At 40.1% G+C, this 72,089-nt stretch overlaps 2 pseudogenes; both read right to left on the minus strand.

Annotated features, from left to right (window-relative positions):
• Positions 1-5,097: 5,097 nt before the first annotated feature.
• LOC116646008 lies at positions 5,098-6,045 on the minus strand (annotated as a pseudogene).
• A 23,218-nt stretch (positions 6,046-29,263) lies between these two features.
• LOC116645959 lies at positions 29,264-29,739 on the minus strand (annotated as a pseudogene).
• Positions 29,740-72,089: the final 42,350 nt, after the last annotated feature.

Consider the following 72,089-nt stretch of genomic DNA (forward strand, 5'->3'; position numbering starts at 1 on the left):
TCTCTGCCTTGTTAGTGCTGAGGGCACAGGGCATCTCTGTGTCTCAGAGCCAAAGCACCACCTGAAGCTCATGGGCCCATCTTGCCTACCTACACTAAATTTATCACTATTCCCTAGAACTCATTTACATATACAATTCCTCAAGTCCTCTACTCTGTTCTGTCTCTTCAAAAGCTCTGAAAGCTAGCATCTCAGCTCTGTCCCTTATTAGCTGTATGAACTTCAATCTCTTTTTTTCCTCATCTGTAAAATATAGATAACAGATGTAAGTTCATAGCTGTTGTTAGGATTAAATGAGATAATGCACAAAAGTGCTCCACAGCAGGATGCCTGGGTGGCTCAGTCAGCTGGGCATCTGCTTTCAGCTCAGGTCATGATCCCGGGGTCCTGGGATCGAGCCCCACATTGGGCTCCTGGCTCAGCAGGGAGCCTGCTTCTCCCTCTGCCTGCCGCTCCCCCTGCTTGTGCTCTCTCTCTCTGACAAATAAATAAATAAAATCTTTAAAAAAAAAAAAGGTGCTCCACAGCATAGTTGACAAACTATGCAAGGAATGAACACCTGAAGCCTCAAGAGAGAATAGAAGGAAAATCTTGTCTTCTCTCACTATTCACCCTTGTTTTCCTTCACTTACAGACTATTTTGCCTGCTTCTATTCTTCTTTATACTTCTTTACAGAGAGGGAAGCCCTTAGACCATTCTCCAATTTTTAGTCTCTAGTCATTTCCTGTATTCTATCATACACTCACATGCACACACACCCTATCTGGCATCTTATTTTATACTATTTGATAATTTCCCGTAAGTCTGGTTTTGTATTAAGAAAATCTGTTCATTGGAGCACCTAGGTGGCTCAGTCAGTTAAGCGTCCGACTCTTGATTTCAGCTCAGGGTCGTGAGACCAAGCCCCACATCAGGCTCCACACTCAGCGGGGAGTCTGCTTGAGATTCTCTCTCCCCCTCTGCCCCTCCCCCCACTCACACGCTTGCTCTCTCTCTCTAAAACAAATAAATAAATATTAAAAACAAAAAACTATTCCTGGGCGCCTGGGTGGCTCAGTTGGTTAAGCGACTGCCTTTGGCTCAGGTCATGATCCTGGAGTCCCGGGATCGAGTCCCGCATCGGGCTCCCTGCTCAGCAGGGAGTCTGCTTCTCCCTCGGACCCTCACCCCTCTCATTCTCTCTCTGTCATTCTCTCTCTCTCAAAAATAAATAAAATTTTAAAAAATATATTAAAAAAAAAACTATTCCTATTCATTCTTATTTAGCCAGTCACCTTTTGTTGAATAGTTTGATTGTTTTACCTTCATAAATGTTATTATGATGAACAACCTTGTAGCTAAAGTTTGTGCACATTCATAATTATCTACTGAGACTAAATTGTCAGATTCTAAATTTCTTAAAGGGCACATATATTTTTTTAAGTCTTTTGATAGTGCACTGAATTGCCTTTCAGAGAAATTGTACCAATGATCAACAAATAAGAGATTGTAACATCTGTCTCGTTCATCACCCACCAAAAGGGAGCAATGAAGTATTTGCTGTTTTTATAGGCAAATGTAATTAAATTGTGATATTATTCTATGCTTCATAATTAAGACTGAACATATCTTTATATGCTGATTGGGCATTTGCATTTATTCTGTCAGGAATTGCCCATCGTTTTTAAACCCATTTTTCGATTGGGATATTTTCTCTATCCCTTTTTTTCCTAATAGATGTTAAAGATACTGAATACTGAACTCTTTGTTGGATATCATGCTGGCTTCTCTAGAAGTATCAGAGAATCAATATGCTGAGGACTGACTGGCTGCCTTCATTCTAGGGATTGTAAATAAGTTGTTCACAGGACAGGGTAGGGTATGTGTGAAGCACTTGCTGGTCAATAATTTTAGATCTGGAAAGAAAATGCTTTTAACAACACAAAGATAACATATAATTTCAAGCAAATTTTTTATATGAGTGAATTTTGACTTCATTCCCTTATACGAAAAATACTACACACCTTGTAGGTTACCAAACACAGCTCTTGGCACTGGTTGTCTTCAAGAACATCAGTCAAGCTCTCTCCATTTTTTGAAGCTTAATTCTAGTAGAGGCTCATAGTCCTCAGTGCTCACATACTTCCTGCTCTGTATCCTGCCCCAGTTTACTGATATCCCTCTCTTGGGTCACATCTTCATAGGATTTTTCTTTTCTTTTAAGATTTTATTTATTTATTTGAGATAGAGATAGAGAGCATGAGCAGGGGGAGGAGCAGAAACAGAGGGAGAGGTTGAAACAGGCTCCCTGCTCAGCAGGGAGCCCGAAGCGGGGCTCGATCTCAGGACCCCGAGATCATGACCTGAGCCGAAGGCAGAGGCTTAACCGACTGAGCCACCTAGGTGCCCCAGCATTTTTCTTTATGATCTTGAACTCAACACTGAATCCAAACTATAACATGCCTAAGAGTGTTGCCATTTCAAAAACAATTGATTCAGCAAATATTTATTGGGTCCCTGCTGTTTTCCAGTCTCTATATTATCATCTCTTTGTACCATGTATTTATTCCCACAGGGCCATCTACAAAATAATACTTTAACCCAAAGGACATTGGTTGAAAAATTAAGGCAGGCTGGTGAAGTATACTCAGATTGTGCAAATAGGGGAGCAGAGGAGGGTAAACTTTTTACGACTGTATTTTAAACCTCTTTACTTGGCATTACTTTATTTCACAGTGGATTTCATAGCCCCTGATGCCGTATGTCTCTTTGAGCTGGAGGACATGATGGCTATGATCAGTGACAGAGGAAGCAAATGAAATGATCATTTCTAAATTCAAAGAGGATTATGCCATTCCAAAATAAACAGGAGATCCAAAATATTCACATGGCATTTGTTTAAACTATAATGTTTGCCTAGTGTACAAAAAAAGGCAATTGTTGCCAGTAGGGTTATTAATCCCTTGCCTGAGACATTAACTTGAGGAATCATACTGTTACCAATCAAGTATCCATCTTGAAAATGCCTCCCCTGCACTGAAATGGTGACATATAACACTGCAGGCTAAACTCATTCCACTGGCATTTGGGGTTCTGAAATCTACCAGATAGTAAAGATTTGATCCCAGCTTCTGTCCTCATAGAAGAGTTGATGAACCAGGAGCTTTTCTAATAATAGGGAACACCACATAAATGGAGTATTCACAACATAAGTTCTATTGTTAATAGAAGAAAATCACTCTGAATAAATAAAACTCTCCTATCATTGCTGCTCGAGCACTACCTCTTTTATGTGTTGAGGTTATAGTAAATTCGTATTGCTTTCAACTTATGTGGACTGCTTTCCTGAGAGTAAAAAAGTTATTCAGCATCCAGATTTTTTCTAACAACAATGTGAGTTTTGGCAGATTGTGAAATCATGTGGTATTTGTCTTTCTCTGACTGATTTATTTCACTTAGCATTATACTCTCTAGCTCATCCATGTCTTTGCAAATGGCAAGATTTTATTCTCTTTTAATGGCTGAATAATATTCCATTACACACACACACACACACACACACGTACATACATATCACATATGCTTTATCCATTCATCCACTCATGGACACTAAGGTTGTTTCTGTATCTTGGCTATTGTAAGTAATGTTGTAATGAACATGTGGGTGCATTGATCTTTTCAAATTGTGTTTTCGTTTCCTCAGATAAATACCCAGAAGTGGAATTGCTAGAATATATGGTAGTTCTATTTTTAATTTTTTGAAGAACCTCCATACTCTTTTCCATAGTGGCCGTACCAATTTACATTCCTACCAACAGTGCTCAATGGTTCTCTTTTCTCCATATTCCTGGCAACACTTGTTATTTCTTTTCTTTTTGTTGATAACCATTCTAACAGGTTTGAGGTGATCCCTCATTGCGGGTTTTTTATTTTAAGATTTTATTTATTTATTTGACAGAGAGAGTGAGCACAAGCAGGCAGAGGGGCAGGGAGAGGGAGAAGCAGGCTCCCCGCTGAGCAGGGAGCCCAATATGGGACTTGATTCCAGGACCCCGGGATCATGACCTGAGCCGAAGGCAGACGCTTAACCCACTGAGCCACCCAGGTGCCCCCCCTTGTTGTGGTTTTGATTCATATTTCACTATTTGATTAGTGATGCTGAGCATCTTTTCATATATCTGCTGACCATCTGTATGTCTTCTTTGGGGAAAAATGTCTGTCCAGGTCCTCTGTCCACTTTTTAATTGGATTGTTTTTTCCATCCCTTTGCTTTTAACCTATATGTGTCTTAACATTTAAAGTGGTTTTCTTAGGACGCCTGGGTGGCTCAGTCGGTTAAAGCATCTGCCTTCAGCTCAGGTCATGATCCCAGGGTCCTGGTATTGAGTCCCGCATCGGGCTCCTTCCTCAGTGGGGAGTCTGCTTCTCCGTCTCCCTCTGCTGCTCCCCCTGCTTGTGCTCTCTCTCTCTCTAACAAATAAATACAATAAAGTCTTAAAAAAAAAAAAGTGGTTTTCTTATAGACAACATATAGCTAGGTCTTATTTTTTGATCCACTCTGACAGTCTCTGTCTTAATTGGTGTATAGTTGGATTAATATCTATCATGTCACTGTTTCTATTTATTGGCTTCTTTTTGTCTTCCACTTTTTTCTGCTTTTTGTGATTTTAATTGAGTGTTTTATGTGATTCCATCTTCTCTTCTTTCTTAACAGGTAGATTATACTTTTTTACGGTCTTTAGCTGTTGCCCTAGAGTTTGTAATATATATTTACAATTAATACAGGTATATTTTCAAGTAACACTATCCTGCTTCACATGTAGTACAAGTACCTTACAAAGACAAAATATTCTTGGAGCGCCTGGGTGGCTAGTTAGTTAAATGTCGACTCTTGGTTTTGGCTTAGGTCATGATCTCATGGGTTGTGAGATCGAGCCCCGCATCAAGCCCCACGTTGGACTCCATGCTCAGTGGAGAGTCTGCTTGGGATTCTCTCCCTCTGCCTCTCCCCCCATGCATGCATGCTCACACCCTCTCTCTAAAATAAATCTTTAAAAAGAAAAAAAATTCTTTCTAAATAATGGATCACTTATTTCATTAGGTTCCTTGTAAGACATTTAGAACACCAATTTGTAAGGGTAAACTCCATTTGTGAGAGAAAACACAGAGCAAGGTAGCCCTGGAGCTGAGGAACAGCTTTGATTTTTGGTAGGATTTGCGAGTCCACATATTTCTGATCAACTTCGCACTGCTCCGTAATCTCTTATTTCTCTTTCTCTGTGTCAAAGATCTCACTTTCCTGGTGTCTGGGTTTATGCATCTTCTTCTTGAAGTGAGAAACATCAGTGAGAAGTTTGGGGATTTTCACACCCCTGATATAATTTTGATGGAGGTGGCAATGACAAATTTGTGTTGTGTTCCACACAGAGGAACTCGATTGAGGGCCAGAGGTCTGGTCACAAGTAGCAAACCACTGCTCAGCTGCTTCAGGAAGACTGCCCTCTTGCCTCTGTGGTGCCCAGTGAGGATGATCAGAATGGTGCCAGGAGTGATGCCATTTCCAGTTTCCTCACATGCTAACTGAACGTTTTGTTTTTTTGTTTTTTGTTTTTTTGTTTTTTTACTGTCATTCAACAGCTTTCAAGGCACATCTTGAGTAGGATAAAACCCAGGCATTTTGTGAAGTTTAACCACTCAGGTTCCACTGTTCTTGTCACCACCAACTGGCTTTGTGACAGTAGCAAGAACTGGATTAATCCTGGATTGAGCAGCTGAATACTTCCTCTTGTACATAGCCTTTCTGGAATACATAGCTGATTGGGAATATCTAATCTCTCTGACTAGGACTGGGTTTTGGCTGCAGTGGGGCTGCTCTTTCTTGGCGTTTTAGCCTTGAGGTTGCCCTTCTTAACCTTGGCACCAGTGTCAGCCTTCTTGGCTTCAGGTTTATTCTCCTTGGTATCTGACTTCTCAACTTTCTCACCTGCCACCTTGCAAGATGGGAAGGAAAATGAAATATTCTTAATTCCTCCCTCCAGTTCCTTGTATAATTGGAGCCATTTCATTTCACCTATATATAAGCTTACATAATAGTGTGTGTGTATATATGCATACATAGTCAAATACACTGTTGCTATTATTATTTTTAACTGTTTTTCAAAAGATCATAAAATTTTTTTTAAATGTTTTTATTTTAGGGACACGTGGGTGGCTCAGTTGGTTAAGTGTCTGCCTTCGGCCCAGGTCATGATCCCAGGGTCCTGGAATCGAGCCCCACATAAGGCTTCCTGCTTAGTGGGGATCCTGCTTAGTGGGGATCCTGCTTCTCCTTCTCCCTCTCCCTCTCCCTCTGCCTGCCGCTCCCCCTGCTTGTGCTCGCTCGCTCTCTGTCAAGTAAATAAATAAAATCTTTAAAAAAAAGAAAGTTTTTATTTTACCTTGAGGAGCTGCCAAATTGTATTCTACAGTGGTTGCATCATTTTACAGTCCCACCGGCAATGCCCAAGGCTTCTAATTTCTCTACAATCTCACCAACATTTGAAGTTTTCCTTTTTTTTTTATTTTTGTATAATAGCCATCCAAATGGATGTGAAGTGGTATCTCATTGTGGTTTTGATTTGCATTTCCCTGATGACTACCGATGTTTATTGAGCATGTTTTCACCTGCACATTGGCCCTTTGTATATCTTCTTTGGAAAAATGTCTGTTTAAATCCTTCATCAGTGGGGTGCCTGGGTGGCTTCAGCATCTGCATTCAGCTCAAGTCATGATCCCAGGGTCCTAGGATCAAGCCCTGCATTGGGCTCCTTGCTCAATGGGGACCCTGCTTCTCCTTCTCCCTCTGCCTGCCGCTCTCCCTGCTTGTGTGCTCTCCCTTTCACTCTCTCTCTCTGTCAAATAAATAAATAAAATCTTCAAAAAATAAAAAATAAATCCTTCATCAGGCTTTTATTTAGGCGGTTTTTTTTTGTTTGTTTTTGACTTGTAGGAATTCTTTTTATATTCTAGATATTAATTCCTTATCAGATATATGGTTTGCAAATACTTTCTCCCATTTTATGACTTTTCACTCTTTTGAGACTGTCCTTTGCTATACAATAATAGTTGTTCATTTTGATTGGGTCCAATTTATTTTTTTTTTTAAACCTGTGCTTTGTCATACCCAGGCAAATCTCTACCAAATCCTGCATCATAAAATTTTCTTCTAAGAGTTTTATAGTTTTAGCTGTTATGACCCATTTTGAGTCCATTTTTATATATGATGTAAGATAAGAGTCCCACTTTTTTTTTTTTTTGGATGTCAATATCCAGTTTTCCCAGCAACATTTTGTTAAAAGATTGTCTTTTCCCCATTTAATGGTCTTAGCAGCCTTGTCAAAAATCATTTGACCATATATGAGAAGGTTTATTTCTGGGTTTTCTATTCCATTGATATATATGTCTGTTTTTATGCCAGTACTGTTACTGAACGATGTATTACAGCTGTGAACTCAGGAAATGAACCAGTAAGCCCTGGTGCACTGCTGCGGCCAACTACTCCATCCCGGGAAATCCTGAGAAGGCTGGACACTGTTGCCTAACAAACTCAAATAAACTCATCACAAGAGAAGCCGATAACTCAAGAGATAAGAGTTTGGAAAAAAGAAAGGGAGAAATTTATTTTGGGTGCCGACAGCTAGGGAAGGTGGCAGGCTCAAGCCTTAACAACCTACCTCTCTACCCACAAGATGGACACCTAGAGTTTTATAGACAGGGATTTGGGGGGAACGTGCAAGAGAGCAGGTGGAGAGTGCATGATCATGGATGAGGGTCAGTATGTGTTCAGTGGTGATCATGGGCAGGGAAGGTGACATGTGGGGTGTGACCTAGGCATTCCATTGCTATCAGGGCTTTTCTGGTCCGGTGGTTGGAATGTTCCAGTCATTGTCAACACCTCAAGAAACTGTGGTAAGAAATAACTGTTGGGGTCTATAGTCAACCAAAAGGGCTTGCTAACGGTATCATACTAATTTGATTACTATAGCTTTTTGTTAAGTTTTGTAAGTAGGAAGTCTAAGTTCTTCAAATTTTTTCTTTTCAGCATTGTTTTGGCTATTCATGTTCCTTTGAAATTGCATATACATTTTAGAATGGGTTTTTCTGTTTTTGTAAAAACATCATGGGGATGTCAGTAAGGACACCATTGAATCTGTAGATCTCTTTGGGTACTATTGTCATCTCAACAGTATACATCTTCGAATCCATGGGCATAGAATATCTTCCCATTCATTTAAGTCGTCTTCAATTTCTTTCAGAATTTTTGGTACTTTTCAGTATATAAATCTTTAGCCTATCTGATTAAGTTTATTCCTAAGTATTTCATTCTTTTTGGTGGTATTTTTTTTTTGTAGTTTTTAATTTTATTATGTTATGTTAGTCACCATACAATACATCATTAGTTTTGGATGTAGTGATCCACGATCCATTGTTTTCATATAACACCCAGTGCTCCATGCAGTACGTGCCCTCCTTAATACCCATTACCGGGCTAACCAATACCCCCTCCCCCCTCCCCTCTAAAACCCTGTTTGTTTCTCAGAGTCCATAGTCTCTCATGGTTCATCTCTCCCTCCAATTCCCCCCGCCCATTCTTCCCTTCCTTCTCCTAATGTCCTCCATGTTATTCCTTATGTTCCACAAATAAGTGAAACCATATGATAATTGACTTTCTCTGCTTGACTTATTTCACTTAGCATAATCTCCTCCAGTCCCATCCATGTTGATGTAAAAGTTGGGTATTCATCTTTTCTGATGGCTGAGTAATATTCCATTGTATATATGGACCACATCTTCTTTATCCATTCATCTGTTGAAGGGCATCTCAGCTCTTTCCACTGTTTGGCTATTGCGGACATTGCCGCTATGAACATTGGGGTGCATATGGCCCTTCTTTTCACTACATCTGTGTCTTTGGGGTAAATACCCAGGAGTGCAATTGCTGCGTCATAGGGTAGCTCTATTTTTAAATTTTTGAGGAACCTCCACACTGTTTTCCAAAGTGGCTGTACCAATTTGCATTCCCACCAACAGTGTAAGAGGGTTCCCCTTTCTCCACAACCTCTCCAACATTTGTTTTTTCTTGCCCTGTCCATTTTTGCCATTCTAACTGGTGTAAGGTGGTATCTCAGTGTGGTTTTGATTTGGATTTCCCTGATGGCTAATGATGATGAACATTTTTTCATGTGTCTGTTAGCCATTTGTATGTCTTCTTCAGAGAAGTGTCTGTTCATCTCTTCTGCCCACTTTTTGACTTGATTATTTGTTTTTTGGGTGTGGAGTTTGAGAAGTTCTTTATAGATCTTGGATACCAGCCCTTTATCTGTAGTGTCATTTGCAAATATCTTCTCCCATTCTGTGGGTTGCCTCTTTGTTTTGTTGACTGTTTCCTTTGCTGTGCAGAAGCTTTTTATCTTGATGAAGTCCCAAAAGTTCATTTTTGCTTTTGTTTCACTAGCTTTTGGAGATGTATCTTGAAAGAAGTTGCTGTGGCTGATGTTGAAGAGGTTACTGCCTATGTTCTCGTCTATGATTTTGATGGATTCCTGTCTCACATTGAGGTCTTTCATCCATTTTGAGTTTATCTTTTGTATGGTGTTAGAGAATGATCGAGTTTCATTCTTCTGTATATAGCTGTCCAATTTTCCCAGCACCATTTATTGAAGAGACTGTCTTTTTTTCATTGCATGTTTTTTCCTGCTTTGTCAAAGATTATTTGACCATAGAGTTGAGGGTCCATATCTGGGCTCTCTATTCTGTTCCATTGGTCTATATGTCTGTTTTTGTGCCAGTACCATGCTGTCTTGGTGATCACTGCTTTGTAATATAGCTTGAAATTAGGCAGAGTGATGCCCCCAGCTTTGTTTTTCTTTTTCAACATCTCCTTGGCGATTCGGGGTCTTTTCTGATTCCACACAAATTTCAGGATTGTTTGTTCCAGCACTTTGAAAAATGTCATTGGAATTTTGATCAGGATGGCATTGAAGGTATAGATTGCTCTGGGTAGCATAGACATTTTAACGATGTTTATTCTTCCGATCCATGAGCATGGAATATTTTTCCATCTTCTTGTGTCTTCTTCAATTTCTTTCATGAGTGTTTTGTAGTTCCTAGAGTATAGATCCTTTACCTCTTTGGTTAGGTTTATTCTGAGGTATCTTATGGTTTTTGGTGCTATAGTAAATGGAATCGTTTCCCTAATTTCTCTTTCTACAGTTGTGTTGTTAGTGTATAAGAAAGCAACTGATTTCTGTGCATTGATTTTGTATCCTGCCACATTACTGAATTGCTGGATGAGTTCTAGTAATTTGGGGGTGGAGTCTTTTGGGTTTTCCACATAAAGTATCATGTCGTCTGCGAAAAGAGAGAGTTTGACTTCTTCTTTGCCAATTTGAATACCTTTTATTCCTTTTTGTTGTCTGATTGCTGTTGCTAGGACTTCTAGTACTATGTTGAACAATAGTGGCAAGAGTGGGCATCCTTGATGTGTTCCTGATCTTAAGGGAAAGGCTCTCAGCTTTTCCCCATTGAGGATGATATTCGCTGTGGGTTTTTCATAGATGGATTTTGTGAACTTGAGGAATGTTCCCTCTATCCCTATACTCTGGAGAGTTTTAATCAGGAAAGGATGTTGTATTTTGTCAAATGCTTTTTCTGCATCAATTGAGAGGAACATATGGTTCTTCTTCCTCCTCTTATTAATGTGTTCTATCACATTGATTGATTGGCGAATGTTGAACCACCCTTGCATCCCGGGAATAAATCCCACTTAGTCGTGGTGGATGATCCTTTTAATGTATGGTTGGATCCTATTAGCTAGGATTTTGTTGAGGATTTTGGAATCCATATTCATCAGGGATATTGGTCTGAAATTCTCCTTTTGATGGGGTCTTTGCCTGGTTTGGGGATTAAGGTAATGCTGGCCTCATAGAATGAGTCTGGAAGTTGTCCTTCTGTTTCTATTTTTTGAAACAGCTTCAGTCGAATAGGTATTATTTCTTCTTTGAATGTTTGGTAGAATTCCCCAGGGAATCCATCAGGCCCTGCACTCTTGTTTTCTGGGAGGTTTTTGATCACTGCTTCAATCTCGTTACTGGTTATTGGCCTATTCAGTTTGTCAATTTCTTCCTGTTTCAGTCTTGGCAGCTTATAGGTTTCCGGGAAAGCCTCCATTTCATCCAGATTGCTCAGTTTATTGGCATATAGTTGTTGATAATAATTTCTAATAATTCTTTCTATTTCCTTGGTGTTCGTCATGATCTCTCCCCTTTCATTCATAATTTTATTAATTTGGGTCCTTACTCTCTTCTTTTGGATAAGTCTGGCCAGTGGTTTATCGATCTTATTAATTCTTTCAAAGAACCAACTTCTAGTTTCGTTGATCTGATCTACTGTGTTTCTGGTTTCTAATTCATTGATTTCTGCTCTAATTTTAATTATTTCTCTTCTAATGCGTGGCTTAGGCATCGTTTGTTGCTTTTTCTCTAGTTCTTTAAGGTGTAGAGTTAGTTGGTGAATTCGGGATTTTTCTATTTTTTTGAGTGAGGTTTGGATGGCTATGTATTTCCCCCTTAGGACCGCCTTTGCAGTATCCCATAGGTTTTGGACTGATGTGTTTTCGTTCTCATTGATTTCCATGAATTGTTTAAGTTCTCTGGTTTCCTGGTTGACCCAAACATTCTTGAGCAGAGTGGTCTTTAGCTTCCAAGTGTTTGAATTTCTGCCAAATTTTTTCTTGTGATTGAGTTCCAGTTTTAGAGCATTGTGGTCTGAGAATATGCAGGGAATAATCTCAATCTTTTGGTATCGGTTGAGACCTGATTTGTGACCCAGTATATGGTCTATTCTGGAGAAAGTTCCATGTGCGCTCGAGAAGAATGAGTATTCTGTTGTTTTAGGGTGGAATGTTCTGTAAATATCTATGAGGTCCATCTGGTCCAATGTATCATTCAAAGCTCTTGTTTCCTTGTTGATTTTCTGCTTAGATGATCTGTCCATTGCTGAGAGTGGAGTATTGAGGTCTCCTACAATTAACGTATTGTTATCAATATGACTCTTTATTTTGGTTAACAGTTGGCTTATGTAGATGGCTGCTCCCATGTTGGGGGCATAGATATTTACAATTGTTAGATCTTCTTGTTGGATAGACCCTTTAAGAATGATATAGTGTCCTTCTGTGTCTCTACTTACAGACTTTAGTTTAAAATCTAATTTGTCTGATGTAAGAATTGCTACCCCAGCTTTCTTTTGAGGTCTGCTGGCATGGAAGATAGATCTCCATCCCTTCACTTTCAGTCTGGATGTATCTTTAGGTTCAAAATGAGTCTCTTGTAGACAGCATATGGATGGGTCCTGTCTTTTTATCCAATCTGCAACCCTGTGCCGTTTTATGGGAGCATTTAGCCATTCACGTGGAGAGTGATTATTGAAAGATATGAATTAATTGTCATCATGTTGCCTGTGAAGATGTTGTTTTTATAGATTGTCCCTGTAAATTTCTGTTGTAGATCACTCTTGGGGTCTTTCTCCTTTTATAGAACCCCCCTTAATATTTCTTGCAGGGCCGGCTTAGTGGTCACATATTCTTTCAACTTCTGCCGGTCGTGGAAGCTCTGCATCTCTCCATCCATTCTAAATGAAAGCCTTGCCGGATAAAGTATTCTTGGCTGCATGTTCTTCTCATTTAGTACCCTGAATATGTCTTGCCAGGCCTTTCTGGCTTGCCAGGTCTTTGTGGATAGGTCTGACGTTATTCTGATGTTCCTCCCTCGGTACGTAAGGAATCTCTTCCCCCTAACTGCCCTTAAGATGGTTTCCTTGGTTCTAAGATTTGCAAGTTTTACTATTACATGCCGGGGTGTTGGCCTGTTTTCCTTGATCTTAGGAGGGGTTCTCTCTGCCTCTAGGATGCGAATGTTTGTTTCATTCCCCAGATTAGGGAAGTTCTCAGCTACGATTTGCTCAAATACATCTTCTAGCCCTCTCTCTCTCTCCACTCCCTCCGAGATTCCAATTATTCTGACATTGGAACGCTTCATGGTGTCACTTATTTCTCTGATTTATTTTCATGGATTCTGAGTTGTTTTTCCCTGGCCTCCTCTTTTCCCTTTTTATCTATTATGCTGTCTTCCAGATCGCTTATTCTCTCTTCTGTCTCAGTTACCCTAGCTGTTAGATTGTCTAGATTGGATTGGATCTCATTGATAGCATTTTTAAGTTCTGCCAATTCCCCTTTTATTTCTGCCCTTAGAGACTCTATGTTGCCATTAATTGATTTCTCCATTCTAGCCATTGTCTTCACAATTGCTAGCCTGAATTCCATCTCTGACATCTTGGTAATATCTGCATCCATTTGTAAATCTGCAGCATAAGTCATAATCTCTGAGTCTTTTCTGTTTTGGGGGCTCCTCCTCCTAGTCATTCTGTGGATGGGTGTTTGAGGGAATGTATAGAGTCCAAATTATTGACCAGAACCCAAGTAAGATGCACCTGTTTTCTTGGGACCTTAGGGTTGCTGGCCTCTTGTTTTCCCAGCCTGTCTTCTGCAGGAGGGGCCTGCCGCACTGTTACTCAGGCAACCCTGTTTGGGCGGAGTTGCCCTGCGCCCCTATGGCGGGGGATGGGCTCAGTGGGAATCAGGTTTTGGGGCTTTTGTTCTCTGGCGCCTTTCCCTGGCGGCTTTCCGCGTCTCTTCCGCGAGTCAGAGCAGAAGAGACCGTTTCCAACCCTCTGCCTCAGAGCAGAGAGATCCCAGTCTGTTCTTCAGTGAGCTCTCCAGGCCACACTGTCTCCGTTTCTGTCCGTGCTGCTATAAACTGCAGCGTCCTGGGTTGTGCGCCCCTCTGCAGCGCTCCCAGTCCTGCCTCCAGGTCGGGGCACGTCTCTGCCCTCTGTGCTTCTAAAACCGCCAGCCGCTCCCAATTCGCGTGCGCGCGACTCCGCCGCTTGGGGTTTCCACCCCAGGGGGTTGCAGTTCACCGGCGTGACCCCGGCGCACCGGGTTTCCCTCTCGGAGGCTGCAGTTCGCATGCAGGCGACCGTCGCTCCGGTTTCTGTTTCCTTTTCTCACAAGCAAGTGGGTTCCTTAAGACAGTTTTGTGGGAAAGGCAAAACAATTTTACCTCTATCCTTCTAGGTTCTTGGCTGAGACCCTGCACGCACGTGCGCGCGCATATGCGCACACACACACACACACACACACACACACACACACACAAACACAGTAATAAAACGACAGATTAACAAGAGAAAAAACAGAAGTTTAATACCTCCTGTATGCATGGGAGAGACCCAGGAAAACTGAATAACTCCCTGAAATGGGCCAAGCCACCACCTTAAATACCATCTCCAGCTAAAGACAAAAGATGTTGGCTGTAGGGAGTCCGTTATGGGAGGCTATCAGGAAAAGTACAGTCATCAAGGGTAAGGTTGTTATAGGGATTTAGATCCCTGCCTTCTCCATTGATAGAAGTTCCTGGAGTTTGAGTGGTCCTTCCCTTCCTGGTACAGAGAGGGAGATGCCCTTACAATTGCAGGTTTCTCTTGTAAATGTCTCTTGCAAGAGGGTAACTTCTACTAGGTTTTCAGAGCTTTTGCTATGTCTGCTGTTTCTTAAAAATAATCAGACTAGGGACACCTGGGTGGCTGAGTCGGTTAAGTGTCTGCCTTCAGCTCAGGTCATGATCCTGGGGGCCGGGGATAGAGCCCTGAATCGGGCTCCTTGTCCGCAGGGAGTCCGCTTGTCCCTCTCCTTCTGTCCTGCTCATTCTCTCCGTCTCTCTCTTTCTCTTTCAAATAAATAAATAAAATCTTAAAAAAATAATAATCAGCCTAAAATAATCTTTATGCCCAAAAGGGATATTTTAGGGTGGCAGATTCTGCTCCCCTTCCAATTCTTCCCCCTTTTTTTTTCCCTACACAGGTACATGAAAACAAACTATTCTCAAAGAAGTATCATGTCTCAACCATATTCATTTAAACATCTACAGAAGTAAGTACTGACTGATTCCACGTGGACTCAGGTAAGCTCAGCTTTCTCCCGGGAGCTAAGGGTCCCTCTGTATCACCTTGTTCATCCTTGTTGACAGAATTGTGTGAATCTCCGTCCCCTGGTGTCAGCTGTTGATGAAAGATCACACTCTCTTCAGGTAGTAACATCACTGCCCTTCATATACTCTTCCCTTCCACATTCACATACAGACTTTGGCTTAGCGGTCAGCCAGAACTAGGGATTGTGTCCATAGTTACCATCCACTCCCTGGATAGTTCAAAATGCCCAGTTCTGTCCTCCACAGACAGCTCAGCAAACCCATGTGGAGCTTACACAGGAATCTTTTGTTTCTGGTTTTAAGCATGAGAACAGATTTGACTTATCAGAGGGAAGATGACGAGAAGCATAAAATGATACAGTCAGTCTGAACTTGATGATTCCTGCATGTTCCCTAAATGCAAAGTGGGGGTAAGGATCTAACACAACCCCATCTCCTGCTACCTAGTGTGCTCCTGTGAATTTTGTAAATTGTTACTAAAACATTATGAGGTTGATATGTTCATGCTGGTTTTACAATTGAGAAACCTGGGGCTTAGAATGCCAAGTAACAGAGGGGCATGAAGCATTTTTTAGGTTGATTTGTTCATTACCGGGACTGTGATGTGCTTTTACAGATAGACAAGTGTGCCAAAACTTCTCAAACTGCTTTAAACACATGAGTTTCTTGTGTGCCAGTTACACCTCATTAAAACCAGAAAAGACAAACAGAATGCTACATAGTACGTCCAAAGTAGAACAAACAGAAAACGGTACTTCTGTCTTCTCACCTCTGAAGCATATTCTTACTCAGCCATGCCGCAGAGTCCTCTGGGAGGTCACTGGCATGGAAGGAGAGGGAATGAAGGAAGATAACAGGAATTTTGGTTGTTCTTAGAAGGTTAGCAGCTCCTCTTGATGTGCCAACCAACTTAAAGAGAAAATGAAGCCCAAACTACGGTATTTTGATTCCAAGTTGCCCAGTTGATCTGCTCCATCACTGTTCCTGGGGGTAGAGATGCTGGCAACACTGGCAAGTTCGCTCCCCACCCTGTGAGATCTCCTCTCAAAGGGAAAATTCTGTACCACAGCCACAGGTCACACCTTTAGTATGAAGGCAGCTATTAGTCAAAGGAGATTAGGATGACTGTCGGACTTGGAAAAATAGAGAAATAGTGCAAACTCAAAACCGCTAAGCTGTAACCTCCATTGGGGCTCCAGTTGTGAATGTCTTACAGTTCTAACCCCATGTGGCATATAGAAGATGCTCCATGATAGTTTTGGAATGAATGATTGAATGATCTGTCAACTCTAAAAATTAAATCCAAGTCGCTCTTTTATCACTATATTTAGATTCCAAAGTTACAACACGATAGATATAGCAAAATATTTCATCTGGAAAAAAGTATAAATGAATACTTAAAATGTGGAAATGATCTAAAGATTTCAATTACCTTTGCTTTCCCAATGAGATAAAATTGTATCATTTACATCACAATCAACTATTATCTGTAACTGCATTTTGCAATAAACCTCTGCCTTTTATTAGGGGCAGATTCATCTGCATTAGCAGAAAAAAATAACATCACATTAGCTTTCAGGGTTTCTGCTTCTTTCCCCACAAAACTGAGCTGATCATAACTCACCTAAAGAAATATTACTCCCACTTTTGTAAATATTCATGATTAGTTATATTTCCATACTGACTGAAGAATAGTGGAAGTTTTAGACAGGCTACCTACATTATATGTTATAGGACATGAATCAAGTAAATCATGAGGTATGCCAATATAATTTTAAAAATGGTAAGAAAATTTTATTTTCTACTATCCCACTTAAAACTCTTAATTTTTTTTTAAGATTTTATTTATTTATTTGACAGAGACAGACACAGTGAGAGAGGGAACACAAGCAGGGGGAATGGGAGACGGAGAAGCAGGCTTCCCGCGGAGCAGGGAGCCCGATGCGGGGCTCGATCCCAGGACCCTGGGATCATGACCTGAGCCGAAGGCAGACGCTCAATGACTGAGCCACCGAGACACCCCAAAACTGTTTAAATTAAAGAAAGAATCATTTTATTCCTTAATGATGGAGACTTACAGACATTTAAATGCTATTTATTTTCAGCAAAAGGCACAGATTTTTTCTTGTCACTTCTCCAGGCCACACCATGTTTGTTTGATAGATAGTATCAATTCACTGGGTTTGGAGATTTGAAGCTGTTAACTTTCAAAACCTCTCTCTTGGCGGACAAGTTCAATCAGTATAATGAGCACAATGAGGCATAGAATTGTTATGTTGCCTTATGCAGTGATATAATTTATTCCTCGAAACACCAAAAAATGAACAAATACATTTCTGAGGCACAAGAACATGTATTCTACTTTGTAGGCTAAGATTAATTTAACATGACTAATAAGGTTTCAGAGTCATATTGGGAAAGTGCCCCTGTCTAGATGGCTCAGGTGTAAAGCTTATGATATTATGAGGGACTAGAGGATAGTCCGCAAAAGGTAGCACAACTGGGACCGAAATCAAGAATTTCATGGTAAGGAACCCATTGCTATAAAATTATTGAGCCCCTTTTCTTTTCTGTCTTTGTTGGGGAGATTCTGCCATTCCCTGAGTTCTTTTGTTTTAGAAATGTACTGATGGTAGAGTTTGAACTTCTGATTGTTAAAAAAAAAAAAAAAAAAAAAAGACCAGCTAATTGGATTGTAATAATCCATCAAATTGCTTCTACAATCCTTTGAAGAAAGGCTTAAACTCTGTTTTCTTTATTTGTTGTCTCTGTTGAATAGTAACAATATTAGGCTTCTTGATTTGTGGGGTTTTTTCCCCTTTACCATTTTCCTACAGTGAGATTCTTTCCAACTTAATCCTCTAATCTGTAATTAGCAGTGGATAACATCTTGATTCTCTCTCTCTCGGTTTCTTTTGCATACACGAAACGATGTGATTAGTAATATGCATTTAGTAATCAATTTTTTAAAAATGTGAAATGTGGAAGAATTTGGTTTATTGTCCGGCCTGGCTTCCCTATAGTAATCCTCCTACCTCTTACCAAAGGGGGAAATTAAGGCAAAGATAATTCACTTTTGATCCTGAAGGGGCCAGAGTGTGTGCAGTGCAATGCAGTTTTAGGCCTTAGGCGGACCCTATTTGCATAGATGAAGCCATGGGAATGAGAAGGAAGGAGGGAAGGGAAAGGCAACCAGGAGAACCCGCTTCAAAAGCATTGAGAATGCAGTCGGGCGCTCTGAGGGTGTTGAGCATCCTGGGTGTTGGAGTCACCAAGAGGTCGGTGGAGGATGTGCACGAGCGAGTAGATTTACGCAGCATGTGATGCTGATTAGAAAATAAGCCAGAAAAGAGGTAATTACAGCTGAGGATGACAGGTTGACAACCACAACTGAGAATGTGCAAACGCGCACACAGCGGGCCAGGGTCGCTCTCCACAGGCCGTGGCACAGAGCCTCGGGGGACTCGGCCCAGCTCGAGCCTTTCGGTCGGGTCTCGAAGTCTAATCTTGGAAACAGACAAGTTGCCACAGTCCCATCTTTCCCTCTGGAATTACTTCCACGGCATTAAAACCCAGTCATCCTTGATAAGGGCAGCGGTGAAGCCGGCGTCCCAGGCTCTCGCCAGACAGCTGCTTGCACGTCTCACGCGCTGATTTCGGTTGGCAGGTCCAACAGGCAACCTAGTTAGGGCCCTGCCTGCGGAATTCGTGCGGGGGCCTTCCGGGCTTCGCCCCTGCACCTTTGCGCATCCGGGCAAATCATGCCTGTCCGGGCCGAAGAGCGCCCCATGGCACAGCTTCAGGGTCTGGGTCAGCCGCGTGGTGAAGGAATACTGGGCAAGTCTGCAGTTACGGTGGGTGCGCCCCATTTACGGCTTCAGAATATGGAAAGGGAGGGATTTGCATCCTGCCCCGGGGAGAATTTTCACAAGACATCAGGACACCTGCTCTAGTGTCCTTATGTCACCGGACTGGCCCACACTGGGGGGCTCTCCTGCCAACTCCAGTCCGCTGTTCTGCTCTCACCCGTTTGGTCGGGTTTGGTTAGCACACCTTTTAGGAATTCGTAGTATCATTAATGTTTCAAAGTCTAACGTGGGTCTCTAAGATTTTAAATCTTTTTATTTGGCTTTCTCTCCCTAGTGAAAAAAAAAAGTCTATTAAAATAAGAATCACACCAAATATGAAAATATTAGATATGTGTATGAGATATATGTGTATATATTTTACATATATGACGTATTTAGAATATATACATGTATATATCTACAGTACGTGTATATGAAAGCCCCACTATGTGAAAAGACCTTTGGTAGGTATCCCAGATAAAATTAAGATGCATGATAAAGGTTTCTTCTTTCTTACAGCAGTGTAAAATTTATCTGGAAATGTACTTAAATACTTAAATTGAGAATTATGTGATAGGGTAGTATGAATGATAACAGTAATTATTATTACAATAGTACACATTTTTCTTTATAAATTGCCTTTGCTTATTCATATATCTATGGAAATATTGTTAACAGACTACCCCTTTCTTAAAGGAGTGCAGCGACCATGAATATTTTGTGAGTTATTTCGAGTTTTATTTAACAAGAATGAAAAAGCAAATCAAAATAAAGGCATCTTTTGTCCCTTGCAAATTGGTGTAAAACCTTTTCAATGAACCCATCATTTTAGTGAACACAGGCTATCTCCTCCTCTATAGTTGTCTGAAATACTAGGACAAGTTCTAATATTGTGCATAACATGTAGCTGGTTTAGGAAGCTGTTTTGTTGTTGTTGTTGTTCTAAATCACAAGTTCTTGTAAGAGCCGTTAAACTTTAAAAACCAAGGTCTCCAGGATATTTTCCAGAAGAAAACCTACTTTTTGCTAAAGGAGAAAAAAATTACCAGTAAGCAGGGAAAGGGGTATAATGGCTGTGCATAACCTGGAAGGGCATAAACTGGAGGGCAGAACTGACCCTGTCCTGAGTTGGCTTGCTATGAAAAAGACCAAGGACCAGAAGGTAGGATCCAAGGGGGGTTGTGGTTATGTCTCCCGGAGTAACTTGATTTGCCTTAAAGAGTGAACAAGTAGTCATAAGTAACCATTGGAAGGGGTTTATATTACAAACAGGAACAAGTCCTATTCCTGTATTACTTCAAGTGATCCATTTATTTTTTGATATTGAAGATTAGCAAGGAATATTGATCATTTGACTCCCAAAAAGCATAATTTAGATTTTACCCATAACATTTTTCCAGCTAGTAAAATATATAAAATCTTTAATTTTTTTTTTTAAGATTTTATTTATTTATTTGACATAGAGAAAGAGAGAGAACACAAGCAAGGAGAGCGGCAGGCACAGGGAGAGGGAGAAGCAGACTCTCCACTGAGCAGGGAGCCCGATGCGGGACTCGATTCCAGAACCCTGGGATCATGACCTGAGCTGAAGGCAGACGCTTAACCGTCTGAGCCACCCAGGCGTCCCTGAAATCTTTAATTTTTTTATAGTGCTGTGTAGGTATTTATAATAGTACATGAAAATCTAGAAAGTCATCTATCCAATATTCTATTTAGAGTAGACTTGGTTAAAGAAAACTTAGTGATGTAAATTTGATAGACCACAAACTTCGGCATTAGGTGACAAAATGTAACTTTTATTGTCTTTCCACAAATTGATTTCTATCGCAGCGTACTCTACCCCACTCCCTTGTGCTCTCTGATGTAATAATGGTGACATTATTATTAATAGGATCTTACCATCATCTCCAGATAAGCCTAGTTGCTTTGGTGATTTCTCAGTCATTTAAGCTTTAAGTCAAATTCAGGATTTGGACTCCAACTCTTTGGGATTGATGTTTGACCCTCCTGGCTTACACAAATGCTACTGTGTCACTGGTGGGGAGGCAGCATTTGTTTCTCCATCTTGTTCTCTGTTGGTCCCCTGCTGGCATCTAAAGTGCTAGAACTTAGGAGTCTGGTCTTTAAGTTCGTTTCCTCTCACCTTGCCATCAAGGAGAAATTCACAAACTCAACTGAATCCCAAAGCAAGTCCAAACTGCACCCTTTGTTGCTTCATTCCATTGGACTAGCTTTGACATCTCCAAATCTGCCAGCAAGTTCTCTCTCAACTAATGTGCATGTTCTCTTGGGGTACCACTTGAGCTTTTGAATGCTCTCTGTTATCTGTTTGGAACCATGGACAATTAAGAGGGAAAGAGGAGAGTCGTTGCCCCTTATACTGGAACATGCCACGCCACCATTTCTAAATCTCGTGATTCTTCAGGGGAATATCTACAAAGATGTTAAGCATCTTTTTATGTACCTCTTGGCCATTTGAATATCTTCTTTGGAAAAATAACTATTCAGATTCCCTGTGCATTTTTAGTCAGATTGGGTGTTTTTTTGTTGTTGTTCTTTGTTTTGTTTTTGCTTTTCCTTTTAAGTTGTAGGAGTTTCTTGTATTTTAACCCTTTATCTAATACATGGTTTGTAAGTATTCCATTCCATGGGTTCCATTTTCATTTTGTCTATTGTTTCATTTGCTGTGCAGAAGCTTTTTGGTTTGACATGGTCCCACTTGTTTGTTTTTGCTTTTGTTGCTGGTACTTTTTGTGTCAGATCCAAAAAGTCATTGCCAAGACCAGTGTCAAGGATCTTTTTCCCTATGTTCACTTCTTGAAGTTTTATGGTTTCAAGTCTTGTATTTAAGTCTTTATTCCGTTTCAAGTTAATTTTTGTGACTGGTATAAGATATGGGTCCAATTTCATTCTACTACGTGTGAATATCCAGTTTTCCCAGCACCATTAATTGAAAAGACTGTCCTTTTCCCATTGAGTATTCTTGGCTTCTTTGTCAAATATTAGCTGACCATATTTGCAAATGTTTATTTCCAGGCTCTCAATTCTGTTACATTAGTCTGTGTCTATTTTTTTTTAAGATTTCATTTATTTATTTGGCAGAAAGAGACACAGCAAGAGAGGGAACACAAGCAGGGTGAGTGGGAGAGGGAGAAGCAGGCTTCCCATGGAGCAGGGAGCCCGATGCCAGGCTCGATCCCAGGACCTGGGATCATGACCCGAGCTGAAGGCAAATGCTTAATGACTGAGCTACCCAGGCACCCTTGTTTCTATTTTTTTTTTAAGATTTTATTTATTTCACTTGAGAGAAAGAGGGAGACAGAGAGAGAGCGAGCCTGAGTAGGGGGGAGGGGCAGAGAGAGAGGGACAAGCAGACTCCCCCCTGAGTGTAGAGCCCAATTCAGGGCTGGATCCCAGGACCCCAAGACCATGACCTGAGCTGAAATCAGACACTTTACCCACTGAGCCAGCCAGACGCCCCAGTCCATGTCTATTTTTTATGCCAGTACCACACTGTTTTGATTACTATAGCTTTGTAATATATTTTGAAATCAGGAAGTTCAGTGTATCCAGCTTTGTTCTTTCTCAAGACTGCTCTGGCTATTCAGGGTCTTTTGTAGTTTCATAGGAATATTAGGATTGTTCCTCTATTTCTGTGAAAAATGCCTTTGGAATTTTGTTAGGGATTACCCTGAATCTGTAGATGACTGTAGGTAATATGAACATTTTAACAATATTAATTTTCTGAATCATGAACATGGGCTATCTTTCCATTTATTTGTATCTTTTTAAATCTCTTTCCTCAGTGTCTTATTTTCAGTGTATGGATTTTTTTTACATCCTTGGTTAACTTTGTTCCTATGTATTTTACTGTTTTTGATGCTATTATAGTTAAGATTGTTTTCTTTATTTTTTTTTCAGATATTTTAGTGTATAGAAATACAACTGATTTTGTGTGGTGATTTTACTGACTGCTTTGCAAGAGAAATACCTTCCTTCAACTCTGTTAGGGATTCTGAGGCTTGCTCAGATCTTTACTATGGCTACGTCTACTCCACACTTCTTATTTAGAAATACTCTTAAGATTCTATACCTTTTATCACTCCTGCAGAGCCAGGCTGGGTGCTGATAGCCTCCTGGTTGCTCACTTCTCAAGCATGTTATTTTATTATATCATGGATCACCTCATGCTATATCCGGATGGGAAGTCTTCTTCTTCCCCCACTGGACATGAGCTCCTTTAAGTTAGGCTTTTGTATTCTTCATCTTCATACTCTAATTTTGGACAATTCCTGGCACACTATTGCAGCTGATCTGTAATTATTGATGAAATAAATAAAATGAAGATTCAGAGTTATAAACAGCCTCAAACCCACAGATGCATTATCATATGGGGATTTTTCAGAAACCTGTCTGTGGCATACATTCATTACTAATGGAGTACATACTGATGTTAATTTTCTGGAATTCAGTTTTGAAGTATATATCAAGAACTTTGAAATATTATTATTCTTTTAGCCATAAATTCTGCCCCTAAAAAGCAGTCTTCAAAAGGAAATCATTAAGGGCACTTGGCTGGCTCAGTCAGTAGAGCATGTGACTCTCGATCTCGGGGTTGTGAGTTCGAGCCCCACGTTGAGTGTAGAGATTACTTAAAAATAAAATCTTTAAAAAAAATCATGAGATGCCCAAATAAGGTTTTTTTTTTTCAGTTTTAAGTGATGATTACTCAACCCTAAATAATTCAAGCAAAAAGTGGAAATGTGGCTGCTCCTAAAGTTAGAAAGAATACCAAGGAAGTTCACAAAATTGAAGGAAGAGTTGCAATACCCCCCAGGGCCCAAGGTCAGGCAGTAATAACCAGAATATGCCAGGACTGTCCTGGACTCCATCTATCATTTTACTTGACTTCATTCTTCAGATGGGTTTCCTCGCAAGAAGAAAACATGGCCCCCAACAGCAGCAGAGTCCCATCCTCTCTGCTTTAGCAACTCCAGAGGTAAAAGAGCATTTCTTCTCCTATTCTCCTAACATCTCTCTATCAACCCAGAAAATGTCTTAGATTAACCTACTTAGGTAATGATAACACCTCTTGACTAATCACTGTTTCTAAGAGAGTGTGATGGAGACTGTTGGTGAGCCAAGACAAGGATAGTAGATGACTAAAAAGATAAATATATTAATAAAGCATATATCTGCTGTGAATCAGAGAATTATGTTGCAGTACATGCACTACATTACAATATTTAAAAATGTTAAAAACAGATTCGTAACTATAGCGAGATAGTTAAATAAATTATGTATTGCTAGAATACAATAAAACATTATATAAACAATAAAATTGATTTTACAGAATGCTTAAGCATATGAAAAGATGGTCATGATAACATAGCAAAAACAAAAAGATATAAAATATTTGTAGTAAACACACAAAAATAAAATTCTCTGTAAAGTATAGAACTCTAGGTTATTTTACTTGTTTATCGTTTTCTAGATTTTCTGAATTTTCTATACTAATCATCAATTTTACAAAAAAAGCATTTTAAAATACATGATAAGTATCAGGAAATAGAGTGTCCTGGCTGATCTTAAGGCTGTAAAATAAGAGTTTGTAGGCCTGGTAAAGAAGCCATATGGAAATATAGTAGTGTTTGTTTTACTACCATTTTTTCTTGTAATTCCAGGTGTTTGAAGCTTAGGGTTTCGGGAGCTTTATGTTTGTGTTTTTTATTAGAATCTGTTGGAAGGGGGCGCCTGGGTGGCTCAATCGGTTAAGCATCCAGCTCTTAATTTTGGCTCCGGTCATGATCTCAGGGTTGTGGGATTGAGCCCCGCCTCAGGCTCCTCACTCAGTGGGGAGTCTGCATGAAAGATTCTCTCCCCCTGTTCATGCTCACATGTACACTCTCTCTCTCAAAATAAATTAATAAATCTTTAAAAAAAGAATCTGTTATAAGAGCATGTTGGGTGTTTCCAGAAGTTCTGGAATTGAACTTAGAGCTAAGTCATCCAGGAATTAATATTCTTCTGGTAACGCGTTCAAAATCAAAACAAAATTGTTTTGACAGTGCATGTTGAAGCAAATTTTAAAATTCAAATACATTGCATAATGAGTGACATTGCAACCCTGGCTCTCATTAATGAATGGGAACATTATGAAGCACTGAACACTTAATTTATTCTAGTTTTAGTGAGATATAATTGACAAATAAAACATATATATTTAAGGTATAAAACATGGTTTGATATCCCCATACATTGTGAAATAATCACCACAATCAAACTAATTAACATATCCATCATCTCACGTACTTACCATTTTTTATGTGTGGTGTAAACACTTAAGATCTCTCTTACTGAATTTCAAATATACAGTATATATTATTAGCTCTAAGCACCATGCTATACATCAGATCCCCAGAACTTATTCATCTTGTAATTGAAAGTTTGTATTCTTTGACCAACATCACTCCATTTTCCTCACCAGCCCCCAGCCCCTAGCAACCCACTGTTCTACTCTGATTCTATGAGTTTGACTTTCAGATTCCACATATAAGTGAGATTATGTAGTATTTGCTTTGCCAAGTGTGCCAAGAATACACAATGGGGAAAAGATAATCTCTTTGATAAATGGTGTTGGAAAAATGGGATATCCACATGCAAAAGAATGAAGTTAGATCCTTACACTGTATACAAAAATCAACTCAGAATGTATTAAAGACTTAAATTTAAGACCTGAAACCATAAAACTCCTAGAAAAAAACATAAGGGAAAATCTCTTTGATGTTGATCTTAGCAATGAAATTTTGAATATGACACCAAAATCCAGGTAACAAAAGCAAAACTGAACAGCGGAACTACATCAAACTAAAAAGTTTCTGCACAGTAAAGGAAACAATCAACAAATTGAAAAGGCAACCTACAGAACGGGAGAAAATATTTGCAAACCATGTAAATGACTAGCATTCAACATTTTAAATATCAGGCTCTTTTCTATGGAAATCTTTTCTATTTTCCATTGGGAGAAATAATATAAAACCCCACAGGATGATACCATAAGATGAACGGTATGAAAGGAGGTCAAAGAAATCGAGTTAGTCTTTAGGCAAACTCCAGAGAGAGCTAAAGGTGTTTTTAATAGATCCCCTAACTATAAAATACTGATTGTAACTCTTGGCAACCACAAGAAGTTCAAATCGCCTGACATTGATATCTCCATGAATTATAGTGACTTTAGGGAAGGAAGATTTTGTTAAGTTCCTCAAGCATGTAGTTGAAAGGTTTTTTGAAGCTGTGAAAGTAAGTCTTAGTCATAAACACGCCTTATTTCACTAGAAGCTTGGCAAAAATCCCAGCTATAAATGAGCAAACAAAAGTCATAAAGATGGGAGAGCATTTAGTAGGAGGGAGTGCCTATGTGTTTATGCTAAAACTAAAGGAGTATGTGTGTGTGTGTGTGTGTGTATTTAAATAATGTTACTTACTAGCTTGTGAAATTATCTATTTCCTACTGAGGTCACTGATAATGCTAAGAAGAAAATCCTCCACAGACAAATGAGAACTACTTCTTAGACATCTGCTTTTCAACTCTACTATGAAAAATTGAAGACGTACTGGGATTCAGGCTTGACTTATTTACTACCTCAACTCAGTGGACAATTTGCACTCCTTCAAGGCAGTTTGGGTTATAAAGATCTGGTATAAGATAAAATGAAATACAGCTCAGCAACTTTCTAGGGAAAATGCATTAGTTTTAGCATTCAACTCTTTTGACTTGAACTCCCTTGCAGAACTCCTATCCCCCTTTAAAGTACAGCTGCCACAGGTCAGTGTATGATTTTTAAAAAAATTCCTCTTTCCTGGTCCTGATTTCCTGATCTTTGGGCTATAAATTGCACTGTGTTTAGGGCCTCTCCATCTTACCTCTAAATTTGGAGCATGTGTCTAGGCGAAAACAGATACAAAACAAGCAAAAATAAAAAAGTAAAACCCAAACTAAAGCACCACCCTTCATCTGTCTTTACAGTCTTGGCTTGTCTAAGTGCTTCGTTTTCTAGTGCGTGACCTATTCCATCTCCCAGCACTTGAAATCTGTTGCCACTTTCTAATCCTATTTACCCCATCCATCTCATCAATGACCAGTTTCTTTTCCCAGTCTCATTGCATGATGCCTTGAAAACTAGTTTTTCATGTATTTTGACCAATTTGGGGGTTTGGGTGTTTTTTGTTTTGTTGGAGGGTTTCGTTTACTTGTTTGTTTTTTGGTTTGTTGTTGTTGTTTTAGTTTTTATTAAATGATCTTGGCTGGAAGCATAAGTATGATGCCATTTAAAAAAATTCCATCCTTTACCCCCTCATCTCACCAGAAGTCAGGCTGGTAAGTTTTATTTAACATTCTCAGAGGATTATCCCTCCTTTCTCAAGCCCTCCATTAAGTCTAAGTTCAACCAACCTACAGCAGAGCAACATTCTCTTCACTGACTCTCCCACCATGTTTATTTCCCTTTGCCAACCTGCCTTCATTGATATGGCCCCAGTCAACAATTCTAGCCCCTGGGAGTTCCAACAGTCACAGTGGAAGCCATGAGCACGAGGACATGCTTTGGGACAAAGAAGTCTCTCTCAGATTTGGGGTTGGGTCTGTTTATGCAAAGCCAGATGGAAAGTGGAAGAAATCATGTGAATACTTCAAGTCAAGAAAATACCATAGCCTCCATTTGTTGGATATTTCAGATAAACAGTATTTGAATTCCATAGGTGTGGAATTGCCTCATTGTTCCGTTTGTAGCTCACTTGTGGGAAGAGATAAAGCCTCAAGTTCTCCTGATGCCTATGATCCTTACAAGGTGCTTACTGAACATAATGTCTTTACTTATTTTGATTTTTTTTCTTCAGGTTTAAATAACATAAGCTGAATAATGGGGAATAAAGTGGTGAAGAGCCAAATATGTAAAAGTACTTGACATCAAATAATCCCAGGGAATTAACTAGCACATTAAACTAGCATCTGGAATTTGCTATGACAAACATATGCCAGTTTCCAATTGACTGTGTCTTTCTTAAACATATGATATAGAAGCTGTTTTTAACATTTGTATTTCTGATCACACGTTGGACATTGTGCTTCAGATGATCAATGAATGCTAAATGAAAGAAATAAGTGGATCGTTTGGTCCTTTTTTGTGGCTTTCAAAAGACTAGAGGGGTTTTTTAGCAGTATGTTACCCATAATCCACATATTCATTAATTTATTCTCACAAGAAAATATTAGAACGACCCAGAGAACATTTGGTATATTTAGCCTCTGTTTTTTTCACGTGCTCCCTCTTCCAAAAACTTTTTAATGATAAAATCACCGAGATGGAGACCATGTATTCTAAGGCTTTAGGCTAATGTTTCTTAAGCATCCTTCAAATCTATCTCAAATAAGCCCCACTGGATCTAGGGGGAATGTGTAGACATAGATATTGGCAGCTCTGATCCTCACAGAAGAGGAGCGAGTCCACTGCCTCCACCTGCCACAAAGGAAGGCTCCTGCCAGTCTGCTCTCACTTCGGGAGACCTGCCCTCACTTCTCGGGGGAAGAACAGATGATATGGTTAGCTCATCTTACACATGAGGTACTTGATAAGGCCATAAAAACCTAGAACTACAGGGTTTCATTTTCATAATTACCAAACAAGTCCCTTTAATAAAGGAAGAGAACTCTGCCTCTCTGCAACTTGACAAGTAAAGCTTTATTTTCTCATCTTTTACTGTCTCCAGTGTGCTTACCAATGGAGAGACGGAGCTCAAGTGTGACTGTCACAAAGGCCAGCCTCGGGCCCCGCTGTAATTACACTGGCTAGCGGGCCAGTGTGTGCAGGGCAAGGCTAAGGGCTCGCTTTGGAAACCATTCAAGTTTCATGTTGTAGCATTTAGAAAGGGAAGCTAGAGATACAGAGACATTTTAAAGGCCGTTAAAGAGAGCGAATGTATGGGGAGAGGAATACAGTGTGCTAAGAATTGTAAGAACCTTTGGTCCTTTTAAATTTTGCACAGTTTTTATGAGAGAGCAGTAAGAGAGGGCAGGAAAGAAACACTGCTTGTTTGGCAGCAGGCTTTAGCATGAACGCTGAGTCTGCAATACCACTGCTTATTCTCTGAAGGGGACTCTGGTAAGTCTTCCACTTGGGCACATCTTTCTTTTTTTTTTTTTTGGTCTAGTGAAAAAGAACAAATGGTAGTCCCCTGAAGAATAAAAAGAAGATGTTATTTTTATTTTTTTATTTTATTTTATTTTATTTTTCCATTTTATTTTTCTATTTTTTTTTTGTGGTGAAAAAATTTAGATTTAGCCCGCTGGTCTCAGTTTAGATGATCCCAATTTTGTTGGCAACATCCAAAGCATCATAGTCAGCAGCCAGTTGAACATATATCTTCTTCTCTCCATCAGGCCTGATAAGGATGTTGACCTTGGCCACATCAGGGTCATAGAGCTTCACAGTCTGTGTGATCTGGTGCTTGTTCGTCTTGACATCCACAATGAACACAAGTGTGTTGTCTTCTATTTTCTCCTTGGCTGACTTGGTAGTCGGGGGTGGGGGGGCTTGATGATGGCATAGTGGTCAAGCTTTTTTCTCCTTGGGGTGCACTTTCAAGGATATTTGGGCTGCCTTTGGAGATGCAGGGTCTCAGGCTGTGGGAATACAGGTGACGTGCGGATCTTCTGGTTTTTGTGACTGTGGACACCTTTCAGCATCCCTTTCTTGGCCTTCAAAGTCTTTGCTTTGGTTTTGGCTTTGGGAGGGGCCAGGGCTTCCTTCTTCACCTTCAGTGCCATCTTCATGAAAGGGGTATTGTTTTCAATTTCAAATTATGCTACTACTGGGGTGCCTGGCTGGCTCAGTTAGAAGAGCATGCAACTCTTGATCTCAGGGTCATGAGTTCAAGCCCCACATTGGGGGTAGAGATTACTTAATAAGTAAAAATGTATTTTAAAAATTTATGGTAGGGGACGCCTAGGTGGCTCATTCGGTTAAGCATCTGCCTTTGGCTCAGGTCATGATCCCAGGGTCCTGGGATAGAGCCCTGCATCAGGCTCCTTGCTCAGCGGGGAGCCTGCTCTCTGCCTGACACTCCACCTGCTTGTGCACTCTCTCTTTCTCTCTGACAAATAAAATCCTAAAATAAAATTAAAGAGGTTTCTGTTATTAAAATAAATAAATAAATAAACAAACAAATAAATAAATAAATTTATGGTAATACTTAAGTATTTTCTTTTAGGCTTTAGTCATCCTTAACCTTTTACAGACTATAAAAACCAAGAAATACTACTGTTAACTTATCCAGAAAAATCAGTAAGCTGGTGTAGTGGTGTATAAGTGAGTTATATACAGTCTTTGAGGTGAGGGTATGAGAAAAGGAAAAATAATGGAGGCATAAGAAAAATGAGTTTTATTAAGTGGCCTGAGAGATAGCTCAGAGTTGTTGCATTTTTTTTGTAAGCAGGTGGTCTGTCTGTGTTGTCAGAATACAAAGGAGGTTCATACACATCTCAACCCCCGCCCAGACAAGGAGGACAATATAAAAACAAAGGGAAATAACTGAGTAAAACTTGGGAAGCCAAAAAATTAATAAATATTTTGAAGAATAGTACAGAGATCTCCTTATGCCTTGGTACCATGGAGCCTGCTGACTTAATGTAAATCACAGAAGGTCGCTAGGCAGTGCATGTCCTGCTGTCTGTCAGGTGACTCTGTTATTCTTTATAGAGTGCCTACCTCTGCCTTCTGAGACAATTGCATTTTGTTTTTCAAGGATGCAATAACAGTTTTTGTTTGTTTTTTTTACCATTTTAAGGCTGTGATATCTCAGTCTACGTACTTTTTTTTTTTAAGATTTTTATTTATTTATTGACAGAGAGAGACACAGCGAGAGAGGGAACACAAGCAGGGGGAGTGGGTGAGGGAGAAGCAGGCTTCCCACGGAGCAGGGAGCCCGATGTGGGGCTCGATCCCAGGACCCTGGGATCATGACCTGAGCCGAAGGCAGACGCTTAATGACTGAGCCAGGCGCCCCAGTCTACGTACTTTTCTTGATAATTACATGTGTATTCCTATCAAAAACTAGACCATAAGAAAAGATGATAGAGAAATGTCACTATTAGAGATGTTTTTCAGAGAGTTGATGAGGGAAATGGGGATTAATCCTGATGTTAATGTAATTTATGTGCAGAACTCCTCCTAACATATATCCCTGGCATCTTCCAAAGTCACATGGTCTGCAGGAGAAAAACACCATTACTGAGAACATTTCGAATTGCTTAGAACAGAAACATAAATGAATGCATGGAAAACTGACCCTGAAATTGCATTTTCATATTGAGCATCACCTTACTTTTCCTATAACATTATGCTTATATTTCTTTATAACCTATATTCTTTCTTCACTGGTCTATCTATACCTGAATGTCAGCTCCCTGAGTTTGGTGGTTTTACTCTTATGCATCTCTGCATTAGTAGAGCACAGTGGCATGTTTCACACATAGTCTAAAGCATATAAATGTTTGCTGGAACCAAATTCACACAGACGCAATTATAGTGGCATAAATTTAGTGCAAATGTACTTTTATTTTACTTTTGCCTTATATGTTCTCAGACATAAAACTTTCTTCCTAAAAATATTTTAACTTTGAATATTAATTTTATGAATAGGCTGGAATAAAACATATATTTTATATTTGACTTGCATAGATATAAGTAGCCTAGTCTATACATAGAAATGTTTGCCCTTTGTTGCTCCTATTCTTATAAGAATAAACTGGACAAACTTAAAATTAATGACTTTTCTTGGGCCCATCAGAGGACTGAGATCACAGAGCAAACTGCTACCTCAAAATCTGAATAGACAAGCATATCCAGAGAGACACATCCAAGATCTGTTTACCTGGAGAAGAAGTTAATGGGAACCATAACTGGTAGGCAGATGTCAATAGCAACTTCAATGAACAGCTGGAGGCTGGGTGTGGATTAGCATGAGAGAGAGAAATTCTTGGAGGGCCACAGTCTTAGGAGACCCTCTACACTTTTATGGGCTTTGTCTCCAAGAACATTATCAGACTGTAATGGTGAGATTCAGTAAAGATCCCCTCGTGGCTCTGGCAAGGAAAAGAGAAGAGTAACCATTGTGAAATCTATTCTAAGCCTTCTCCATAACAAAATTCTACAGGGAAGGGGACTTTCCAAAGCCTTATCATAGCTAAGAGGAGGGAATTACTCCCATCCCAGCCTCCTCCAGTCTTCCTGAGTCATAGAAGGCAGTTGGTGGGGGGGGGGGGGGGGGGGGGGGGGGGGGGGGGGCGGTGGTGGTAGGAGAGCACAGTCAGTAAGATTCAGGACTTCAAGGAAATCAGATGCAGCCAGGGAAGGCAATATGGAGCTGAGGGGGTGAGTGGAAAGCTGTACCACTGGAGAAACTCTTGCAAAGGCCACAATACACAGGGCTGCTCAAAGACAGATTTAACCAAAAAACTGTAGAATATTCTACCATTCCCATATGTTACTGCTTCCCCAATAGAGCTCCAGTATAATAAGAGTGGATGACAGTTGAAAGAGCCACAAGACAGACTCCCCCTGAGGAAGTATACTTAGGGAAACTGAAATTCAAGAGGAGAAAAAAAAGTAAAGACGTTATAAGAGTTAGAAATGTCTGGCAACTACAACTACACCAAACATTAGGCACAGGTGAACTCCTAGGAAGATTAACCTAAAAAAAACACTAAATGCAAATAAAACACACACACACACAAAATGCCTGTTTACCTTACTTCCCATTACCTGATACAACATGTCCAACTTTCAACACAAAATGAAAAGGCGTGCTAAAAGATAAGGGAAAGCAGTCTGAAGAAATAAAACAAGTGTCAGGATGAGAATTACATATGACACAGATGTTGAAATTATTAGAAAGGAAATTTAAAAATAACTGATTAATATGTTAACAGTGGTAGTGGGGGAAAAGTGACAATATGAAAGAATGGATGTAGATGGGTAGAGTAAGCAAAGTGATGAAAATGCTAAGAAAAAATCAAAAACAAATGCTAGAAACAAACAAAAAAACAGTATCAGAAATGAAGAAAACCTGCAGGGGCACCTGACTAGCTCAGTCAGAAGAGTGTGCAACTCTTGATCTCCAGGTTGTAAGTTTGAGCCCCATGTTGGGTGTAGAGATTAGTTTAAATAAAATTTTAAAAAGAAAAAAAGGGGGATTGCCTAGGTGCAGTCGGTCAGGCATCTGACTCTTGATTTCGGCTCAGGTCATGATCTCAGGGTCCTGGGATCAAGCCCCACGTCGGGCTCCGTGCTCAGCACAGAGTCTGCTTAAGATTCTCTCTCCCTCTCCGGCTGCCCCTCCCGCTCGTGCTCACTCTCTCAAATAAATAAATCTTAAGAAACAACAACAAAAAGAAATGAAGAAAACCTTCAGTGGCTTATCTGTAGATAGTGGATACCTCTCAAACTTAAATGCAAAGAGAAAAACTCAGCATCCAAGAACAGACATACAATATCAAAAGGTATAAATTATGTGTAATTGGAATGTCAAAAGCAGAAAGAAGAACAGAACTAAAGAAATATTTCAAGTATTCATGGCTTAGAACTTGCCAAAGTTATTGACAGACACCAAACCACAAATCTAGGAAGCTTAGAAAACATGAGTCAGGATAAACACTAGAAGGAAAACAAAAACAAAAGAAAACAACAACCGTGTGCAATTTATTACAGGCATGAAGGGCTGGTTCACATTTGAAATCATCAGTCTTAATCACCATATCAACAGGCTAAGGAAGAAAACTCGTATAGTTATATCAGTTCCTGCAGAAAAAGCATGTGACAAAATACGACATGCATTCACAACAAAAACTCTCAGCAAATTAAGAATAGAGGAGAACTTTTCTCACTTTTATAAAGAATATCTACATGGTGATTAACATAACAAAAACAAGCAAACAAAAAAAAGAATACGGGTGCCTGGCTGGCTCAGTTGGTAGAGCATGTGACTCTTGATCTCCAGGTTGTGAATTCAAGCTCCATGTTGGGTGTAGAGATCACTTAAAAATTTTAAAAATCTTAAAAAAAAAGTATCTCCAAAATTTATAGTTTATAGGTGAGAGATGGGGTTCTTCCCCCCATAATAAGGAACAAAGCAAGGGTATCCCCTCTTACCACTCCCTTTTAACATCATTCTGGAAGTTCAAGCTAGTGCAAAAAGACAAGCAAAGGAAATAAAAAGCTATTCAGATTATAAAGGAAAAAATAATACTGTCTTTATTCACAGATTTTTTTTAAAGATTTTATTTATTTGAAAGAGAGAGAGAAGGAGAGAGAGCACAAGCGAGCGGGGGTGGGGTGGGTGGGGAGGGCAGAGGGAGAAGCAGACTCCCTGCTGAGCAGGGAGCCTGATGTGGGACTTGATCTCAGGACCCTGAGATCACGACCTGAGCCGAAGGCAGATGCCCAACAAACTGAGCCACCCAGGAACCCCTCACAGATCTTTATCTAGAAAATCTTCAGTCTTCTGGGAAACTCTTGGAAAAAAAAAACAAATCCTGGAACTCATGGGCAAATAAAGCAAGGTTTCAGGATACCAGGTCAGTATACAAAAGTCAATAAGCAATGAAAAATTGAAGTCTGAAATTTTTTTTAAAAAACGTTGTTTACAATGGCACCAAATAAATAAATACTTACATAGAAATCTAACAAAATATGTACAGGAATTTTTGCAGAAAACTACTTAGCATTTGTGAAAAAAAATCAAGATACAAATGAGAGCTAACCCATGTTCATGATTTAGAAGAGTCAGTATTGCTACAATTTCTATTATTCTTAATTCAATCTATAGATTCAGTTCAATCCCACCCAAAATCCCAACAAGCAAGTTTGTAGGTATTGGCAAACTGATTCTGAAGTTTATGTGGAAAGGTGAAACACCTAGATTAGCCAATATAATACTGAGAAAGGGCAAAGTTGGAGAATTCACACTACTTCATTTCAAGATCTGACATAAAGTTATAATGATCAAGATACTATATGGTACTGGAAAAGAACAGCTATACAGAGCAATGGAATGGAAGAGAATAGAGAGCCCAGAAATAGATACCCACAAATACAGTCAACTGGCCTTTGACAAAGAGGTAAAAGCAATAAAATGGAGAAAGATAATCTTTTCAACAAATGGTTCTGGAACATCTGGACATCCACATGCAAAAAACTGAATCTAGATACAAATCTTGTAATCTCAAAAATTCAAAATGGATCATGACCTAAATTTAAAATGCAAAATAACATAGAAAATCTAGGTGACCTTGGGGTTGACAGGGACTTTCTAGATACAATACCAAAGGCATGACTCAGGAAAGAAAAAGTAAGTTGGACTTCATTAAAATTTAAAACTGCTCTGTGAAAGACACTATTAGCAGATGAAAGCCACACACTTGGAATCTTTGCAAAACATATATATGATAAAATATCTAAAATATACAAAGAACTTTTAAAACTCAATAAGAAAACAACCCAATTAATGAAATAGGCAGAAGATCTGAACAGACACATCATCAAAAGAAGATATACGAGTTGCAAGTAATCCTATAAAAATATGCTCTTAAAGTTTGTGCCAACTATACTTCAATAAAAAAGTTTTTAAAAATATGCTCAGCATTGTGTCCTTGGGAAATTGCTAAATACTACATACCTATTACAATGACTAAAGTCCAAAACACTGACAATACCAAGTACTGGTGAAGAGATGGAGCAACAGGAATTTTCATTCATTGCTGATGAGAGTGCAAAGTAGTACCGTCAGTTTGGAAGATTTTTACGAAAATAAACATAGTTTAATCATAAGATCTAGTGATCATACTTCTTGGTGTTTTCCCAATTGAGCTGAAATCTTATGTGCACACAAAATGTTTATGTTTATGGCAATTTTATTCATAACTGCCAAATCTTGGAAGCAACCAAAATGTCCTTCAACAGGTGAATAAACTGTGGTACATCCACACAATGGAATATTAATCATTGCTAAAAAGAAATGAGCCATCAAGGGGCGCTTGGGTGGCTCAGTCAGTTAAGTGTCTGTCTTCGGGTCACGTCATGATCCCAGGGTCCTGGGATTGAGCCCTGCATCAGGATCTCTGCTCAGTGAGGAGTCTGTTTCTCTCTGTCCTCCTCCCCCCACTCACGCTTGCGTGTGCACACACCAAAAAAAAAAAAAAAAAAAAAAGAAATGAGCCATCAAGCCAGCAAAAGAATGGAGGAAACTTAAATGCACATTGCTAAGTGAAAGTAACCAATCTGAAAAGGCTACATACTGAATGATGCCAACTAATGACATTCTGAAAATAGTGAAACTATGGAGACAGTAGAAAGATCACTGGTTGCCAGGGGCTCAGAGGGAGAGAGAGAGGGGGCTAATAGGTAGAGCATAGGAGATTTTTAAGAGCAGTGAAATTATTCTCTATGGTACTGTAATGCTGGATACATGTCATTATGCATTTTTCAAAACCCATAGAGTGGAAAACATAACAAATGAATCCTGATGTAAACTATGGACTTCAGTTTTTAAAAATGTATCAGTACCAAAAAAAAAAAAAAAGCATCAATACCAGCTCATCATTTGTACAAACTGTACTATACTAATGCGAGACATTAATAGGGAAACTCTTGGAGGCGGGAGGTTGAAGAGATATATGGGAACTTCTGTCTTTTGTGTTCCATTTTTCTGTAAACTAAAACTGCTCTTAATAATTTTTAAAAATAAAAGGAATTAGGGGCGCCTGGGTGGCTCAGTCGTTAAGCGTCTGCCTTCAGCTCAGGTCATGATCCCAGCGTCCTGGGATCGAGCCCCGCATCGGGCTCCCTGCTCCGTGGGAAGCCTGCTTCTCCATCTCCCACTCCCCCTGCTTGTGTTCCCTCTCTGGCTGTGTCTCTCTGTCAAATAAATAAATAAAATCTTTAAAAAATAAATAAATAAAAAATAAAAGGAATTAACTATCAAGACATACAGAGACATAAAAGCCTCTTAAATGCACATTGCTAGGTGAAAGAAGCCAGTTGAAAGGCTACATGCTGACTGTTTCTGTCTATATGGCACTCTGGAAAAAGTAAAACTGTAGAAATGGTAAATAGATCAGGATTGCCAGTAGTTCAGGGTGCGGTGAGGATTAAATATGTGAAGCAAAGGGGATTTGAGGAGGCAAGGAAACTCTTTTGTATGGTAACCTAATGGTGGGCACATCACATTTTTAATTTGTCAAAGCTCATGGAACCTTGCCGTAGAAAGAGAGAGCCTTTATGTGTGCAGTGAATGAACTGAGGGGATGCTGTTTGCTGCCTTTTGTAACACTCTTTCTATGGGTGAACACACTGTGAATAAAACAGCTAACTTAGAAATGGAGTTTGGGGACTTGATGTATTTTTAAGTTGGAGTCTGTCTGTATTTGGATTTTTCATTGAGTATTGGGGTTAACATAGACAGCACTATAAATGTGCAGCACTTCAAAGAAATTTCAATAATAATAATAATAATAATAATAATAATAAAGAAGCCAGACTGTAAAGATTTGGAACAACAGGGGCTTAGAAACTGCCCTCTACCTCAGTCATCAACTTGTTCCATATGTCTCTAGATTTATGCCTATATAAAGGCAATCACATGCTTGGTTCAGTTTTGTTCTTGTCCTGTTTGACACTCGTGTTCATGAGAGAAAGAAGTGTTTTCATGTGCCTTGTTTGCAGTGAAATGATCCCCTTTGCCCTGGAAACATCTGAACACGGTATTAAGCCAGGTGACCTATAAGGTCGCAGACTCACCTTCCAGTGTGTCATCCCCACCAGCACTGCTGCACGTGTGTGAACATGCGCACACGAGTGCACGCGCACACACATCACTTACTTCAGACCCATGGTCTGTATTCAGTTCTTTCAGTGCTGAGAGCCCTCAGACCTCCGAGTATTTGGCCATGCTATTCCCCCTGTTAGGATTTCTTTTCCTCCTCCGCCTGGAGGCCCATCTTTCTGGCTAATCCTTACCTGTCGCTCAAGAATCAGCTGGCTTGATGCTCACCCTTCCTCATAGGCATCCTCACCATCCTCAGGCTGACTCAGCGATGCTGGGTTTTCATGCCACCATTTAGCACTGCAATGGCCGGTTTTCCTCCACATGTCCTCTTCCGTCTGCTGGGCATCGTGAAAGTCAGGGCTGCTCGGTGCCTGGTCTTGCCTGGGAACTAAATGAGGGCGTGACCCCGTGATGCTGCACAAGAGGCTCTGGGTGAAGGGTACGGAAAACCTTCAAAGTGCTCCTGGAATGAAGGCACAGAAAGTACAAGAAGAAAAAAGCCGGCAGGAAACTAATAAATGTGCTTGGGATAGTCCACTAAACTTCTATACCCTTTTCAGAAAAAAAAAGGGGGTGGGGGAGGCTTGATTACACAAAAGCATAAATTGCTAGAATTGATGGGCCCAGATCCCATTTTATTCCCCAGGAAGAGAGTGTTAAATTTCTTTGTAAGAAAAGCAGTGGGGAGCCCTACCTGCTGGTCATATTTATGGGGAGGTTTTTGCAGAGATGTTCTTATGACTTATCATTTATCAGTTGCTTCTTATGAGCAAGCAATTCCCACCCTAACCAGGCATCAACGGCCTGGTGGTTGGCAGCTGAAGATAGGGTCACATCTACAAGTCTGAGAAGGAAATGGGCTGTCTCTGTTTCCCCGTAAGGTCACCGGGACATTTGCTACCGGGGGCTGCCATACCTGATGTGTGGTGATCAGTAAACCACGCACTGAAGTCACGAGCTTTATCTCCTCATGGCACTCACAAATGACTCATCTTTTCACAACCACCTGTAGCAAATCAAGGGTAAAGTTACAGCCTCACTGGTAAAACCACTTAGGATTACCAGGGAGAAGAAAGGGGTCCCTTGGCTGCAGGAGATACTTCGAGAGGGCAGAGTTGAAAATCGTAAGGCATTTGCAGATTCGACCTGTATGGCATTGTTTTCTCAGCACAAGCTCCTGGAGGATGTTTCCAGGATGCAGAAATCAGTATCTCACGTTACATCAGCCTTTGATGACCTGGGTCAAACACCTGTCATGCGGAGGTTTACTTTTTTAGTGCACAGTATTGTCATGCAAATCCCTCCGCACACTGTGCGGCTCACCATTTCAGATCATCCCCCTCTGGTCAAACAAACCAAAATGCTATTTCTGGGATATTTTTCCCCACCATCAAGATTTCTCCCATCTCCTGCTACATTCTCCAGTGATTTTTTAATTGCTTTAGAGTGAATGGAAAATTTTTTTTTTTTTTTAGATTTTATTTTTAACTAATTTCTACACCCAATGTGGGACTCAAATTTACCCCAAGATCAAGAGTCATATGCTCTACTGAGTGAGCCAGCCAGGCGCCCCCAGAAAGTAATTCTTTTGAAACGGTACCTGTAAATGTTCACATTTTGCTTTAGCACCAAAGTGACATTATATAAGAAGAGAGATATCTGCAATCCATCATATGAAGGAAGATTAAAATGAATGCTGTATAAAACATTCTATAAAATGAGATAAAATCCTCCCATGTGCCAGGAGGGGATGTAGTTTTCTCCTTCCTGTGGAGAAATAAGTTAACAAAATTTACCTGAATAGATGCTGAGGCATAAAATATCACAAGCAAAATTCAGCCATGTATTAGAAGGAGGATTAGGAGGAGGAGAAAATGGCAGGGTACAGGCAGTAATTTTAAACCCAGGACTTATAGATGAATAGTGTTTCAAGGAAAAAATGATCACTTCCAGATAGAAAACTAGGTATTTACTTCAAACAAGGCTGTTTTAAACTCTCTCTTTGAAAGGAAATAATACATGGGTGAAAAATGACTGTGAGAAATGCCACATGGAGTAATATTAGAATCCATCCACACCTTTTTGTTTTGCTTAACTAGCAAGGCCTGGGGGAGCGGACTTTCTTCGAAATTTATTTTGATCCAACAAAATACTTATTCAAAGCATATGCCCACGGTTCAGTCATTTGCACTTCAACTGGAACAAAGGGATTCTAGTGGAGGTTGCCAGTCACAGTCGTGCACCTTCCGAGACACAATGGCGGGTGTAGAGAGTGCCTCTCTGGGACTTCAGCTCTGCTCAGCCCCTCTCTGATGGTGAAGCTGTGAGGACAAGAGCCTTCAGAGCCAGACTGATATGAAGTGAAATGCTTTTTTGTTGTGTTAAAAAGCACATAAGAGATTAAAAATCTAGGGGCACCTGGGTGGCTCAGTCATTTAAGCATCCAACTCTTGATTTCAGCTCAAGTCATGAACTCAGGGTTGTGAGATGGAACCCCACATTGGGCTCCATGCTCAGCACAAAGTCTGCTTGAGATTCTCTTTCTCCTCCCTCTGCTGTCCCCCAACTCGTATAAGTACTCTCCCTCTGCTGTCCCCCAACTCGTACACGTACTCTCTTTCTCTGAATAAATAAATCTCAAAAAAATTTAAAATCTTAACCATTTTTAAGTGTACAGTGCAGTAGTGTTAACTGTAAGTACATTGCTGTGCAACAGATCTCTAGAAAATTTTCATTTTGCAAACTGAAAATCTATACTCTTTGAAAGGCAACTCCCCTTTTCTCTATCCCTGTGGCTCCTGGCAACTACCATTCTGCTTTCTATTTCTCAGAGATTAATTCAGATACCACCTATAAGTGGAATCTTGCACTAATTGTCATTTTGTGACTAGCTTCTTTCACTTAACGTCTTCAAGTTTCATTCATATTGTAGCACATAACAGGATTTCTACCTTTTTTTAAGGGTAAATATTTCATTGTGTGCATATACCACATTTTCTTTATCCATTCATTTGTGATGGATATTTAGCTTGCTTCCACCTCATGGCAGTTGAGAATAATGCTACAATGAATATGGGTATGCAGATATTTCTTGGAGATCCTGTTTTCAATTCTTTTAAATATATACCTAGAAGTGGGATTCCTAGATCATATGATAGTTCTGTTTTTAGTTGTTAGAGGGGCCTCCATACTGTTTTCCATAGCAGCTGCCCCATTTTACATTTCTACCAATAGTGTACAAGGGTTCTGATTTCTCTACATTCTCACCATCACATGCTATTTTCTGGCTTTTTTTTTTTTTTTGATAGAAACTCATTGAGCTTCTATAAGACCATTATTTTGATTCTTTGTCAGTTAATTCATAGAAGTCTGTTTCTTCAGGGTCAATTTCTGGAGATTTGTTTCCTTGAGCTGTATTTCTGAGTCTTCATATGCCTTGTTATTTTTTTGCTGAGATTTAGGTATTTGAAAAAACATCTACCTCTTCCAGTCTTTATGGACTGGCTTTGTACACAAGACTGGCTAGAGATTCTGGGGGCTCTAAAACATTTTCTGAGGATGTGTTTTCTCTGTGTTTGCTCATGTAGTTTCCCAACTATACAGATCTTCCAAGTACTTTTTCAGGAGCTTAGAATTTTTTGTTCCTTCTGGTGTCTGTTACGGTTCTCTAGGTTCTTTGGCGCTACAACAGGCCACTGAGGTCATCTTTGCTCTCAGCGGTCCGCAGACTTGGAAGGTCAGCTTGTTCCACTTTAGCCCTCCGAGTCAGGTGTGACAGGATCCAGTCCCTGATGGAACATTGGTTGTATGCTCCTTTCTTCTCTTTCCTTTCCAAGAAAGAAGCACTGAGTTGAGTGTTTTCTTCCAATCACAACAAGCTGTGTTGGCTTCAGGGGAGGCCCATGATGGGTGAAATGCAGCAACTTTTTTTTTTTACCCATTTCAATGAGGCTCTTCTTGGCTTTGTCCTTTTCTGGGGTGCTGAGTCATCTTAACTGGTTTCTGAAATTCTCACAAAGGCTCTCTGGACCATATATTGTTGTTAAGTCAGTGTCTCTGTGGGGAATAAGGTCTGAGGTTTCCTATTCTACCATCATGCTGACTTTACCTCTAAATCTCCATTCATGTTTTATGATAAGGATCAAATCACTGGGAGAAGAGAAATAAGTTTTATATACTGAATAATTATAGTAGCTAACCTTGAATGCTTACTACGAGTTTGACACTATGCTTATTATGAGCTATGATATGTAATGAAATTCTCACAACCATATCAACAAGGAGTCCAAATACCACTTCTCTCCCCTAATTTACCAAATAAGAAAATGGAAAGAGTTTAACAAGGTGGCCTAAGGGTGCCTTTCTAGTCAATAGTAGGAGAGGGATTTACAAAGCAATTTAAGTCCATGGTCTATGGGTTTAACAAGTTGCGTCAGTCTTTGGTATACGAAACTGTAGGATTTGATAAAAGTCAAAAACAAACAAACAAGCAAAACAGAAACCAAAAGATGATTTAGTATAGAGTTAACACGAATTGTATTGCTTAACATTATAGAAAACCAAACAGGTCACAACTAAGAAAGCATTAAATAACATAGTATGATAACACGTACAGTATATTTTCAGAAGTTCTCACTTTAAAGGAGGAACAATGTTTAGCTTCAAGTTGATTTAAACCTGGCAAGTATATCATCCAAAGAGAAATGGGTTTCTACTAGTTTCTGCATGGGATTATAGTTCTGCCTCTGAAGTAATGCTGGATGCACATTAAGAAATCCTGGATTAAAGTGTATTAACAAGCCCTAGATCTCTTTAGTCAGAGGAAACCTCCAGACATGCTCCAGGTGTCATTTTCCATATCCAATCAAATAGAGAGATTTATGACAAATTAGCTCCCCCCCCCCGGGAGGTCATGTTAGACTCCCAGAAAACCAGCAAAACCCTACAAACTGATTCCATCCACCTCTCACTAATCTTTCGTTCAACTTTCCCATGATGCACAGTTCGTGGAATGTCTTCTAACACCTTTCAATCTGTGGAGTATCTCTCCTGATACTCAAGATTCAACTTCTATATATTCTCTTTATTGCAAGTCATGTGAACAATTTCTAAGGTAGTTTATGTGAATAAATTGTCTTCAGCTACCTACTTTTTCTATATTACTCGTTTTGCTTTCTCTTTTTGTGGTGGTGTTTTTGTGGTCAACACTTCCTATGGATGGGAGAGAAGACTGAAGGGCATTGACCAGATATTTTTGTCAGATATAACTTTTGTTCTAAAATTCCAGTAGTTAGGAAATACTGATATTTTAGAAAATGTCACTGATGTTTTAGAATATACTGATGTTTTTAAAAAGCCAGTAAGTGGCACCTGGGTGGCTCAGTCGGTTAAGGGTCTGACTCTTGGTTTCGGCTCAGGTCATGATCTCCGGGTCCTGGGATTGAGCCCTGTGTCAGGTCTGTGCTCAGTGGGGGAGTATGCTTGATATTCTCTCCCCCTCGCACTGCCCCTCCCCTCTAAAATAAATAAATAAACCTTTAAAAAGAAAGTCAATAAAGACTAATTCTGGGCCAGAATTTTAAAAAACAATATTGTTTCTTGTTTATAATTTATAACTTTCTTGATTATCACTCACCAAGGACTTAACTGATTCACAAACTAGTGGCCTCCAAATTAACCCTTCCTGCCTACAGCTTCTTCCCTTCCAATCCTTTAAATTTATATTGCATCAAGTAGTAAATTAAAACAGGTTCCCTAAAGCACAATTTCTAATAAACACAGCATATATGAGAAAGCAAATTTAAATGAAAGGTACAAATGCAAGAGAAAAAAAATCAGCAATATAGCACAATTTGAGTAGAACTTCAGACATTATTATTCACTATTGCCACTGTCAGGGCTCATTAGTTCTAGAGAAAAGTAAGAACATGCAGAAGGGAAAATAGAGTTGGTCAGTTCCTCATAATGCTTCCTATTCCCTTTGCAAATATTGCCATTTCTCTCCACTTAAATGGATAATGCTTTGTATTGGTCTTTGAAAAACTCCCCCTATGCATTGAATGTCACTTAATTTGCCCTCATTACCTCTGTGAAATACTTTACAGGTATTTATTATTAGTTTTAATATTCCCGGGTAGGACCGTGGCTAAGTAACTTGTTTCCAGGTTACTGAGAGGCTGTCAAAGTCTTAAGAGTATTCCAGTCTTCTCCTTGCTGAAATAATCACTCAGCAATACAAAAAACAAAATGATAATTGTGGATATGTCTACATGATAGCAAAATAACAGACTGATTTATCTGGAGAAACTATATGCACATTTCTGGAATGATATACTCAAGCAAATGTGAACTGACAGGTTTTTCATATTTGCATTCTAAATTGGGTGCTGTGAAGATACAGCTGAAGTGTGACATAGTCCAAGATCATAGCTGAAATGCAGAGCAGTCGACTTTAGAAATAATCCATACATACTGTAATTTTGGACACATATTAGCAGAATTTGTTTCCTGTCAGTCATGTTCATCCTTTTAGTGGCCATCACCATCAGGCATTTCCTCCGCCTGAGACACGGCAGAGTGTGAAGGATCCCCTCATTTCTTTAGATGTAGTACTTTCAGAGCAATGCATAGAGCATAATGAGGATCTTCATTTGGGGTCATGGCGACAGCTTGGCTCTCTTCCGTTGCACGAACATCTAAACTAGGGCGAGTGTTTGTGATGTCAGGGAAATATAAATCAAAACCTCAATGAGATACCACCTCACACCAGTCATAATGGCTAAAATTAACAAGTCAGGAAATGACAGATGTTGGTGAGGATGTGGAGAAAGGGGAACCCGCCTACACTGTTGGTGGGAATGCAAGCTGGTGCAGCCACTCTGGAAAACAGTATGGAGGTTCCTCAAAAAGTTGAAAAGAGAGCTACCCTATGACTAGCAATATGCACTACTGGGTATTTACCCCAAAGATACAAATGTAGTGATCCGAAGGGGCACCCGCACCCCAATGTTTATAGCAGCAATGTCCACAATAGCCAAACTATGGAAAGAACCCAGATGTCCGTTAACAGATGAATGGATGAAGAAGATGTGGTTCATATATACAATGGAATATTACTCAGCCATCAAAAAAATGAAATCTTGCCATTTGCAATGACATGGATGGAACTAAAGGGTGTTATGCTAAGCGAAATAAGTTAATCAGAGAAAGACAATTATGATCACACTGATATGAAGAATTTGAGAAACAAGGGGTGCCTGGGTGGCTCAGTCATTAAGCTTCTGCCTTCAGCTCAGGTCACGATCCCAGAGTCTTGGGATCAAGCCCCATATCAGGCTCCCTGCTCAGCAGGAAACCTGCTTCTCCCTCTCCCACTCCCCCTGCTTATGTTCCCTCTCTCGCTGTGTCTCTCTCTGTCAAATAAATAAATAAATTCTTAAAAAAAAAAGAATTTGAGAAACAAGACAGAGGATCATAGGGGAAGAAAGGGAAAAATGAAACAAGAAGAAACCAGAGAGTGAGACAAACCATAAGAGACTCTTAATCTCAGGAAACAAACTGACGGTTGCTGGAGTGGAGGGGGCTGGAGGGATAGGATGGCTGGATGATGGACATTGGGGAGGGTATGTGCTATGGTGAGCACTGTGAATTGTGTAAGACTGATGAATCACAGACCTGTACCTCTGAAACAAATAATATATGTTAATAAAAAATAAAATAAAATACATACAACATAAAAAAAAGAAAGAAAAGAAAAGACACCTGGCTTGGGTGACGAAATAAGTTGTCTGTGACCCAGCTCTGCCACCGACTTAGCAGAGGAACTTGGAAAGGTCATCTCTAGTCCTTTTGGCCTCACCTCTCTCAGCTTGAGAAGAAGGGAGAGAGGGAGGGAGGAAATGAATGAGGGGAGAAGAAAGAAGTATGGCAAGTGAAGAGAAGGGAAGGAAATAAAGAAGTAATGGGGAGAGGAAGGATACGATAAATAAGAAAGGGATACAATTTTAGAAACATGAGTGTTATTACATATGCCCGGAGAATTCATATCTCATCTCCTGGCCTCATTCCGCGCTTCCACTGAAACAGAGACATTTTCGTTGTGTTCATTCTTTCAACAAATGTGTATTAAACATCTACCATTCGTAAGTGTTACACTTTGTGCCGGGGACAGAACAATAAATATCACATCATGCCTCCGTTCACAGTTTGCAGGGTGCCATTAGGGTAAAAAAGACAATTACATCGCTGTCACTTCAGTGAATAAAATCAGTCACAATGAGGATGATATTTTTTCCATCAGAACGTGTTTTTTTTTTTCTGTTTTCTGTTGTTTCCTTTCAGCGTTCTTCAGGTATCACTTCTACGTTTTCTGACAACCACACTCTTTTTAGGCTTTTCTGGATCTGGAGCAGACAGCAAAGCAAATCAGGAGGTAGGCTCTCCTTGGCTGACATAGGATCCCCTTAGTGTCTTGCCAGGATCAAGCTGAATTTTGCAACTTCATCTTCCAGTTATTCTATTTTATTTCCCCTGTTTTTCTCCCCCCTCTCTCAGGCTTTTCTCTCATTATATGTCAATCTAGTGGTAAGGAGGCTGCCCTAATATTATCCTGACAGGGCCATTTCTCCTAAACCTTCTCACCTGCTTTGTCTGGTGGGCCAGGACCAGGAGCTGGGGCTCACCACACAGATTCATGCGCACCTGTCTTCCTACTCCCAGGAATTCATGTGAAGAGCCAAGAAGAGATGGTTTGGGCCAATACCTAGGTTCATCCTACTGCTAGATCCAGTGTGATACATCTATCCCCTGTTTTACCTGCAAAGTAATTAAACTGGAAACAAATTCTCTAGGTCATCAGAGCTTTTAAGGTCCAAACACTCTTGCCATCTGTGTTCCCTGAAAATTATTGGGTGGCAGATTGTTCCTGGCAGGCATTCTCTGTTTTCCTAACAGGTATTTATAACAAATTTGGTACTTTCAAATTCAACACTTAGTAAACATCACAGCTCATTTTATAGGTGTGGAAGAATGTTGGTATTTCTATGGGCAGGCTCAGAAATACTTTGGGAAATGTTTTTACGTGCTTTCCTGCCAAATCCCCCAGTAGACAAATATGCTCACTTCCTACTCATTGCCAAGCTGTGTTGCAAAGGCAGGACCAGGATACAGACTGTTTGCAGCCCCCAACGGAAGGAGGGTTCAACTATTAGAAGGCAAATACTCAGGTAAATAAGCCCTGTGATCTAAATCAATTTGGTCACGCGTGTTTATTAAGTTATTTTTGATAGATATACAAGAGCAGTCAAAGAATTATGCCTCACTTCCAGGTTATAATAAACACCAGCTTCAGACCAAATTCTAGCATATATCCATTTATTAATTATCTTTTTTTAAGTGTTCATAAAGCAATTCATGCAGCTTGGGAGTGGCATCTGATAATTACATTTTTAACAGGTGTCCTTGAGGATCCTGAAGCACACAGAGATGTTAAAACCACTGCCTCAAGCTGTGCATACATCAGGGCTGATGCCTGCATTAGCCGCCTCCCATTTGGTCTTTGGGGGCTGGAAGAGATCAGGAAAACTGCTGGAAGGACGCCCAGGGAAGGCAACATTTGAGGCTGATTGCATGTGCATTACACATGCTCTTCAGCTTTGTTTATTTTATAAAGCATAGAAATTATCTGTGTATAATTAAATACAGAGGCGTGGAACCTAATAAAGGCCTGGTGAATCTGCATGCTTGCTATGGGAGAATCCTATGTATTTTGCAAAAGCTCTGTGGTTGAGTCTAATGGACAGCCTTGTTTGTCAATCATTGCTATTGAGCTAGCGGGAAGCCACTTTCTATTTCTCCAAATCAAGTTTAGAGTTTCCAGCAACAGAAAAACACTACACTTTCTGTACCCAGAGTTCCTATTAATTAGCACTGTGATCTCAGACGTGTCACTTAACATATGAGAACTTTGGTTTTCTCACATCTGTAACAGATAATACAAATAAACTGATAAAATGTTATCCCATGCCCAGCCATCCAATTAGCCACAAGTCCTTGTTACAAGTATGGCAGGAGGCAATATTTTGATAATAACCAAGGTTTATCTGTCTCCAATTATTTTTGATGATCTTGTACACTCCATCCATTGGGTTAGTGGTATTCCTTGAGTCAGGGGAGGGCTAGCTCAGCTGAGAGTAAATAAATCAGATGAGTTCCTGAGTAGATTTTTTAAACTCCTGGACAAACAAAAGTTGTAAAAACCTGGCTTCCAGTAAACTCAACCTCAAAGAAAGCAAACCTAGAGTTTATGCCATATGCATTTAACTCAAAAGGCCATATGAGGATGTGAGAACAATTTCCTGACCCTAGGCATGTAAAGAACCCATGTATTTGCTTTAGGGAAAGCAAAATATTTGGCAGAGGTGATCAAAGGAGTTAAATTGTAGATTAAATGTCTCAGGATCATGTTCTAGGGTTTGGTGTGCGATAGAAATCTAGACAGGATTAGTGGGACCCAAATATAAAGAAGGATTAGTGAAAGTCCCCTGGAGAAGTCCAAAGCCATTTTGGCCTCTGAAATCTAGATTAGCAAGTTGTGAGTGCACATCCCTCAACGTGATTGGTGGGGGAGCATCCAAAAGTGGCCTATTCCCTTCAGAGGGATATAAAAATGACTCAGAGTGGGCTGGAGGCTCAAAGAACCCTCAAGGGGCACTGGGTGGCTCGGTTGGTTAAGCGTCTGCCTTCAGCTTGGGTCCTGATCTTCAGGTCCTGGGATGGAGCCCCACTGTCAGGCTCCCTGCTCAGCAGGGTGTCTGCTTCTCCCTCTCCCTCTGCCCTTGCCTACCTCGTGCTCTCTTTCTCTTTCCCTCTCTCTCTCAAATCTTTTTTTAAAAAAAAAAACCTCAAAATGATAGGAAAATGAAGATACACATTAGTTTGCAATAAACTGGGCATCACAGAGCAGAAAGGACATGGGCATTTGAACCACAGAAGTAGTGAATAGATGTCAATCAATAAAATCAGTTAAGATTATACATGTCAGGGGAGTCTGACTGGCTCAGTGGGTGGGGAATGCAACTCCTGATCTCAGGGTCATGAGTTAGAGCCCCACACTGAGCATAGAGATTCCTTAAAAACATTTTTTTTTAATTAAAAAAAAGAAAAGATACATGTCAGTCAAAGCCAGCACAGGTTCTTGGTTCCAATGTTAAGTTATACATTATCAATCTGTCTCATCCATCCATCTCTCCATCCATCCCAAATGCCAGTGATTTGTAAATCCTCCCGGAACAGGACAAATAGAAGTGTTGGGGAGGGAGAAATTCCCTCACTCCCCTCCCAGGGTTCTTCTAGCTGGTTAGGAATTAAATTAATATGAGACAGATTAAGAAGAGAAAAAGCCAAAACTTTATTACATGTACATGGAGGCCCCAAAATGAAATTGAGTCCCAAAGAAATGACCCAGGCAGGTTTTATACATTCTAGACAAAGAGATAATAATTTTGTGAGGACTTGACAAGATAAAACAAGTATTTGGGAGCTTTAATTGGTAAAGGAATTCTAAGCAGAATTTGGGCTGAAGTAGTAGATTAGTAAAAAAGTAACAAGGTTTATTTCTACAGCCTTTCTCAACATTGAAGTCCCTATCTCTGGTGATGAGGGTATCTTTTTTACTTCTTAGGAAAAGGAGGGTGCCTTTCATATGGGAGATTTGTTTCCAGCTTTCAAGGAGACAGAGGAGGATCTGAGTGTCCTTGTACCGATTGTTTCCCAGGTATCTTCAATTCAAAATAATCAGTATGCCATTGTGTTACATTTGGAGGCGGCCTGCCCTGGACCCCTATAGAAGGAGAAAAGTGACAGGAAATTCCTGAATTAAGAGAGTGCTACTTTAAAAGATTGAATTTCAAACCAGAACTTACTGAATGTACCTTCAATTTGGAAGATTAAATTTTCCACCACAGAGCTGAAATGAAAATTCAAGATCAAAATGTAGTTTCAGAGGCAAAAGATAGGGACTTGTTTGCCCTCCTGTGGTTGGTGCCTGTATCCAATAAATATTTCTCAACCTAGGACAATTTTGCTCTCCTGATTAGAAACAAACTATTTACAGATTACCTAATAACTCTACCCTTTGATGAATGTGGTAATTAAGTCTCTCTCCAGAATTTAGCATCCTAAAATAGTGACTGTCTTACACAAAACTGCTCATGGTTTGATGGATAGCAAATTACATACATAGCACCCACTGTTATCTGACTTAGGCCGACATGGTCTCACATAATCCTTAGTTTATTTTTGATAAACAGTGCTGCCCAAAAGTTGGAAATTTCTCTATAAACTGTTCTGTCAGGACAGAATTAAAGAATTAAATCTTAGAACAAATGCTGACACATACATAGACCTAGGTTAATCAAACATTGATTATCAAGCAGACCTGAAACAGTTCATAAAACCTATTCAGGGGTTATCATAACTACCACTATATATCCTCTCAAACTATTGGTTTTCAACCTTGGCTGCACACTGGAATTACCTAAAAAGCTTTCAAAAGCACTAATGCCTTGACTACTCCCCCAAGGATTCTCATTTTATTGTCCTGAGGTGTGACTTGAGCATTTGCAGCTTCCTAAAGCATTCCAAGTCCATCTAATGTGCAGCCAAGTTTAAGAACTGTATTCCTGAAGCAGTATCAGGCCACACAACTGTTTAGGAATCACGCCTTGGCCTCCATTCCAAAGGGTAAAGTCTACCAACCTCATTAGATTCTTAAAACCTCTTTGGGCGGAGGTGGGCAGTACCTCTTGCACTAGGTTCACCCAGTCCATAAACCTTAACTACTTTTTACTTCTCTTTGAGAGTCCATTTACAAAAATCACTGCTGTAGGCAACACACTTATTTCACCAATAATAATCCATTTCTGGCAGTTTCCTGACTGAAAAACAAGGAACAGAAGCACTTTAAGTAGCTATCTCTGGACTTCCTACTTGAGTGCCCGCCGACCATGCTTAAACTGTGCCTTGTTCTTCAGTGTGATATCTGGACCCGAGTTAGTGTTTGAAATAACTATTGAAATAATAGGCATGTTGGGGCGCCTGGGTGGCTCAGTCGTTAAGCGTCTGCCTTCGGCTCAGGTCATGATCCCAGGGTCCTGGGATCAAGCCCCGCATCGGGCTCCCTGCTCAGCCGGAAGCCTGCTTCTCCCTCTCCCACTCCTCCTGCTTATTTTCCCTCTCTCACTGTGTCTCTGTCAAATAAAAAAAAAAAAAAAAGAAATAATAGGCATGTTATATATGGGTGTACATCTCTGTGTGGTGTGTGTATGTAGAATTTTAAATATAGACCGTGTAACACTCTTGCTCACTGCCATCATATAGGTAACCCAGATCCTGGGTGCCATTTTCAACTCCTATTGAAGGATATGTTCTCCACTTCTTCCATTGGGAGTAGATATTTATTTCTCCCAGAAGTCTGCATCTTCTCTGCGCCTGCTTTGTCTTCCTCTTACCTCCACAAAGAAATTTTAATTCTGGTGATAGTAGTGCTCGGTCTTAAATAACATTGCAAAAACAGCATAGAGTGTTGTCTTTGTTTGGGACGTGCACATAAAATGGTCCTATTCCACAACACAAAGCTCTGGCCATACTTTCTTGTTTAGAGGAAAGTCATGGTTTGTCTTTTGGCATTAACTAGCTCCAAAGAAACATAGGTAAGGACAACCCTCAGGCTCTCTCAGTAATAGGGTGACCCTACTCTTGAAATCTCTTGGGCCTCAGCAACCTCCTAATCCTGCCTTACCTTCCATATTACTGGCCATGTTTTCTTAATGGTTATAGTTTATTACATAATTTTTTGGTTTTGCTTTAATTTTTTAAAGAAAACAGAATAGAATTCTTGTGCTATAATGAGGGCTTCAGCTGTCATGGAAATGCTCTAATTCCTGTGATATTGTAATTTATAATAAATATATATATATATATTTGGTCTTCCATTTCTTTTTTTTTTTTTTAAGATTTTATTTATTCATTTGACAGAGAGAGACACAGCGAGAGAGGGAACACAAGCAGGGGGAGCGGGAGAGGGAGAAGCAGGCTTCCTGCCGAACAGGGAGCCCGATGTGGGGCTCAATGCGGGCCTCGATGCGGGGCTCGATCCCAGGACCCTGAGATCATGACCGATGCGGGGCTCGATCCCAGGACTCCGAGATCATGACCTAAGCCTAAGGCAGATGCTTAACGACTGAGCCACCCAGGCACGCCATAAATTTCCAAAGGTTTTAGGAGCTCTATGCTAGAAATGGGAGGGGGGTGCCTGGGTGGCTCAGTTGTTAAGCGGCTGCCTTCAGCTCAGGTCATGGTCCCAGGGTCCTGGGATCGAGCCCCGCATCGAGCCCCGCATCGGGCTCCCTGCTTGGCAGGAAGCCTGCTTCTCCCTTTCCCACTCCCCCTGTTTGTGTTCCCTCTCTCGCTGTGTCTCTCTCTGTCAAATGAATAAATAAAATCTTAAAAAAAAAAAAAAAACTTGGAAATTTCTAAGTGGTGAGACCCATAAAAGGTGTCTTTTGTTATGTTAATAAGGCAACTTTTGGAAAGCACCTAAGAATAGGAGCTGGTTGGTAACCAGCCCCTTACTAGAGGGTTGGAACTTTCATGCCCACTGACCTTTTTCCCCTCACTGACCTCCAGGGTGGGGAGAGCGGCTAGAGGTTGAAATCAGTCATCAGTGGCCAGTGATTGAATCAATCACCTATACAATGAAGCCTCCATAAAAACCTAAAAGCACAGAATTCAGAGGGCTTCAGATTCGTAAACACGTGGAGATGTGGGGAGAGTGGCGGGCCTGGAGAAGGGCATGGAAGCCCCACACCCTTCCCACATACCTGGCCCTGTGCATCTCTTCCATCTGCCTGCTCCTGCATTCTGTCCTTCTATAATAAACCAGTGATCTAGTAAGTAAGATGTTTCTCTGAGTTCTATGAGCCACGCTGGCAAATGATATGAACCCGAGGAGGTTGTGGGAAGCTCCAGTCTAGAATGGGTCAGTCAGAATCACAGGTGACAACCTGAACTTGCAACTGGCATCTGAAGTGAACTGTGGGGAATCTTGTAAGACTGACCCCTTCACCTGTGGGATCTGACACGCTCCCAGCAGATAGTGTCAGAGTTGAGTTAAATTGTAAGATGCTCAGCTGGTGTCTGAGAATTGCTTGTCGGTGTGGGGAACCCCCCAGCAGACACACACCCACACATTGGATTGTGACCAGAACCTTTAATTCCCCACCCTGCGACTGATTTGGCTTTTTAGCTCAGGGGTGGACCCCCACTTCCTAGGAAGCCCTTATTGTTAGACACACTTATACTGAGCTAGAGTCGCCTTTTCCTTTCTCAGAAGAAGTTTATTACTTGCAGGAGCGGCTCAGAGTTCACATAGAAGCATTCATATTTTTCCATGGCCATCCATAACTGTTTTTCCTTATGCTGACATTCCTGTGTCAGCCCAGGGGATATGATGGATTATGCAATATTCTTACACTCAGCCTCTCAGTCTCATTACAATCCATTGTTTGCAAGTCAGCAATGACTTCTAGGAGTCCATCTCCTTTCTCTCACAAGGTCAAAGGTGTGGCTTCAAGCTGACTTATTCCCCTTCCCATCCAGGGTTAGTGTTAGTCCTTGAGGCAGCTATACAGTGCACAAAAATTCTTCGGAAACTCTGATTGAGACCCCACTTAGCGCACCGCACTAACTGAAGCTACATGATCTCGTGTACAAACATGTAACGTGTTACGTTTTAGCAAACTTTACTTTCCATTTCCCAGTTTGCTGAGGAAAGGAAATAAACACTTATGGTAAACTCAGCCGCTTCTTGATTTCTCTCAGTATTATTTGGTAAGTAAATTTAGAATTTCCACTTTTATCATCTTTTTCCCTCTGAGTTACTTTTACTGTGAATGGTGAAGGGGGAGCAGGCTTTGCCATCTCAAAATATGCGTCTTTGGCATAAGGATTTTTTTAGGCTGATTTTTTTTTTTTAAGATTTTATTTATTTATCAGAGAGAGAGAGAGAGAGAGAAAGCACAAGCAGGGGAAGTGGCAGGAAGAGGGAGAAGCAGCCTCCCCTCTGAGCAAGGAGCCCCACACGGGGCTCAATCCCAGGACCCCGGGATCATGACCTGAGCCAGCCAAAGACAGACGCCCAACCGACCGCGCCATCCAGACGTCCCTAGGCTGATTGTTTTTAAGAGACAGACAAAGGAAAAGTTCTAAAACCTGAGAAGTTATCCTTTTGTAAAATAAATTTATATATATATGGGAAATTTCCATTTGTAACGGTGTCTCCCTCTCTGTACTAGAAAGAGAATGACTCAGTCTCTAGAAACTTTTATCAGTAGAGAAGGCATGGACTTAAGTCTGCATAACAAACTTTCCCTTGATTGATGTGCTTTCCTGATAACCTCCCATAACTAGCTCCACACCCCCCCAAGCAACATCTTTTGTCTTTAACTGGAGATAGTATTTAAGATGATGGCTCGGGCCATTTGGAGAGTTACTCCTTTTTCCTGGGTCTCTCAAATGTATACAGGAGGTATACATGTAATTAAACTTCTGTTTGTTTTTCTCCCATTAATCTGTCTTGTATTACAGGTGTCTCAGTCAAGAACATAGAAGGGTAGGGCGCCTGGGTGGCTCAGTCGTTAAGCGTCTGCCTTCGGCTCAGGTCATGATCCCAGGGTCCTGGGATCGAGTCCCACATCGGGCTCCCTGCTCGGCGGGAGGCCTGCTTCTCCCTCTCCCACTCCCCCTGCTTGTGTTCCTGCTCTCGCTACCTCTCTCTCTGTCAAATAAATAAATACAATCTTTAAAAAAAAAAAAAAAAGAACATAGAAGGGTAGAGGGAAAATTATTCTTCCTCCCCTATAGTGGAATACTTTATTGCCATATTAGGTTTTATATTTTGTCCATAGCACTTTCTGTACACAATGGCCTCTGCGGAGATACCTCTGATTTGGTCATCAATCCCATGATGACACGATGATGTCTGCCCTCTGATGCCAGATCTGCAAAATCTGATGCCAGATCTTCCTCATCTAAAACACTGAGTCCCGGGGTGCCTCTATCAATGACTCTCTTTCTGTCTCCCAGTTCTCTCTCCTCTTCCAAGAGAGAATGGATTGTATCTGCTTGGCTACATAAAATGCTAAGGCTTTTGTCTTAGTAGTCACTTTAGCTGGTGCCTGTGATACACATTGCAGTTTGGTTTATTGCATATTCATAATAAAACTATTGTCTTTCTCTTCTTTTGTGGAGAGGTTTTCTGGGTTGGCAGGAAATACTGTTTCTAATCATTTCCTCAATACAAAGGGCCCACCTCATATGGTCAGAAGCCTTGGATATCAAGAATATTTTGTATGAGTTTTTAAATTCCACAGAAAAGGAGCTAATAGTTCCTTTGTTTCATGCAAAGAAATTCTGTAATTATTTAGATGAGTCTTCCCACTAAAAACAACTCAAAACTTTGGATAAAAATTTAAAAACATCACTTTAAAAATATCAAAGAGCAAATAAGACTGGAAAAAATCCAGGCCAAACTGGTACTCTAAAGTAAGAACTAAAAAAATAAAAAAATAAAAAATAAAAAAATAAAATGAGAACTAAAATGGAGCTTAGCAGGGATGGCTGGCTGGCTCAGTTGGAAGAGCATGTGATGCTTAATCTTGAGGTTGTGAGTTCGAACCCCATGTTGGATGTAGACACTATTTAAATAAATAAACTTAAAAAAATAATAAATAAAATGGAGCTTAGCAGAACACAGAGAAATCAATTGCACCTTCCATTCCCTCATACTCAAAGACTGAGCATCTTTCATTTTGGAGGTCTAGATCTTTTGGCTAGAGTAGGGAGGAGGGTGTTTGGACAGAAGAATTGTCCCTTCTAGGTTGTTTAGTCTAATAATGATATTGATATAGCATAGACTAAAGGAGAAAAATACATTTAATTGCATATGTACAAGAGCCCCACAGACATGAAACTCCTGGGCAGTCAAGCAATTGAGGCTTCTATACCATCTTGAGGTAAGGAGAAGGGGGTAGGGGTCTGGGCTTCAAAGAGGAGGAAGACAATTGACAGGAAGATGTGAAGAGCAAACATTTGGTGATCAGATGTTTGCCAAGCTGTGCAGATAAGTCTTTTTGATGGGGCGCCTGGGTGGCTCAGTCAGTTAAGCATCCGACTCTTGATTGCAGATCAGATCATGATCTCAGGGTCATGAGATAGAGCCCTACATGGGGCTCTTCATTGAGCATGGAGCCTGCTTAGGATTCTCTCTCTCCCTCTGCTCCTCCCCTGATTGTGTGCTCTCTCTCTTAAAAAAAAAAAAAAAAGTCTTTTTGATATAAAAAGTTATCTCTGGGGTGCCTGAGTGGCTCAGTCAGTTAAGCATCTGCCTTCAGCTCAGGTCATGATCCCAGGGTCCTGGGATGGAGCCCTGCATTGGGCTCCTTGCTCAACAGGAAGCCTGCTTCTCCCTCTCCCTCTGCCTGCCGCTCCCCCTGCTGTGCTCTCTCTCTCTGTCAAATAAATAAATAAAAATCTTTTTAAAAAACCCTACTCCCCTACATTTTTGTTTTGTTTTGTTTCATTAAGCTATATGTGGAAAATAAGAGAAATTTAATAACAATGGTACCTTGTTTTAAAACATAGACCCATTTCTTGTTTGGACTTTAAAAATAAGTCAAAACAAAATGACTGGCCCTGGAAAACAGAAGACTGTTCTACCAGTTATAGGAATGTTCATCTTTAGGGGCACCTGGGTGACTCAGTTGGTTAAGCAGCCGGCTCTTGGTTTCAGCTCAGGTCATGATCCCAGGGTCCTGGGATGGAGCCCTACATCAGGTTCCTTGCTCAGCAGGGAGCCTGCCTCTCCCTCTCCCTCTGCCTGCCTCTGTGCCTACTTGGGCTCTCTCTCTGTCTCTCTGTCAAATAAATAAATAAAATCTTAAAAAAAAAAAGTTATCTCTTCCTCGTGCAGGACCCCAATCTAAATTCTTTTAAGTAGTTAAGGGGAAGGTAAAAGCTTTTCCTGAGTCTACTGGGTCTTATTTGCCTTCAGCTCAAAACAATCCACGTGCTAAAGTGGCACATTTGGGGAAAGCATATTCTGCTCCCCAACAAGGAAAAGAAGGAAGGAGGGGTACAGAAGTCAAGACCCAGGGCCTGCCTCCATCAGAAAAGTCTAGAATGCAAAAGGGTTACAACCTTAGCGTTAAAGTAAACCAGAACTAATCTCATCTCCAGGGTTACAGGAAACTCATTTTGGTGTTGAGCAGAGTGGGAGAAAAAAGGAAAGCAAAAACATATCATAACCCAGGGTGGCTGGCTGACTCAATCAGTAGAACATATGACTCTTAATCTCAGGGTTCTCGGGGTCATGAGTTGGAGCCCCATGTTGGGTGTAGAGATAACTTAAAAAAAAAAAAGATGGCTATGAACCAGCTCTACTATAAATTAGTACAAAAAAATTTACTAGAGATAAAGAGAATTGGTTTGTAAAGATGAAAGGCTCATTTCATTAAGGAGATAAAACAGATTAGATAGATGGATTGGTCAGTTAATAGATTGATCAGTAGATCCAAAAAATGTAAAATTATAAGAAATAAACACATCAAGCATTGTGGGAGATTTTAGCATATGCGTCTTCTGGTAATCACCATGCAAAAAAATCAATTAGATAAAGAAGATTGGAACACCATTAATAAACATGGATTAATGGTTATGCATGTATGTGTGTGTGTGCATGTAAGTTATTTCACCCAACAACACAGTACACATTATTTTTTGATCATACATAGATTACTTACAAATATTGACCATAAAATGGACATAATTATTATAGCAGCAAAAAAAGGAAGTGATTACCATGAAAGAGAAGGCTTTATTCTGATAGGGGAAGTTGGGTTGGGGGAAGAGGTTGTGATCAGTAGGTAAATGGGATGGATATACAGGTATTCACTCCCCATATTCCATTAAATTATGCTTTGATGTTTTATGGATTTTCTATATGTTTGTTACATTTAACAATACAGTTAATTTAGAAATAAGGACAATTCTTTTACCATCTTCCTAGATAATAGCTTATGCACTTTAATTAGTCTCATCCTAACATATAATGCTGCCTTGTATTTAATTCTATTTATAAACCTATTAGACATTATTAGTATTTGAACACAGTCAACATAAATCTACATGTATATTTACTGTTTTTTGGTTTTCCTCCCTTCTTGCCTTTTGGACCTTCCACCTGGAAGCTTTTTCCTTTCTGGCAGAAGACACCTAGACAGTAACTGTTCTGGCAGTGTTCCAGTTTTGACTAGATGTTTGCATTTTGGTTGTTAAAATTTACATTTATGTACTTTTTTATATGATAATAAAATTAAATAAAATTAAGAATATTTTTATAAAAATTAAATATTTTTAAAAGAATAACTTCAGATTTTATGCCAAATATTTTTGGCTATACTGGTTTTACTCTGGTCCCATGGCTGGCTGAGTATGCCATACGTATTTTCCTGTAGACTTCCTCTCTAGTATGTATTTTGTCTCACAATGAAAAGAATTTGTTAGCAACTTATGATGCTTTCCTTAGACGCCACAATATCCAAGGAGACACATAGAATTGGTCAAGAAAATGTGATGTCTTTTTGAGGATCATGGATTTGGAATTGAAATTTTAGGTTCAGATCTGGATGCTACCATTTTAGTAGCTGTCTCACTTTACCAAAAGGTCCGTATTTATTCTCACTTTCAAATAATTCATTGATAAATGAAGAAAATAAGACCATTTTGCCCTTTTCACAGGACTACTGAGAAATACTAATGGGACGAAATATGTGAACAGGCTTTATAAAATGGTTAAGTAACCTGTGACTTTAGACTAGTATTATTTATGTAGATATGGAGAGGAAAGAATAAAAGTTAAAATGTTTTATGTAAAATGAAGATGAGGATGTATTTAGGTATGTGGTGAAGCATTATAGTACAACAGAAATATTGGGTATTTTGAGTCAGATATTTGGAATGATTTAAGTTTCTACTCTGCTGCCTGCTAGCTCTAGAATCCCCTGCAAGTTAACTTTCCTGAGTCTCAGTTTCCTCATCTGTAAAATGGAAATAATAATGCCTCACTGATGCCTCATTTACTGTGAGGCTTGAATAGAACACTATGTCTGTAGCGCCTGGAGCATGGTATGTGTGCCATCAGTGTTGGTCTCTACAGTGCAAATTCAGTGCAAAGAATGATGAGAATCGGGGCGCCTGGGTGGCTCAGTCGGTTAAGCATCCAACTCTTGGTTTCGGCTCAGGTCATGATCTCAGGGTCCTGAGATGGAGCCCCGTGTCCGGCTCCACACTCAGCATGGAGTCTGCTTAAGATTCTCTCTCCCTTGCCCCTGCCCCTCCCTCACTCCATCCCTGGCCCCCCCATAAATAATTCTTAAAAAAAAAATGATGAGAATAGAATGTGATTATGATGTTGATAGAAAGTGGCCTATTCAGATGAGATTCTCCCCCAGAAGTCAAAGGGAACTGATAAGACTGAATTTCAAAATAATAGAACAGTAAACTAGAAGAATCATTGGGAGTTTTTAAAAAACTGTCCCTAAGCCCAACTCTGACCTTTGCTGAAATTTGGTTAACAGCTTGGTCCAAGATTAATTTCCTTTTCTCTCCTCTGGCTCCTGCTGGCTTGACAGGAAACATTACTACCCATAGATTCAGCCTAGAGAAGATTTACACTTGAGCTCACAGGGGAAGAAGTGATGAGGAGGCGCATTGTTTGCAGGCAGCTCCTACCTCCAGAGGTGAGAATGCCCCATAGTCACAGATCTGAGTGCAGAACCCAATTTGGGACTAAGAGATCCAGAGCCTGCTTCTACCTTACAGCCTTCTGGGAATGCCTCCTTTTGACTCTGCTCCACTCCACCTCTCATTTGTACAAGGAGAAAATTGTCCATGAAAGCAAACACACAAAACCCACAAATTTCCTTCATCACTTCTGTTTTCCATTAGTTTTTCAATCACACCCTGCCTACCCTTCATGCCCAGCTCTGCTTTGAAAAAACAAACCAATAAACAGTCTAAACAAACAAGCAACAGCAAAAAATATCATGAGATCTGCAAGCCTCTCAAGTGTTAGGCAAAATGGAGTTTTCTTTCATGGGGAGGAATAAACAAGGCTAGAAATAATTAGGGGCAGCGAAGTGGGTTGAGCGGAAAGATTGGAAATTACATGTGAGAAATTTTTACTCTGAGGCCATTCTCTCTCTTTTTTTTTTTTTTAATTTTATTATGTTATGTTAGTCACCATACAATACATCATTGCTGAGGCCATTCTCTTGACAGGAGGCATTATATGTTGGTTCAGGCTGAGGTGGGTCAAAGTTCAGAGACCAGGGGGAAGTAGAGAAGCTTAACTAAAATTTGGTTAAAAAGCATTTTGTTCCCATTGATCGGTAGGAACAAGAAGATCAGCTCATCTTTTATGAGACAAAGAATAGGAATTGGAATGTTGTGTGTGTCTGGCCTTGTCTTAGGTAAGTGGAGCATCTAAGTCTTTTCTAAGTCATATGGAGAAGGGTGTTTCTTTGCAGTAAGCCATTTCTTTTGTCAACCTAAAATTGTCAAGAGGCAATAATTAAGCAAAAGAGTTTATTTGGGATCAAAGAATTGCAATTCAGAGTGCACAGATTTGGGCAGCAACCCAAATAGTGTCCCACTAGGAAGCAAAAATCAGAGGTTTCTAAAGACAAAAAACCCCAATGCTTATGTAAGTTGTTTACAAAGAATTCTGCTTGTTATTGGTGGCAGAAAACTAATCTTGGTTAAACATAATTGGTTGCTAAGGCTATCACTAAGCAAAGGCACATCACTGTAGCAAGTTGCAGGTGTTCCTGCAGAGTCCTCGGAGTATTTGCCGTCTGGCCCAGTCCAAAAGTTCATAGTTACACCCGGTGAGGACGCGCATAAGGCCCACCTCCTCAATGGCCTCCCGGCTCCGCCTTAAAACCCTTTGACATCGTGACCCCATTTTATTTCTCCTCTCACACCTTAAACACTCATGGGTGGGAGAGATTCCTTTAACCATTGTTGCTTTCCCAGAGCATAGGATTCAGGTAAAATTCAACATAATTAAAACCAAAACAAAAAAGCAAAACAGAAAGTGCAGGAGTTTGTTTCTTCTTCTCCGCACTGGGCTACTCAAAGGCTGGCTGCTATGAGGGAAGCGGACTGGCCCAGGAGTGAGAGCGAGAGGAGCTGGGAGCCTCCACAGCTCGAAGGAGCATCCCCTGTCAGGAGGGGGGAAGACCCCCGTGGCACCTGAAGCGCGGGCACAAAGTGGCCAGTGGGAACCAGGGAACGGGATGGGTGATGCGATCCGGGGCTGCCGACAGGAGAGGGTGGAGGAGCGTCGGGCGTACAGCGTCCGCAGGTGTGACACACGGAGACCGGGTAGGTGACAGCTCTGTGCTCGGTGACAGTGACTTCGTGCACGCTTCACCGCGTGCCTGGCACCCGCAGGGCACTTCACGCATGTCTTCGCTCCGTAGTCCCTCAAGCATCGTATTGTTAAAGCATCATTTTGCAGATGGGGTGACGGAGGGCCGCAGAGGTTGCGTCACTGGTGGGGCTGTAGGCAGCGGGGGCTCCGCGCCAGTGCGGGCTTGCAGGGGTGAGGCCAGGAGTCGGTTCGCGGGGGAGCCGTCCGCGTATCCTTCCGCACGTGAGCTGATCGCTTCTCGGCCTTTTGGCTAAGATCGAGTGTGATGATTTCCTGTGTCCCGACAGTGAGATTCTGCTCCAAAATGAGCAAGTTATGTCCGCTTTCCGTAAATAGATCACAACTTACAAAGTTTCTTCATAAAGCAGGGTTTAGGAAAAAATAGAAATCTGCCTCCAACAGTAGTGATCCGAACTTACTGTTTTCAGTAATTTAGCCTTCATTGGCTGAAGTAGGACGCTGAAGTCATGGTCTCTCTGTTACATTTGTTAGCCTGTGTTTTTGCTCTTGTGTGTGTGTGTGTGTGTTTGCTCTTTAATTATAGTTTCTTCATGTCACAATTGGTTGTTCCCAACAGTGAGGATAAAAGGAAGTAGCAAGTTCGCCAGTCGAGTTTCTCTTTACCTTTCTGTTTCCAAGGCTAGCCAGTTAGTCCGCTGACACCTTCTTGATGCCGTTAGCTAGGATGATCCTTAGGCCTAGAAGGAGAAACAACACCAGGTCCCTGATTCAAACTGCAGGGTTCTACATTTACTTTTATTCACTGGGGGATTGTAATCAAGGCACAAGATTGTCAAGAACCAACCTCTGTGCTCCGGAGTGGAAATGTAACAGGAAGACAGCGTGGGGATAAAGAAGGAAGATGCTTTATTACTTTGCCCAGCAAAGGCGGCTGCAGCCGGCTCATGCCCCCCAAGAGTGCAAGCCCGCCCAGGGTAAAAGGCTGAGAGCTTTTATAGGAAAATCCAGGATCGGGGCCGTTTCGATAGGAATCTACTACGAACTGCCAGCCACGTTTGTCATGTCCTCAAGGTGATGTCGTGACTAACACTGGCGCCCGCCGCCCTTAGGAAGTCTCCTTAGGAAGTATACATCGAGGTCAGTGAGATGTCAGTATCGATACCGAGTTCCTAGAACAAAGAATTCTACAGAAAAACAAGTGAACGGGATGGGGAGGCTTCGAGAATGAGGAAGAGAAAAAATGTGTTCAGTTTAAGTCAGGCCTTGCTGAAGCACTAGTGTGTCTGTCTTAATTTCCATCCATCTTTACGTTTCTATAGCGGTTTCGGTATAACAAAAGCCAGTGTCTGGTTGTCATTTCTTTGGCAGGCAAGGGCCCAGGGAATCTTGTGGAAGACCTTGTTCAGAGATGCAGACAGAGCAAGAAGCAATGGGACTTGGGGAGAACTCTTAGTAGGTGGCCATAAGTTGGGGTTTCTGGCCAGGACACCAGTATTTAGTGAAGGAAATAGCAGGAGCCCCAAATTCCACGAGGGGCCTCAGTATTTGTAGGCAGTCGTTACAAGAAGGTAGAGGCGAGGAATAAGACAAAAGCCCAGGTGGCAGCAGGACAGTTAACTGGATTCTGAGCCCCGTGTGTTAAACTTTGTTTTCCCCAAGAGAAGGCAAAATGACTCTACTTCTGTTATTTCATCAGCCTTAGAGTAGTTGTCGAATGGTGGCAGAAAGCATAAAGAACAAAAGCAGAACTCATCAGTCAACACTGGTTTTGTACTTACCGTTGCAGAAGAATCTGTGTTTTGTTTAAAAATGAATTCGTTAGAGTCACAAATTTATTTTTTGCAAACAAGCATGAGCAGAGAAATTTAAAATTAAAAAGCTTACTCGTGGACAAGTAAATCTATATCCCATATATAGGAGATGTGTTATGACATTTAACAAGGACAAACAGATATTGGGCCAAATATCAGAAGGCTAGTGTGTGCTTTACAATTTTGGTGAGTAAATCCAGTTTCCTGTAATAAATGCTCCAGCAGATGGCATTTTCTATAGAAAACAGAGTTAGCAAGCCCCTTGTTGTAATTATAGTATTGAGGTTAAGGATTATATTGCACTAGGGATAAAAATAAAACCCTGCAAATGAAAACAATGTTATAAGAGAGTTTCTTCCATTTACAGCAGACTTGCCCCCAAATCAACTCGACAATGACAGGATAAATGATATATATAGATTAAGTTAAATTAGTGCCAAATTAATGCTTTTTATACACCTTGTACCTTAATGATAATTAATTTGTAAATATTTTCCAACCTTCTCGATTATCTTTTCAATAAGGATTAACAGAGAACCTTGTATCCTACATTCTCAAAAGCACTTGTATCAAGTTTTCTTAATAAATACTACAGAAATATTTGGTGTATGGTTTTATTTTAACCAAAGTGAATCACAGTATTTGGTAGTTGAGCATTTCCAATTCCACATTATACTCTAGATAATCTGCTTAAGTATTTTTCAAGAATTATTTTATTTGACCTTCCTTAAAATGTTATGAACAAGGTTTTGTTGTTTGCGTTTTACAGATGAAAAAACTGAGGGATTAGCGCTCAGCTAGCATGTTCCAGAGCAGGGACTGGAACCCAGACCCTCTGCTTCCAAAGCCCTCTCTCAGAGATGCAGGGGAGCGTGGGCCAAGACAGCGTGATGGTAGAGTCTGAGGCCCAATTTGCAAAAGTGCTTCCATTGCACAGTGCTCCACACAGAATACGGTCTCAGTAGATACGTGTTGAATAATGTGGCAGTGCCACCTATGGGCAGTTGACCAACTCCAACCCAAGTGGACTTGGGGATTACCTGGTGAATGACTGATTTTGTAGGCAAAATTTTTCCTGTCCTGGTGCTTTCATGAGTTGACTTACAAACTGTAGAGAACGGATGGCACCAGATCTTTGAGTAGTCTGCTGCTTTTTTTTCCAGAAATATATCTAGGCTGATTTTTGCCGCAAAAAATCCCAGTGGGGGTGTTGGGAGGGGAGGGGAGGGACTCCTACCACATAATGACTCATTTGGATGAAATGAATCTTTGACAGTTGAGAAAATTCCTTTTTTTTCTTTTTTTTAAGATTTTATTTATTAATTTGACAGAGACACAGTGAGAGAGGGAACACAAGCAGGGGGAGTGGGAGAGGGAGAAGCAGGCTTCCCGAGACAATTCCTAAGCATCTTTTAATGATACTGCTCTTTCAAAGATAATAATGAGGGTTTTTTTTTTAATTTTTAATTTTTTTTTAATAATCTCTACACCCAACGTGGGGCTCAGACTCACGACCCTGAGATCAAGAGTCAGATGCTCTACAGACTGAGCCAGAGAGGTGCCCCTGTTTCTTTATTTTAGAATGCATTTTTGCTGACAAATTATATCCCATTTTCTGTTGAATATTTCCGTAATATAAAAGAATGTTTGTGTCAAGATATAATAATATCCCATTTAAGGATGAAGCTCACTTTCATTTATTTAAAGAGAAAGATGATAATTTGGGCATGACATTTGAGTAATGCTCTCATTTACTATATGTCAGTTTCTCCAGGAATTAATAGTTTAAAGTCCATGCAGAACACTATAGTACTATCCACTCAAAGAACAGGGGCACTACAGGATCTTTGAGAGTCCCTCAAAGCCTCTGATTTTATGATTATTTTAAAAAAAGGTAGTCATATAAGGGATCCACAGGAGAGCAGATTGAACACAGTGCTGGGAATGTAGAAACTAGAATTCTAATTCCAGGATTTTTACAAAAATTGAGGACTCAGAAGCAAGCCATAATCTCATTTGACCTAAGTCTCCTATATTCAATATGAGGAGGATGAAATAAATCATTTCTAAGATGAATTTAGGCTATAAAATTCCACAACTTTAATGCATTTGAGTTTCATTGCATTAAGATAATTTCAGATCACTTCTAAGTGTATAGTTTTCAAGTCAGTAATGTAAAGAAAATATAGAAATAAGTCTTTTTTAAAGACAATTTTCATACTTACACACCTGTTCTATGAATAGAATTCTAGTCTGTATTTATAGAAAAATATAATTTAGGCAACCAACAGGGTATAAAAATGCATTTACACAAGGAATAAACTCATAGTGCATGCCACCTGGGAATTGTATTTATATGAAGATGCCAGTAGTCTGGGGAAAAGAAAACATCCAGTATGAATATGAAGAGTATATCTTCCTTGCTCCTAGAAGAAAACGCCATAAATGGCTAAGAGTTTTCATCTATATTATTGGAGGTAAAAGGAAATATTTGAATGCTTCAAATAGCATCCTGCACAAGTTATTCGATATTTTAACATGCAGCTTCAGATTTCTGAGAAATGTCACAAATTAGAGCCCATACACTTACGGATGCCAGCTCTCAGGATGTTTCCCCAACATCTTGTCATCATGATCTGCTCACATTCCCAGGCTCTTGCTTGATTGCCTTGAAGAAAATCTAGGCCCCCCTGGCCTGGAGAGCACCATGTAAACAGTATTATGAAATGGTCACCAGCACTTTCTTGTCCTTTCAAGCGAAGTGTGGCATTATTTGAATGTGGTCTCACATGAGTTTATATACATCTCACTTAATTCAAGCAGGGATCAAGTGGGCTTAGACCCTGGCATAGAAATTCACATTTTAAAGTAAGATTTCACAAAATATTTCCTAAATCTACTACTCTGTTGTTATTGACTAGATTAACCACATTTTTCTCTACCTCCCTTCGTATAGAATAGTCTTGCCTCCCCAACTTGTCTGTATGGCAAATTCCTATTTACCATTCCATACATATGTTACCTCCTATAGGAAGTCTGCCATACTCCCTCAGGTTCAATCAGTTACCTCCTCTCTCGTCAGTGTACAGTGTCTGGCCCCTGGCTCCGTTAGAGCATTCACATGCTGCATATGTATGTGCTTCTCTCTGCTCAGAATTTGATCAGGGAGTGGTCATGTCAAGGCACAGTCCTGGGGGGTGTCAAGGCATGAGGGAGTGACAAAACACCACTAAAATCAGATTTGGATTGGTAGTTAATTTAGGCTTGCCAAAAACTACTTGCACTAATAATGGGCACTAGTCTAGACTATACTTTCCGGCAGAGATTTAAAAAGCCACCTGGGTGGCTCAGTCAGTTAAGCGTCTGACTTCAGCCTGGGTTGTGATCTTGGGGTCCTGGGACAGAGCCCCGTGTTGGGTTCCGTGCTCAGCGGGGAGTCTGCTTCTCCCTCTCCCTCTGCCTGCCCCTCCCTCTGCTCTTGCTCTCTTTCTCTCTCTCCCTCTCAAATAAATAAATAAAACCTTTAAAAAAGTAAATATAAGAAGAGGAGAAAAGGAAGAAAGAGGGAAAGGATGGACGGAGGAAGGAAGGAAAAAGGGGGAAGACAGGAATTCATTGTCAGTTTTTAATCATTATATTGGGTATCATTTATATGCGACTTCATGGTATAGCTACATGCCATTTCACCAGCCCTGATATAGGAAGCTAGTTGTAGTAGTAAACACATTATTTTCACTTAGGATAAAATTATCTTACATGAGTATAGTTGCAAGATCTTGATCCAGGGTGCTTTAAAACTTTTTTCCCGCTTTTCTATTTGGCAATATACTTCTAAATTACCATAGATTTTCTGATCTCCAATTCTCTATTTTCTTTCTATTCATTTTTATTTCTTGGTTTTTTGAACTGAACACTTTAAAAAACACATTACAAGATTTTAGATAAGGTAATAAAATAAGTCACTCATTCACAGAAAAAAAGGACTTTATTTTGTATTACCTAATTACAGAATTTCATATTTCAAATTTCTTTTTGATGAGCCCTCCTTTGCAGAGAAGTTCGATATTTCATAGATTCGGTGGAGCATGGGATTGGGATGCAAATAAATGTTATTGTGCTAACAGGTCAGAAAAGCAAGCAACACGGCTCAGGTCATGATCCTGGAGTCCCTGGATCGAGTCCCACATCGGGCTCCCTGCTCAGCAAGGAGCCTGCTTCTCCCTCTGACCCTCTCCCCTCTCATGTGCTCTCTCTCTCTCATTCTCTCTGTCTCAAATAAATAAATAAAATCTTTAAAAAAAAAAAAAAAGAAAAGCAAGCAACAAAGTATAATTTTGCAACAGGACAAATAAAACACTTTATGAAGCTCTATGTATCAATTTGTATAAAAGAGACATATTTCAAAGTAATCCTGTCATCAATCTTCCCCTGTGAGGTTAGTCCTTTCTGTTTCGTTGTCACATGGATCATTTTGCCATTCTACTTAGTAGTCTGGGTGGAGTCTTTCCCTAGCAATAACTTTTGGGTTAACTTTCATGTTTTCTGGCTTCATGATATATTATAGACATATTGAGACAAGGGTATTGCAACATTTTTATCAGTGTTTCCTCTATGATATGTGTATTTTTCTGGCAAAGCTGACAGTGAGGGCTTAGAGAAACAATCTGTTAACTCTTCTGATTAACGATGCCCCCCCCCAGGTTTTATTCACTTCTTGTTGTATTACATCAGTTATGTTGTGAAGTTTGACAGGCCCATCAAACTACTCTGCTTGATTCTCCTGAGTGGGCTGCTCCTTTTCTGCAAACAAACTCCCAGATGTTGGCTTTGTTGCTAACCGAGGCTGACATTCATGATAATCCTTGGTGATTTCTGCAAGATTTAATTTAACAATGGAGGGACGATGCCATATCCAGTGGGAAGAAAGTGGTACCTATTAGAGAACAAAGGGGACTGTTCTCACTCAGAGGGCAGACCTTAGTGTTAATACCTCCCAATAGAATAATCGGTGTTACACATTTCAGTTTATGAAGGGGTAAGTAATCTGTTTCATCATATCACATTTCCATATTGGAATCTGATTTAAGATTACAGCTTGTTGGCTTCATAGCAACATTTTGGAACTCAGACGTGGCTGCAAAGATTCTCTCAAAACTGGAGGGAATGTTTTGGCCTCTCAGGTGGCTGAGTGTGATGTCAGGAATCTTAACAGCAAAGAGCATTCCAAGCAAAGCATTTGCCCTTTTGTATCTAAACTGAGAGCTAAAGTGGAAGCCGAAGTACTAACATCCAGAGATGGAGGAGTCAGGGGGCCACTTCTGCCCCCCATTGCTGCTGCTGATGGATGCCATCACTGTTGTTCTACGATCACTGAAGGGCAATGGCATGTTACGGGGCCTTGGTAGCATTTTAGTTGTGTCACTCCTGTGACACTGAATAAGTCATTTACACCTCATGGGGCCTCAACTTCACCAAGTGTAAAACATGACCTAAAAGCCCTGCCTTCTTTTTTTTAAGTTTATGGGTGTATATATATATGTATGTAATCTCTACACCAAACGTGGGGTTCAAACTCATGACCCCGAGATCAAGAGCTGCATGCTCTTCTGACTGAGCCAACCAGGCACCCTCTCCTTACCTTTTTACCTGAGTATTGTGAAGAGTATTGTGAAGAATAAATGGAGTAATTATGCAAATGAATTTTAGAAGCAGTAAAGTATTATATATGTATACATATATGTATATTTTAAAGATTTTATTTATTCATTTGAGAGAGAGAGACCTGTGCATGAGTAGGGGGAGAGGCAGAGGAAGGAGAGAGAGAATCTCAAGCAAACTCCCTGCTAAGCGCGGAGCCCAACTCAGGGCTCCATCCCAGGATCCTGAGATCATGACCTGAGCCGAAATCAAGAGTTGAATGCTCAGCTAACTGGGCCACCCAGGCGCCCGGAAGCAGTATTGTAAAAATATAGTTTATTATTACCCATTCACTCATTCTTCACCTATTCAGTATTTGCTGAGTAACCATCATGTGCCTCTGGAGTTGACCCACTTGGTTTTGTGAATAGAATGGATGGGAATGAGGGCAGCTGACTAAAGAATACTTGAGAATTTCATCCTCGATAAGCATAACTAGGTTCTAGAACTGGAGCCAAGCATAACGTGCATTTTTAATGAGTGAAGCTTATTAATATCCAGACTTTAATAAAGTCCTTGAAGGTCTCAAAGCAGGAAGCACACTCTGGAGGATATTGAGTAGTCTGGTGTCTCTGGTTCATGTGGGAGTGCATATCTCCCTTATGTTGGTCTTACTTTCCATGAGAAGGGGATTTATGGGACTCCTGGGTGGCTCAGTCCTTAAGTGTCTGCTTTAGGCTCAGGTCATGATCCCGGGGTCCTGGGATCGAGCCCGCATCGGGCTCCCTGCTCAGCAGGAAGCCTGCTTCTCTCTCTCTCTCCCTCTGCCCCTCCACCCTGCTTGTGCTCCTTCTCTCAAATAAATAAATAAAATCTTTAAAAAGGGGCGGGTTTAACATGATAAATTTGGACAGGGATACATTTTATAAGTTCTGTGGGGGAACACAGCTCAAATAGTCTAAGATGAATCTCTCACTTATGAAGAAGGAAATATGACTTTTTCTGTTATGGAAATTTTGCACATTTTTAACTTTTAATTCTGCCATTTCTATCTGTTATAGGTTACATACCATGAGAATTCTTATTAAATTGCTAGCAAAGTTAAAATAAATTGTGGTGGGTACTTGTACTTTGCTGGTCATCAAAATGAATTTAGGAATATCAATTTGTGGGTGGCTCAATTAATTGGATCAACATTCTGTATTCATAACTGAAAGGTGGACTGATTATATAAGCTCTTTCTTATCACAGAATTGCCCATTTTGTAAGATTCTAAAAAGTGAGAAATGTCATTAATTAAAAACATTTTCACACTGCTTTTAACACTGAATTAGGATAGATCCACCAGGAACCAATTTGGAATTAAGCCGGCTTTTTCTGTTACATTAATAAAGCTGTAGGACTTCATATATTTGTTTAAGCATTTACAATTTTCCCTTTGACAGTATGATATGATTCATTGCATGCAGGAAAGAGCAGAATGAGCTTATACATACTCAATTATTTTGAAAAGAAAATTTGAGATTTTTCACTAACATTTTGTTTGTTTGTTTATTTATTTATTAAGTAGACTCCACGCCCAGCATGGAGCCCAACACGGGGCTTGAACTCACGACCCTGAGATCAAGATCTGAGTTGAGATCAGGAGTCGGATGCTTAACCAACTGAGCCACTTAGGTCCCCCACTAACATATATCTTAATTCTCTTTTGTAAGATAACTAATAGCTTACACATTGCTTATAATTAAAAAAATAGGTTTATAGTTTTTGTCCTACCCTGTTCCTAGTCACATTACCCACACATCACTCTTAGTCACCAAAAGAGGGAAATGTCAGTTTCTTCCACAGTTATATCTATACCACGGGGGGACATATATATATATGTATATATATATTTTTTTACATACCCACATATGGTATATTCATATATTACCCATCCATTTTTTTCCACATTTTTCCTTTTTTACCTAAAACAAGTTGGAGATTGCTTCACATAAGTACATGATGACTTACTTCATTCTTTTCAATAATATTTCCTTCTGTGAATGCACAGTAATTTACAGAGCCAATCCCCTATTTGTGAGCATTTGTCTCCAGATTGCTATTGCAAACTATGCTGCAAGAATAATTGTGTGCTTGTATGATTTCCCATGAATGCATGCAAGTATATCTTCAAAATAAATTCCTAAATGTAGAATTGCTGATTCCAAGGAAATGTGCTTTTGTGATTTTGGTAGTTTTTGTCCGATTTATATTCCCTTCAGTAATTATGAAAGTGCCTTACCCCTACGACTTAATCACAGAAACATTCACCAATTTATTCTTAACCAATATATTCCATTTTACTTCCATTTCAGAAGTGTGCATAGGTAATTGACAATGATATGAAACTTTCATTTTTTAACATATAAGTTTGAATAATTATATGTATTGAAAGTGGTTTATTTATATATGGTTCATTTGTAATGCCAACACAGCTAACTGAAAAGTGAAAACAAAACTCAGTAAAACATTCTGTGAAAAATAAAGGAAGACATCCGAGAACCTGTTCTAGTAGGTAGTGTTCCTCACCAAATTGATTAGTTGAATCAGAGATCGTTTTAGTTTACCTATTAAAGTAACTCAAATATTTTTGTAGAGTATAAAACATTTACTTGATGAAATGTTACTACCTTTTACTTTTATTAAATCAGTCCTTTATTTTCTATGACTGCTTTTATTCCTACTATATGTAATAGATATTTGTATGTGAAGTAAATATATACAAAAATATTTGCCCTAAGCAATCTGAATTTGAATCCTCTATGTTGAAAAAATTTGAAAATTAGTTGTACCACTAATTAAATTGTTACATGGGACCCCTGGGTGACTCAGTCGGTTAGGTCATGATCTTGGTGTCCTGGGATTGAGCCCCGCATTGGGCTCCTTACTCAGAGGGGAGCCTGCTTCTCCCTCTGCCTGCCGCTCCCCCTGCTCATGCTCTCTCTCTCTCTCTGACAAATAAATAAATAAAATCTTTAAAAATATATATAAATAAATAAATTGTTACTTAAAGGTTTTTTTTTTTAATTCCGCATCCCCCAAACACCTTTCTTATGTGGGGAGATATCTTAAAAACAAAAGAAAACCCAACAACAGTGCTTTAAACACATTGGGACATTTTTTTTTTAAGATTTTATTTATTTATTTGACAGAGAAAAAGAGCACAAGCAGCAGGAGCAGCAGGAAGAGGGAGAAGCAGACTCCCTGCCGAGCAGGGAGCCCGATGCGGGGCTCCATCCCAGGACCTGGGATCATGACCTGAGCCGAAGGCAGATGCTTAACCAATTGAGCTACCCAAGC

This window comes from Phoca vitulina, unplaced genomic scaffold (assembly GCF_004348235.1).
Source record: "Phoca vitulina isolate PV1807 unplaced genomic scaffold, GSC_HSeal_1.0 scaffold35, whole genome shotgun sequence".
Lineage (NCBI taxonomy): Eukaryota > Metazoa > Chordata > Mammalia > Carnivora > Phocidae > Phoca > Phoca vitulina.